Source organism: Camarhynchus parvulus, chromosome 24 (genome assembly GCF_901933205.1).
Source record: "Camarhynchus parvulus chromosome 24, STF_HiC, whole genome shotgun sequence".
NCBI classification, from domain to species: Eukaryota; Metazoa; Chordata; class Aves; order Passeriformes; family Thraupidae; genus Camarhynchus; species Camarhynchus parvulus.
The window spans coordinates 2,280,327-2,351,092 of NC_044594.1; the positions used below are offsets into that span (position 1 = coordinate 2,280,327).

At 47.7% G+C, this 70,766-nt stretch overlaps 1 protein-coding gene across 4 annotated transcripts; it reads right to left on the bottom strand.

Annotated features, from left to right (window-relative positions):
• Positions 1-15,610: 15,610 nt before the first annotated feature.
• TRIM29 (tripartite motif containing 29) lies at positions 15,611-41,752 on the bottom strand. Of its 4 annotated transcripts, none has more exons than XM_030965032.1 (9): positions 40,607-41,752; positions 32,683-32,778; positions 31,308-31,541; positions 29,945-30,143; positions 25,493-25,576; positions 22,291-22,350; positions 20,167-20,268; positions 18,790-18,869; positions 15,611-16,365 (listed from the first exon to the last, which is right to left on the bottom strand). In XM_030965032.1, the coding sequence occupies exons 1-9, from the start codon at positions 41,450-41,452 to the stop codon at positions 16,303-16,305; spliced, it is 1,764 nt and encodes a 587-aa protein (XP_030820892.1). In that variant the 5' UTR covers positions 41,453-41,752; the 3' UTR covers positions 15,611-16,302. The 4 variants fall into 4 exon arrangements, with proteins under 4 accessions (XP_030820892.1, XP_030820893.1, XP_030820895.1 ...); XM_030965033.1 differs by having other exon boundaries at positions 20,167-20,265; positions 40,607-41,452; XM_030965035.1 differs by lacking the exon at positions 22,291-22,350 and having other exon boundaries at positions 20,167-20,265.
• Between the last annotated feature and the right edge of the window lie 29,014 nt (positions 41,753-70,766).

The following is a 70,766-nucleotide window of genomic DNA, read 5'->3' on the forward strand; positions in this document are numbered from 1 at the left end:
CCCATGGCACCAGCAAAGGAAACTCTTGTCCACATCATGAAAAAAGAAATAAAGCCAAGTGAAAAAATGAAAAAATAATGGGAATAAATGAAAATAATGGGAATAAATGAAAATAATGGGAATAAATGAAAAGAGTGGGAATTGCAGGGTGGGTTTGAGGAACATTTGCTCCATTTTTGTGTGGCTTTTGTGACCCAAACAGGGCAGGGAGCAATGAGCTCAAAAGGCCTCAGAGAGCAGCAAAACTGAGCTTGGAGGATCATTCGTGGCTCTTAACCATAAAAAAAGGGTGGGAAAATCCTGGATTTGATCCATGGGTGGTTATTGGATCCCAGGGGCCAGCAGCAGCCGCTTTGGGCACTAATTACACACCAGCTGATTGCTTTAATCAGCTCCCTGTGCACCCAGCTGAGCTCTCAGTGTGGAGAAAGGGGGAAGAAAAGGGAAATATTTCAATATTTCACTGGGATTGGCACTCGTGAAGGGGGGAAGAGAAGGGAAATATTTCAAGAAAGTACCACACTGGCCCTCAAATCCTTGTGTCCAGGTGGGATTGAGACAGAATTTAATTTAGATATTGGGAACATTCTTAACTGATGTTAGGAAAATTAATCCACAAACACCAAAGGCTGATGTCCAAAAAGAAGACAGAGCAGTCCTGGAACTTTATTCCAATCAAGGGAGAGGCCATGGGGCATCCCCTGGGGTCTCTCCAATTTTTGGAGGACGCAGCCTCCTTTTTATCCCAATTTCCCAGCCACATTTCCCTTCTCTCTTCCCCCATGGCTGAGATGCTTGAGAGGTTCAGACTCCCCAGAACACCTGATACCAAAGATTCCCCTGTAATGTATAACCCTCCCTTTTAATTTTTAATTCTGATGGAATTTAGGGGTTTTCCCCCATTTCTGAGGTACTTGAGAGGTTCAGTCTTCCTGATACACCTGATCCCAAAGATCCCCCTCTGATGTACAACCCTCCCTTTTAATTTTTAATTCTTGTGGAATTTAGGGGGTTTTCTTTCCCATTGTTTCTTTCATCTCTCAATGTCCAATTTCATTTATCAGCAAACCCAAAGTTTATTTGTAAAAGCAAATCTCTTTTTCCATTCATCAATCAGTGGAATCCTTCCCATTGTTTCTTTTCTCTCCCAGCGCTGGTTTTACCCACCAGCAGCCCCACAGCTTGTTTGGAAAGACAAATCCAAATTCCTCTCACTGGTGAGGAGAATAACTCTGAGAGAGCTGGAGGTGAGGCCAAGAACCTCCCACAGCTCAGCCCGAGAACAGAGATGCCAGTTCTTCTCCTCACACCTTTCAGTACCTAAAAGTCCCTTTTTGGAAAGCAGCCTGACCTTTCCAGGGAGGACAGGCTTAGGCCACCAGTTCTTTTTTATCAGAGGAAAAAAATAAAAAGATTCCTCCCAGGAAATCTCTCCTCTTGGTCCTGCTTTCCAAGAAGAAAAATGACATTTTTAGCCTTCAACACTTGCTGCTGGTGCTGGGAGTGTTGGTGATGCTCTTGGCAGTGATGGGCAGCTGAGAAGATTTGTTAGGGGTCCAGAAATTCTCAATTAAACTCAAGGCTGTGTGCAAACCCAAATTTTGAAGGCTGAGGATTCTCCAAAGTTAATACAAGAGTACAGAAAAAAGTTCTGTGGGCACTGAGGAGGGTGAGCCTGGCAGGCCAAGGAGAGAAGGGGAAATTCAGGAGGATGTGGGGGAAATTCAGGAGGATGTGGGGAGGTGGAATTGGTGGGAAATGAGCGTGTTCCTGCAGAGGGAAGGGCAGATAATGGGGAGAGGCGAGAAACGCTGAGATCAAAGTGGGTATTGATGCTGCAACGGGCCGGGGAGGGATCAAAGGGGAGATAAAACAAGTTGCCAAGGCATCCGAGGCTTTCTTCATCTCCCAGCTCTGCCTGCCTTGAAAGGGAGGCTGGAGAAACAGAAACAATGAGTGCAGGGCCAGCCAGGATAAATCAATCCCAACTGAACCCTGCCCTTCATTTTTGGTGCTTTTTAAGGTGAAATCCAAATTTTCCCGTTCTCCTGATGAGCTCTGCCTTTTGGTCCAACCCTTCCTAAAAATGGGTTATTAAGCTCAATTCCATAATTCTGGACATGAGGAACCATCTTAACCTCAACAGGGTTAAGATGCCCCTGAATTCCTCCCTTCATCCTTCACTGACAGGTTCAGGGAGGTCAGGCACTGCACCAAGAGCATCCAGAGCTCTGCCACCCCATCCGTGGCTCATAAAATCCCAAATCCAGGGATCCTAAATCCAGCTTCAGACATCTGAAGTGGTCTCCAGGGCAGGGAATGGGTGAAAATAAAGAAAATCTGAGCTCTAGAGGAGGTTGCTGTGTTCATTAACCTTCAGGCTTTGCTCCTGAGCAATTCTTGCTCTTATCCAGATGGGCCCTGCTCCAGGTGGATGTTTGTGGAACTCCTGAGGGGCATTAGCAGCTCTAAATCAGCATTTTAACCTTCCTTCAGTTCCTGTTTTCTCATCTGGCCTCTGGGGACCATCTCGGAACTTTTAGAACAATTATGGGAGATTTAAGGTGAGACAAGGGATGCTGGTGCAGAGCAGGAGATGCTGACCCCAAAAAATGGGGATTTTCCCCCAAAATTTGCTGCTGTGAGCTGCGATCACTCTGGGAAAACCTGCCTGGCAACCCAAAATGCAGACACAGCTCGATTTGAGACAAATCCCCCCCTCTGCCAGCTCCCAGCTCTGCAGAAACAAAACCTCCCCCCCTTCAAAGCGAGCCCCAGGTTTTCCCAAATTGGCAGGAAATGACTCATCCCACAAATATAGACTGGGAAATATTCAGCTTCTCATCCAGGTATGAGAAAGCACTAAAAAAAAAAACTCCCTTAATTAGGGTTTTGTGGGAAGTGTTTTGGAAGTCTCAGGCGCTCTGCTTGTCCTGTGTTGGTTTTTTGAGGCTCCTCAAGTGCAAGGAGATGCAGGTGAAGCCTCTGCTCTGTGATTCCCACCTGGAAAAGCTCTTCCTGGGACAGCAAAATTGCTGCCCACACATCCAGCCCAGCAGCAGCTCTCTTGCCACGGTGGTACAGCTAATTAGACAGGCAATGTCCAAGTAATTAGACAGGTAATTAGACAGGTAATTAAGCAGCCAAACTCTTGGCTGACAGGAAACTTGAGCACCCCTTCCTGGGGTCATAACTTTGGGATGCATTTCCCACTGCCTCAAGAAAAGAGATTTTACCCAGGGTATTTTAGGCTCAGCTCAAATCTGTTTTTCCTTGGCAATGCCCAAGAATTCTGTTCCACTTCTATTTTCCGTGGGGGGGAAACGGATGGGGAATGACAGAAGAACAAAACAAATCCCAAAATAATCCCCTGGCCTTGCTTTTGTTCCATCCCTGGCTCCCTTTGGCCGTGCTGCCATCCTCCCGTGGGTGCTTGTTCACATTGATTACTTTGATATTGCTCTGGAGGGTTTGCTCTGATTCTTGGGAAAACAGAAGCAAAATAAAACCCTGCTGGGCCAGGGGTAGCTGAGGAGTTTGGGGATGTTTTCCACCACAGGTTTTGGGGTTTGGGATTTTCTCTGGGGCAGAGATGGAAGCGGAGAGAGTGGAAATATCAAGGTCTGTGTGAGTTATTTTGATTCCCATCCCTTTGCCCCCTTTCCTGCAGCCCTGCCGGGTGTAAATTCCAGCACATTCTCATCCTGGCGCTCCCATTCCACAGGGAATTCTCTCCTCAGGGCTGGAAAATGCCTCATTAGGAAGGAAACAGGCAGGGAAGGCTTTGCTGAGACAGGACCTGTGGGAGTGATATTTATTTATTTTTATTTTTTATTTTTGCTCTTCCTCAACTCAGCTGTGGTAGTTTTCACCAAGGATGTTGGGGTTGAATTTTCCTAATATATGATGTTTAGGGTATTAAGGATAATATAGGATATTAGGGTATTAATAATAGAAATCCCCCAGATTTGGGGGGTTTCTCTCATTAATACCCTAAAGACAATTTAAACTGTTGTCACAACACCGACAAAAAATCCCGAATAAATAAGAGCAGCTCAATCTCTTCCTCCCCTTTTAGTGTCTCCCTTTTTGGGGATGTGTCAGACACTGAGCTCATCCTTTCAAGCACTGTGTTCATGTAGAGGAGTTGTTCAAAATACCATGTGTAGATGCATTAAAAAAGCTTGATCTGTTTGTCTGGTGGGAGGAAATGTTTTCTCTTAGGAGGTTCCAAGCAAAACTTAGTCCACTTCTCCCCAGTCTTTCCACTGAACTGAAAAAAAAGATGATTTCATCAGATTTCCTTGATTTTTTTGGGGGAGGCTTTTCTTAAAGCTTCACCTCCATGAATCATGTGTTTATCTTGAAAATCAAAAAGAAAAACTCTCTGGCTCCCCCAGCCTTGCAGTGCCATTAAAAATTCTAAAAGCTGCGTAGCCTTAGAGAATAGCCTTTCCAAAGACATGAAAAAGAATTGCTGATTTATTTATTATTTATAGAGCTCATTATATTTTAACTCCAGGGGGTGGCAAATATAGGAGAGGCTTCTTCAAACAACTTGTGGGCCCTCCAGTGGTGCTCTCCATGTGCTGGAGAAGGGAGGGAAGAGCAATTCCAGAAGAAAAGTGAAGTAAGGACAGGTAGGGCGGGCAGTTTTGGGAGATTTCATGGGCTGGGAGCAGAAACAACTGGGCCAGTTTGGAATTTTCTGGAATGGGGTTCAGAAAATTGGGAGCTGGCACAGGATCCCCATTGGAGGGTTGGAGGAATGGAATATTTTCCTGGAGAGTGCTGTGGAACACTGAGAATTTCCAGCTAAAAATTCTGGCCCCTGAGCCGTGCCCTGTTTGTTTTGTGCAATTTGGAACCCAAATCACTTTGATTTTTGAGCTCAGATGTGCCCCAGGGATGTGCATTGCCTCAATTTCCACCTTGGAGTCACCACTGGCGCGTGAAGTTTGGGCTGCACTGACCCACAGCTGGAATTTGGTGAAATCGGCCCAAAAATCTGCTCAGAAAACTCTCAGCACTGGGGGGATTGTGGTGGGCAGAGAAATCCTCTCTGTTCCTGCTTTTCCTGCTGGGAATTTCCAGCTCCTCTCCCTCCCCATGTCCCTGCTCCATGAAACTCCTGAGATGGGTCTGAGAGGGCAGAGGAGCCCTGGGAGCAGGCAGGAAAATGGCCTCAAAATGGCCTTAAAATGGCCTTAAAATGGCCTTAAAATGACCTTAAAATCCCAGATTTTGAGCAGGAGAATTGTTTGGAAACTCACTCAGATTTCTGGTGTTTTCCCACCTCACTGGGTGCTGGTTTTTTTGCTAGGGACGAACTGGGAGAAACTGGTTTTGGGAGGGATGGGTTGGGACTGAGCTGATTTTTGGGGCTCCAGACTAAAAGGGAAAAGCCCAAACAAGGAGCTGCTGCTGCTCCAGGCTGTGCCATCATTGTTATAAATCAGATATCCAAACCTTTGTCCTGTCCTGAACTCCCTCCTCCCAATGGGTCTGTTTAAAAATCACATTTTACTGTTTAAAAATCACATTTTACTGCTTAAAAATCATTTTACTGCTTAAAAATCACATTTTACTGCTCTGATGCTGCTGGTGGCAATGCAAATTCAGAATATTTAGAGGAGAAAAGTGCCCTGCCTTAATTTCCAACACTCAACCTTTGAAGCTTCCACTTCTCTCTATTTTTAGGGGATTTGTGATGACAGAATCCAGCTTTTATTTTTTAAATCCAGCAATTTTTTTGCTGATTGTGACTCCCAATCACAATTTGGGTTAAACTTTCCCCAAATCCTGCTCGTTAGCATAATTTGGGTGGATTTCTTCTGCATCTCAGCACTACCCCTGATTATTTATGGAATCACAATCAACAACAACAAAAAAATCCCCTTCTTTTGCCAATAATTCCTGATGCAGGTGAGTTTGGGGGTGCAAATAAATGCAAGTAGGTCATCAAACATCCTGACTGTGGCATAAACTGAATAAAAATTCAGTTTTTACCTGGGCCATGCTCTGCTTTTGTGCTCTTCCATCAGGTGTGACAAAATCCCAGGACTTGCACAGGCTTGCTGCAAGTCCTTTATCTTGAATCTGTTTTCTTTCTGCTGATTAGAGCTTTCCCAATATTGGGGCTGTTAATTGATGCAGATTTATGCACCCTGGCAGTATTTATGCGAGTGCACATCAGGAATAAAGGAAATTGTGTCATCTTCAGGGATGTCCAGAGAGAGGGGAGCTCTGCACCCGAGCTAAATTCCATCATTCTGGACACGAGGAACCATCTTCACCACAACAGGGAGAAAATCAGAGCAGCCTTGAATTGTGATAATTCCAAGAGGTTTTTTTTTTTTTGCTGCTCAAATTCCACAGCAAGGGGAGAGGCAGCTCCTCCTGGGAGCTCAGCAAAGCATACCCCAAAATCCCAAATTCCCGCAGGATTTGGGGATGGTTGTCCCAGCATTAACAGGGCCTGAAGAGCCTTTCCTGATCCCAAACTTTGATTTCCCCATGGAAACTCACTCTGTGTCCTCAGCAGCTCCTGGATTTTTTCCTCTCCTTTGGGAAAAATAAGGATTCACATCTTGTTTGTCACTGTTGTCTCGTTCCTGCCGCTGACCTGGGGATAAGGATCTGGCACAGAACATTTTATCAGCTGTAGGAAATGTTCTTTCTTTATTAATTCCATTTGGGATCAATAATTAATGCTGCTGTCTCCTTTGCAATCCCCCTTGGTGGGAGAGGAGGTCAGGATTTCACTGCTTTGTGTTCCTTCAAAATCCCAAAATACACAAGGATTCCCATATTAAGAAACATTTTTTCCCCTTGTTTAGGGGTCAGCAAGATCCCAATTTATGGGGACAAGGTGGATAATTGGGAGGAGAATTCCCAGCACAGAGAAAAGGTGGCAAAGACTGAGCAAGGATCATCCCATCCCTCCCTGGTCAGGGAGAATAATAATTCAGAGAGGCTTTGGGGCCAGAAAGTGAACTTTAAATTGGCAGGAAAAGCAGGAACAGAGAGGATTTCTCTGCCCACCACAATCTCCCCAGTGCTGAGAGTTTTCTGAGCAGATTTTTGGGCAGATTTCACCAAATTCCAGCTGTGGGTCAGTGCAGCCCAAACTTCACGTGCCAGTGGTGACTCCAAGGTGGAAATTGAGGCAATGCACATCCCTGGGGCATCTCTGAGCTCAAAAATCAAAGTGATTTGGGTTCCAAATTGCACAAAACAAACAGGGCAGGGCTCAGAGGCAGAATTTCTCTGGTTTTAGCTGTCTTTAGCTACCAGCTCCCCTTGGGCCAGTCCACAGCACATCAGGGCTCTTCCTTGGCTGCTTTCCTCGGGCATTCAGCAAGAGCAGATAAATCCTGAGCTGAAGTTTATTTCTGGAACAGCGAAATGCCAGGGTGGGATCTGTGTGCCAGCAGCACAAATCTCAGCCCCACTGGCGGCTCTTCACCCTGCTGTGGGCAAAAAGGGAATTTCAGGAGGTGGCAGAGTAGCTGATAAAGGCTCAGGGTGAGAATGGCAGAGGGATTTTGGCACACCCTGCTGAACGAGGAGATGTTATCCTCCTTCCATCTGCCCGGGAAACAGGGGAAATGAGGATAAAATTCCCAATTCCCATCTTTTCTGTGTTTGGTAGTAAAATGGGGATTCATATTTGCTGGGAAAGTCAATCCAATGGAGATGCTGGTTCTGCTAAGGGGCAGCCACCTCAGGTGTGTGGTTAAGGGAATTTAAAAGGCTAAAAGTGGCATTAATTGGGGCCATAAGCCAAGTGCTCACTGGTGGGACCCTCCCCAGAGGCAGTTCCCCCACATCTGGGGTGTTCAGGAGCAGCAGCTGCTGCCAGATGTGCTCCTCAAGCAGCTGGACTTGCTCTGCCTCCCCCCTGGCTCTGCTCTTGCACCTCTGATTGATTTTCACCCCCCAAAATTTTCCCCTTTTCCATCTGCAGGGTGTCACTGGGGATCAATCCACCTGGGAACCTGACACACACAGCAGGCCTGCTTGGGACTGAGACCCTTCCTTCCCCCTAATAAAACCAAAAATCCTAAATATTGCTCACCTCTGCCAGCCCAGCTGGGAGATTTTCTAGTCCAGCCAGGTTGTTGGGCTGGAGGGAGGTTCTGAGGATGCTGCTCAGTTCCCTTTCCTTATGGAACCAAAGAGGACTCTGAAAAATGTCCTTGCTGGTTACTAAAGTCTGGAATGGCTTGGGACAAGGAGTTGGACACCCTCAGGGACAAAGTGACCCAAACAGAATCACTAAAATCTGGTAATGGCTTGGGACAAGGAGTTGGACACCCTCAGTGACAAATTATGGCCCAAACAGAATGGCCTTGATCACTAAGGTCTGGAATGGCTTGGGACAAGGAATTGGACACCCTCAGTGACAAACTGGGCCAAACAGAATCACTAAAGCCTGGTAATGGCTTGGGACAAGGAACTGGACACCCTCAGTGACAAACTATGGCCCCAAAATTGAGCAGAGGAAAACAAAGCCCAGAATTCAGCCCGTGCTGCATGGGAGATGGGACAGGGGCAGGTGAGGTAAGGCAGGGTCAGGCTGGAGGTCTGGCACTGCTGTCCCAGCTCCACACAGCTCCTGACACTCCTGTGACACTGATGGCACCAGCCAGCTGAGTGTCACACTGGGCAGAGCTGCTGGATTTTAATTAGAGTGAGACTCAGCGAGCCCATCCTGCTCAGCGTGGCTGGGGGAGAATGAGCAGAGGAGCATTTTCAATTTAAGGTTTAGCTAGATAATGCCTGTTGGTGCCAGTAGATTACAGAGTGGATATTAAATCCTGCAGGATTTGCAATGGCAAAGCACTCACAGAATCCACAAGCAGCAGGGAGAGCAGGGCTGTGGAGCTGTCGTCCCCTGGAGGACCCGAGCAGGAGGAGATGGGGAGTAAATCTTGCCTAAAGAGCACCATGAGCAGGCTGTGGCCTTTCAAGGTGCCCCTCTTAAGGAGATTTCCTGCTCCTGACAGGGCCCAAAGGCAGGGAAAAGGTGATGGGGTTGGTCAGACTGCTGGAGCAAGGAGAAGCAGCTCCTCTGGGGTTTGGGGCCAAGGATCCCACAAAAACACTTCTGGGAGCGACCCTGCACGTGGCATTCCCATGTTCTGGAGAAAAATCCCTTGGCTCAGGATTTTTCTCCTGGGAAGCTGAGAAGCCTCAGAAAAAAGAAAACAATAATTATCTGATTTGCTTCTCCTGTGTTTTGCTGCTTTGGAATGTGTTTGGACATTGTTTACCAACAGGTGAGTGTTTGATTGGTTTCTGGTGTGAATTATTTTCACTCTTTGGCCAATCAGGGCCAAGCTGTGTTGGGACTCTGGAGAGAGTCAGGAGTTTTCATTATTATCTTTTTAGCATTCAGGAAGTATCCTTTCTGTACTCTTTAGTATAGGTTACTATCCTTTAATATAATATAGTATCATAAAATAATAAATTAGCCGGTGATTGTTTCACTGGATTTCTGGTGTGAGTTGTTTTCACTCTTTGGCCAATCAGGGTCAAGCTGTGTTGGGACTCTGGAGAGAGTCACGAGTTTTCATTATTATCTTTTTAGCATTCAGTAAGTATCCTTTCTGTACTCTTTAGTATAGGTTACTATCCTTTAATATAATATAGTATCATAAAATAATAAATTAGCTGGTGATTGTTTCATTGGATTTCTGGTGTGGATTATTTTGACTCTTTGAGCAATCAGGGCCAAGCTGTGTCAGGACTCTGGAAGGAGTCACGAGTTTTCATTATTATCTTTTTAGCCTTCTGTCTGTATCCTTTCTGTGTCCTTTAGTATAATGTAGTTTAGTATCCTTTAATATAATATAGTATCATAAAATAATAAATGAGCCTTCTGAGAACATGGGGTCAGATTCATCATTCCTTCCTTCATCGGGGCACCCCACAAATACAGTACCTGCAAAGCCAGCCAGCTGTGCTGTGGTGTCTGAGTTGCAGAGACCCTGCAAGGAACTCTGGCCCTGAAACATTGAATAAAACCACCCTGAGCTGGTGCAGGGGCTGATGAGCAGCTCCTGATGGCAGCACAGCCAACCCAAGCAAGCCTTGGGATGTGTTGGCCCATGGGGCCCAGCTTCATGCAGCATTTGGGGCGTTGAGGACTTGTCAAGTTCTTCCTGGAGCTCACCAAAGCCAGACTGAGCCAGGTTTGGGGTGCCAGCCATGGAAAGACTGACTGGGATCAGGTCCTGTCAGGGTAAACAAACCCTCTGGGGCAGAGTTTGACAGAATTTGCTGTAAATCCTCCCCAAAACACATCCCAGGGCAGGGGGTTCAGGATCAGCAGTGCCAGGGGAGCTGCTCCTGTTAGTCCATCTGTGTCCTGATGCTGCCTGGCTTCTCAGGGGGAAGGCATTGAAAACTCCCAGTCACAACAACATTAAAACCCTTATTTACAAAACACTGAAGACCCGGTAATAACAAACAGAAAGGACAAAATATTCATCCTTCATTGCTCTCATATATAAGAAGCTTTACTGCTCCAGGTTTCGATATGTGGCTGAAGGCAGAGTGTAAGATTATTCATTTAAAAGCACTAAAATGTGCAAATTAATTACCATAACTATCCATGCGTGCCTTAGCTGGCTTAAATGCTGGGATGCTTTTTCCAGGTTAAGGGAAATATTAACCTGTAGGAAGCTCTATCCAGGTCTGTAGCCTGAAGAGCTAAAAGCCCAAAGATGTGAGTCCTGGCAATGAAAATTCAGGAGCTATCATAGCCTTTGATTGAACATCCCAATAGTTTCATTAAGGCCTCGTCCCTGCGTTTTATGTTTGCTAATTAGCAAATTCAAACACTTTATCTCCGTGTTATCTTTGTGCAAGAGAGTGGCAAATTTATGGCATTGTAAAATATTGCGAGAATTTAAAGGTTTGCAGGCAATTAGATTTTGTAATTCTTGTTTATGCCTCTGAAGGATTGTTCATTTTAAAACTTTATAGTTAATATGTACTGAGATAAAACAGTGGCCTGCATTGCTCTGGTGACTGAAGTCAAGTGGTTGAGTGAGCTGAATGGATTAGGAGAGAAAAATGCTTTGGAAGTGGCTGCCTTGATCCTCAGCTGGATATTCTGGAATTTACCCCGAGCAGAGGGTCTGTGCCCGGTTAGTGACAATTTCCTCGGCATTGTCCCCATCAGGGAGCGTGGACACGGGAGCAGGATGGAGCCGGGGGTTGTTGGATTTGGGGTAAAAAGCGAAGGATGCGGTGCTGTGAGCAGCCGGGACTCTGCATTCAGCGCGGCGGAGCGCTGACACCTGCCGGCAGCAGCGACCTGGGGCACTGCCACCTCCTGTCCCCGGGGTTGTCCCTGCCACTGCCCAGGGACCCAGCACAGCCCTAAGGGATTGTCCCACCGGTGCCGAGCTGGCTCCTGCCCCGGGATCCACCCTGGGATCAGCCCCGGGACCCTCCTGTGCCCAGGACTGACCCATCTGAGCCACCTCCTTCCCCAGGACTGACCCATGGACCAGTCCTGAGCCACCTTCTGTCCCTGGGACTGACCCATCTGAGCCACCTCCTGTCCCCAGGGTCCATCCTGGGACTGTCCTTGGAGCCACCTCCTCCTCTGGACTGGACCCAGGAATGACCCCAGAGCTGCCACTTGCCCCTGGGATCCACCCTGGAATTGTCCATGGAGCCACCCCGTGCCCCAGGACCAATCCTGGATCCACCTCCTGTCCCAGGACCCATCCTGGCACTGTCCGTGGAGCCACCTCCTGCCCCAGGAGCAGCCTCAGAGCCACCTCCTGTCCCTGGGAATGACCCATCTGAGCCACCTCCTGTCCCCAGGGTTTGCCATGGCGTGACCTTTAAGGTCCATTCCAGCCCAAACCATGCTGTGATTCCGTGATCCAGGCCCCCAAAGGGCTGTCACAGCTGCTGGTGCCACCCCAAGTCACCCTGTGGGTGTCACTGAGCCTTGCCCAGACCAGAGCCAGCCCCTTTGGGTGTCCCAGTGTCCCCTGCACCCCCTGGGTGGGCCAGGGAAACCCATCACCCATCACCCCTATTCCTTAGGGGGTCATGGAATAATCTGGGTGAGAAGGGACCAAAAAAAACTCATTTACTCCAACCCCCTGCATTGAAAACGTTCATTACTCCATTCCAGCCCTGCTCCCTGCTCAGGCCAGGAGCTCCATCCTCATTTCCAGCTGTCACCGAGCCCAGGAGCTCAGGGGGTGCTGGAAATTCTCCCTTCTGCTACTCCAGTGGTGGAACTGAGACGTTGTGCAGCAGTTCCAGGACAGGCAGAAGATTTCTCTTTGATTGCTTTTTAATCACAGTAATAACAGTAACGGAGGCAATGAGTGGGATGGATGGCGAAGAGCTGAGCTCTCTCCTCTGCTGGCTCCCTTGTGGGGTAAACAAAAAGGATTTGCCAGCTCCTCCAGTGGATTGGTGGGATCCTGGCTCTTCGGGATGAGTGGTGCTGATGGCTGGGGGAAAACAGCTGGTATTTAATGTCTGGGAGTAAAAATATGCCAGGAATCCTCCGGAAATCTGTGAAAAACCCTTGTCCACACAGAGGGATGTACAATTGCTCCTTTAAGCAGCTATCAGTGCTACACCTGCTTGGTTTTTGGCCTTGAATCTGCATTTTCAGCACCCCACAGGGGTTTTGTCTCTCCCTCAGGGGAAGGAGAAGCTGGGATGGACACAAAAGCTTTGAGCTGAGCACAACCAGAGGTCCCCAGAATGGCTCAAGAGGGTGGAAGGTCCCAGAACCAACCTCCTGGGGAGATCCAGGTCCAGGCTGGGCCAAAATAATCTTATTTTGGCCAATAAATACAGGAACAAGCATTTCCCTCCAGAGGGAGCTGGGGAGGTTCAACTCTGGCACAGGCTGAGGGGTTTTTCAGAAATGCCCTTGCAGGGAAGGACTTTTGGGGCACCAGTGCTTGGGAACTGGATAAAACTGGGTATTTTTGGGGTGAGGTACTGGAAATGTACATCAGCTTTTGATTCTCAAGGGTGTGGGAATTTCCTCGGACCTTAAATATCCAAAAAGCAGCAAAACTAGAAATGTACACCAAATTTTGGCCCTCAAGAATGTGGGAATTTCCTTGGACCTTAAATATCCAAAAAAAAGCAGCAAAACTAGAAATGAACATCAGCTTTTGATTCTCAAGAATGTGGGAATTTCCTTGGACCTTAAATATCCAAAAAGCAGCAAAACTAGAAATGAACATCAGCTTTTGGCTCTAAAGAATGTGGGAATTTCCTTGGACCTTAAATATCCAAAAAGCAGCAAAACTAGAAATGAACATCAGCTTTTGACTCTCAAGGAGAGTCTCAAGGATGTGGGAATTTCCTCTGACCAAAGGAAATTCCAATAGTCAAAAAAGAAATTTCGAAGGAATTTCCAAAGAAATCCCGATATTCAAATTCCAATATTCAAATAATTCAAATATCCAAAAAAAAAGCAACGAAACAGCCTCAGAGAGCTGTGGAAATGGCTTCTCCAAGCCTGCTGCCCAAGGGTAATTTGGATATTCAGGGATCTCAGGGATAATCAAGGATAATTTGGAGAGGCTCAGCCTCAGTGAGAGCACAGAAACGCCAAAGACAGAGCAGAGCCTGTTGGGTTTGGTCAGACATGGAGCTTTCTCCTTTATTTCTGCAGCATGGTGCACACGTGAGGGGCCTCGTTTACATCACCAGCAGAGCCCTGTCCTGTCTGAGGAGGAATCGCCGCCATCATCATCATCATCATCATCATCACCATCATCATCATCCCTGGGGCTTTGCTGACCAAGACTGGATCCAAACAGTTCCTGCACACCCCAAAGCCTGGCTGGAACCCCCAGGGAAGCACAGGGAAGGTTCCAGAACCCCCTGAGCCCCATCCTGGGGGGAAAATGGGGATCCCAGGGGGGTCCTGGTGTCTCCAGGGCTGGGGCAAGCAGGGAGCAGCTCCATTTCTTGGGGAATTTGGGCTGGGGGGCCCTGGGGAGGGCAAGGGGAGCAAAGAGGGGACAGGGGTGGCCTCAAGAGGGTCCAGCTGGCACCACCCAGCCTTGCTCAGGGATGGGGGGATTTAACATCCAAGCTGAGGAGGAGGAAGAGGAGGAAAAGGAAAAATATTTCCATGTTTTGGAGCATAAAAAGGAGGTGGTGCAAGGTTTTACTGGACCTGCTCAAGGGCAAAAAACAGTGAGACCTGGAGGGGGCTGATTTTGTCCTTTCACACACATGCTCAAAGCCCTCAGTGCTTTTCCCAGCAATTCCATCCCTTTTTTCACATTCTTTTTGTCACATCCTGCCCTACCACGCCGGCCCCTTCCCCCTCTGGTCTTTATGGAGGGGAAAAAAATAATTAAAAATCATCATAAAGTGACATTTCAAGTGCTCTGGAGCAAGCAACATTCAGCCCCAGGAGGTTTGGGCGAGGGGTTGGGTTAAAAGCCAGCAGTGTCTTTGCAAAGGGATGAGCCAGGGAGGAGTTTTGAGGTGGGGCCTCCCTCAGCAAGGAGCTGCAAGCAGAAAAAAGTGGGGGGAAGCCATTCCAAAGCTGCTTGAATAGAGCAAACCATGAAAAGGAGCTGTTGGGTCTTGGTTTTCAGCATTTGAGGGCTCTCATTCCCATTTCTCCCCCTGCACTGCATGGACTGAACCCCTCAGCTTGTCCATGGAGAGGGAAAATCACCTCAGGGGGATCATGGAATGGTTCTCCAGCCCTGGATGTGATTCATCTGTCCAGGGGGCAAATACAAAAATATTATCCTGAGCAAAAAAAGCTGTGGCAGTAATTCTCACTGCAGGGGAAAAAAATATAAAATACGTGAACTACAGCATATAAATCAATTTTGGTTTAAGGGAATTAAGAAAAACCACCACAAACTAGAAAAGCACCCAGCACCTATGGCATCTAATCAATCTTGTATTACTAGGATGGATTTGCTTTTTATTTCTTAATTCCAAAAGGTGGCTGGAGGGGCACTTGAACGGGCTGGAAATCCTCCCTGTGCTCCTCCAGCAGCTCTGGGAAAATCCTGCTGGGGGTTTTTGGGCAGGTGAGGGGCAGAGCTGAGCTTGAAGGACCTTGGGGACATGAGATGCCACCAGGGGATGTGACACAAGCAGGAGCTGGGTGTCCCCAGGGTGGAGAGGGAAAAGCTTTGGGGCATCCAGCTCTGGGGACAAGGGGACAGCTGCCCAGCAGGGGCTGACACAATTCCCAGCTTTGGGAAAATCCTGCTGGGGCTTTTTGGGCAGGTGAGCTGAGCTGATGGAGAACCCTGATGCCACCAGGAGATGTGACAGAAGCAGGAGCTGGGTGGCCCCAGGGTGGAGAGAAAATTTGGAACCTGGGAAGAGCTTTGGGTTATCCAGCAGGGTTTGACAGCTCGGGGACAAGGGGACAGCTGCCTAGCACAGGGTGACACAATTCCCAGCTCTGGAAATATCCTGCTGGGGTTTTCTGGGAGGTGAGGAGCAGAGCTGAGCTGATGGAGGTCCCATCTCACCAGGGGATGTGACCCCAGGGTGGAGAGGAAAACTGGTCGAATTTTTTTGGGGGGGGGGGCCGGGGGGGGGCCGGGGGGGAGGAAAATCGGGAGCTTGGGAAGAGCTTTGGGGAGTCCAGCAGGGTTTGACAGCTCTGGGGACAAGGGGACAGCTGCCTAGTAGGAGTTGCCACAATTCAGGCTCTGGGAAAATCCTGCTGGGATTTTTGGGAGGTGAGGAGCAGAGCTGAGCTGCTAGAAGACCCTGGGGACATGTGGTGCCACCAAGAGCTGTGTCCCCAGCATGGAGAGGAAATCTGGAGCCTGGGAAAAGCTTTGGGTTATCCAGCAGGGTTTAACAGCTCTGGGGACAAGGGGACAGCTGCCTAGCAGGGGGTGACAGACTCCACATCTCTAGGAAAATCCTGCTGGGGTTTTTTTGGGAGGTGAGGAGCAGAGCTGAGCTTGGAGGACCCTGATGCCAGCAGGGGATGTGACCCCAGGGTGGAGAGGAAAAGCTGGAGCTTGGCAAGAGCTTTGGGGCATCCAGCAGGGTTTGACAGCTCTGGGGACAAGGGGACAGCTGCCGAGCAGGGGGTGCCACCCAAGCATCCACAATTCCCAGAGGGGCAGAACAGCTGGGGGGGACAAAGAGGGGACAAGGAGGGGACAGGGAGGGAGAAGTCCTGGTGTGCTGGGGCAGGGCCATGCCTGCCCTGCCCTGGGGAGCAGGAGGGTCGGCAGGAGCAGGGACATCTGTGACAATCCTCAGCTGAGCTCTCCTCTCACCCGCAGCTGCTCAGGGCGCCTCGTTGGAGGTGGCTCCGTTGCCTTTGTTGACGTAGAAGGGGCGATAATGGGACTGCAAGGGAGAATTTGGGGCACGTCAGTCTGACCCCTTCTTTCCCCCCCCATCCACCCCCATCTCACTAATTCCTGCCTCAGCACCACGAGGAATTGGATTTCTGAATTGTTTTTGATGTTGTGGTTTATTTATTTTATTTTTACATAGTTTAATCTATAAAGTTTGTATTTTTATAATTTAAAGTTCGTGGTTTTATAATTTAAAGTTCGTGTTTTTATAATTTAATTTTAAAGATTTTAAATCAATTTAAATTCTAGATGAATTTCAATGAATTTAAATTAAATAGAATTAATTAATTTAATTCTACTAATTTACCTCTACACTTTTAATTATAAGACTTTGAAAAATATTTATCAATTAATAAAATACTATATAATAAAATGTTTCTATTTTAACTTAAAGATAGCTTATATATTTGTATTATACTATAATTTTAAATTAGTTCTGTTCTAATATATAAATATTATATAAATATTATATAAATATTATACAAATATTATATAAATATTATATAAATATTGTGAAACTATTATATAAATATTATAAGAATATTATAAAATTATTATAGAATATTATATAAGTATTATTAAAATTATTAAAATATTATAAAAATATTATAGAAATCTTATACCTGGCTGCACAATCTCCAGCCTGGCTGGGTAAATATCCCCCCACCGCTGAAGGAATAACCAGGGAATTCAGGAAAAAATGGGGGTTTTAATATCCCCTCATTACTGAAGGAATAACCATGGAATTCAGGAAAAAAATTGATGTTTTAAAGCCCAGTTTGCCTTGGGTTTGTTCTCAGGTGCAGAAGGTGGGAGAAACCCCACAGGCCACTATTGAACAGCAGGAAACACCAGAGCAAGCCCAGCCCATCTCCCTGCTCAATGTTCCCTTTTGTCGAGATCCTTTTCATTTTACGGCTCTAATTTCCAACAGAATTAAGATATGAAAGAGGGGGGCTTCATTTAAAACAGCTCCCTGGGTGTGAAAAAGACCTTCCTCCTTAACCAGCCCAGTCCTTTGTGAAAATTCATATTTACAGACCTTTTAGAATGTACATTACTTAAATACACATTTAAAGGCTGGTTTAAAAGCCAGATTATTGGCCCAACAGACCATAAAAAGCTCCTGCAGAGATACTGCAGGATGTATTTCTATTTTGGTACTTTGAAATGCTTCTATTTATCAGCTCAGTTGTTGGGTTCAGGGCTGTGTGGTGAATATTGGCTATGAAAAGGAAATGGTCGTTATAAATGTGTAACAAGGAGAGGAAGGGACACAGGGAAGGGATGGTGGGAGAAGTCACCCAGATTTTCTCTGTGGGGATTAAAGAAAAATCGCTGGGAGCACAAAGGATGTGGGTGATGATGTTTTAGAGGTCAGACCCAAGGCAGAAGGGATGGCAGAGTTTTGCTGGTTTGCCTGCAGCGCCTTCAAAGGCTCCAGGCTGGATTTCCTGGGAGAATCTGCCAAGAAACATCCCTTCCACAGGAATTCTCCTCCTGGGGAGCCTTGAAAATGGGGCAGATCCAGCTGCAGCCCTCAGTTTCTACCTGCTGTGTGTTTCCCTCAGTGTGGGAATGCTCTCTGCTCCTTACAGGTCTCACTTCCACCAAACACTAAATCGTCTCTCAAAAATCAGAAATGACAAAAAAAAAATTAAAAAACTGTTTCATTTGTGGTGGCAAAAGCTCAACAATCTCAATCCAGATCATGCAAGGCCTTAATGCAGCAGAGTGTGAATAAAACCAGATTAACTGGGCGCTCCTGAGGCAGTGCATTTGAGACCACAAGCCCTAAAAGGTCACTGCCCTGTGCCTCTTGTCATGGTCAGTGTGAAACCAGGGGCTCAGAGACGCCGTGGGCATTTCTGACCCCTCACCTGGGATCCTGCATTTGGCACTGCAGGACAGGATCACTTTGCTGTGGCTGTCTCTGGTGTCACCGACATCCACAGAGTGACACAGAGTGGGTGACAGGGAAAAGTGCTATCAGTGCCATTTTACAGCATTTGCACTGTCCCTATCTCCTGCATCATATTTTAGGCCAAAACCTTCTCAAAACGTCATTTCTGCAGCATTGATCAGAGCTGTAAAAGATGGGGGGTGTTAATCTGCATCCTGAACAGGAGCAGTGAGGTTGAAACTTTTATTTCCACATTCCCAAAGGACAGGGTGGGTGACAGGGAAAAGTGCTATCAGTACCATTTTACAGCATTTGCACTGTCCCTATTTCTGCATCGCATTTTAGGCCAAAACCTTTACAAAACATCATTTTTGCAGCATTGATCGGCGCTGGGGGTTAATCTGCATCCTGAACAGGAGCAGTGGGGCTGAAACTTTTATTTCCATGCTCCCATCCTTATTCCTGAAGCCCCCCAAGAAACAAAAAAAATAAAATTCTTCTTTTCCTTACCAATACAGACTGCTTGGAGGACGATTTCCACGTCTGCGGCGTCACCTTTGCAGACTGGTGCCTCACTATGGAAGGGTAGGCTGTGACAACACAAAACACAGCCAGTCACACACACAGCCCCTGCCACTGCCACCCCCGTGGTGTCCCCAGGGGCAGCAGCAGGACTGGAAGTGCCACCTCATTAGTATTGCATTGCTCAACGTGGAAACGCAGCCGTGCCCGGGGTGGGACACACAGACAGCCGTCGGACAGATGCCTCTGCCACCACCCAATCAGGCAGGAAGAGGCAGGAGAGAAGGGCTGGCTAATTAAAATGTCTGAGGAATGCAGAGAGGTGGAATGCAATCAGACCAATTAAATTCAGGCCGAGTCCCAAAGTCAGCATCGTGGCTCTTGCAGAGAGCACCGCAGGCTGTTTAATTAGTGCACAGAGCTGAGCCTGGGCTCCCTGCAGCTCCTCTGGCAGCTCGAGAAGCCCCGACCCCCTTCCAGCCCGCCAGGAGTGTCACAGCCAGTGTCACCATGGCCCAGCATCCCCAGTTAATCACACCTGACTCTGCTTGGCAGGTTCTGGAGCTCCTGGATCCCACCTCTGGTGGGAAGTGACAGCAGGGTGATGAGATGGTGAATGAGGGTTTAGTTTTGGTGAGGCAGCTCCTGCATATTTTTTTTTTAAGGTTGTGCTGTTTGTGTTATTTTTCAGCGATGAAACTAGAGGGGCAAATGGTGTTTTCCTCTAGAACAGTCTAAAATTCATCCCTGCCCATTACAAACAAAATTTAAAATCCCTCCACCTGTTCCTTAGATAAAACTTTCATTGTTTTTAACACTCCTTGCTGCCCTGATTCAGCGGAGTCTCTCCTGGGCAGGTGCCTCAGAGATTGGCAGTGAGGCCAAGGTGTTGCTCCAGGAAAGTAGAGCAGGACGAGGGGGTTTGGGATCTCAAATAGGACAGGAAGGAAGAGCAGGACTGGGGAGTTTGGCACCTCAAAGGTGCCAAAAGGTGTCCAGTTGGGAATATCCCTCCATCACTGAAGGAATAACCACGGAATTCAGGAAAAAAAATGGGGGTTTTTATATTCCCCCATCACTGAAGGAATAACCACAGAATTCAGGGAAAAAATGGGGGTTTAATATCCAGTTGGGAATATCCTCCTTAGAGGATAAGGTATTAATGCCTCTTATTACCAGGAAGGCAGATTAGGGGAGTTTGGCACCTCCAATGGGGCAGGAAGGCAGATTAGGGGGTTTGGCACCTCCAATGGGGCAGGAAGGCAGATTAGGGGGTTTGGCACCTCCAATGGGGCAGGAAGGCAGATTAGGGGGTTTGGCACCTCCAATGGGGCAGGAGGAAGGGGGACAGTCAGTTCCTAGTACCGGTCTTAGTGAAGAGGCTCCCATCAGACTGTTTGCTGAAGTCACCGGGCGGATTCTGTCCCACCGAGGAGAACTGAAAAGGCAGCTTAGTGCCATTGCCTACTGGAAGATAAAGAGGTTGTTGTTATTCCACAGGGCTGCAGGGGGGCAGTTCCAAACACCCCCGTGACACTGCCACGAGTCCCTTGTGCCTCTTGTCCCTTTTTTCTCTCAGGGCCAAGAGGCAGGCGAGGGCAGGCAGTTGTGTGTAGCCATGATATTTTATGAAAAATCCCTTTCCTTCAGATTTTTCCTCCTGAGAAGCTGAGAGGCCTCAGGAACAAAATGTGAACAATGGTTATCTGCTGCTGTGGAATGCAACAGGTGCATCTGTGATTGGTCTCATGTTGGTTGTTTCTAATTAATGGCCAATCACAGCCCAGCTGGCTCGGACTCTCTGTCCTAGAGCCATTTCATTCTTTTTCTATTCTTAGCCAGCCTTCTGATGAAAATCTTTCTTCTATTCTTTTAGTATAGTTTTAATATGATAAATATATATATATAAATATAATATATAAATATATAAAATACATATAAAAATATAAAAATATATTTATATAAATATATAAAAATATAAAAATATATTTATATATAAAATATATATAAAAATATAAAAATATATAAATATATAAAATACATATAAAAATATAAAAATATATTTATATAAATATATAAAATATATAAAATATATTTATGTATAATATATAAATATATATAAAACATTAAAAATATAAATATATAAAATATATATAAAACTATAAAACTATATTTATATATAAATATATAAAATATCTATAAATATATAAAAATATAAAAATATATATAAAAATATATAAAAATATAATATAATAAAATAATAAATCAATCCTTCTGAAACACAGAGTCAGATGCTGGTCTCTTCCCTCACACTCGGGCCCCTGTGAGCACTGTCACAGCTCTGTGTGGGTGTGAGGTGATGCCAGAGCTCCAGGCAGGGACCAGCCTTGCTCCTGAGAGCCCCAGAGTGCAGGTGTGGCTGGAGAGCAGCTGCCTGGGGCAGGAGGGATGACTCCAGCACTGCCCTTCCTGCCAGCACTGCAGGCTTCCTCCAAACCATCAAAGCTTCCCCTGCTGCCCTCCTCGGGGTCAGGAAGGAAGCTCGGAGATGAGAGGGACCCAGCCCTGGTGAGGTGTGGCCCTGAGTCACCAGAGCTGCCCAGGCAGGGTGGCCCTGGCTGCTTCCAGGGAGCAGGAAAGGATGGACCTTGAAGGACCTTGGAGGAATGAAGCAAAGGAGGGAAAATGGAAGGGAAAGGAAGATGGGGATCTGGGAAGAAAAGGCATGAACGTGGGCCAGGCTGTGTCCTTGAGAACACAGGATATTCCACTTGGGAATATCCCCCCATCACTGAAGGAATAACCACTGAATTCAGGAAAAAAATGGGGGTTTTAATGTCCCCCCATCAGTGAAGGAATAACCATGGAATTCAGGGGGAAAAAATGGGTGTTTCAATGTCCAGTTGAGAATATCCCTCCATCACTGAAGGAATAAGCATGGAATTCAGGAAAAAATGGGGGTTTTAATATCCCCCCCATCACTGAAGGAATAATCACAGAATTCAGGAGAAAAAGGGGGTTTTAATATCCCCCCATCATTGAAGGAATAACCATGGAATTCAGGAAAAAATGGGTTTTTAATGTCCAGTTGGGAATATCCTCCTTAGAGAACAAGGATACCTAAGAGGTATTAACACCTTTTATTAATAAAAGGTGTGACAGAACAAAGCACCTCGTGCTTCTGAGACTGGCTAGGAGTACTTGGAGTCTCCTCCTGCTTCTGCCACCACCTCCTCAGGGTGCTCTGAGTGTTCTGGGCATCTTTGCAAACTGCCTGCTGTGTTTTTGCACCTCCCTTTTCTGTGACCAAGCAGAACCAGGGGTGCCTTTCCCTGGCTGGGCTGTGTGTGGTAGCCCAGCAGGGGCTGGCTCTGGGGTTTTTAGGTGCCAGGGCAGCTGAGAGGGCAGCAGGAGAGGTGGGTTAGTGAGGCAGAAAGCTGTGGCACGGGGGGTTAGATCCTCTCAGGCTGCAGGCAGAATTACCCGTACCAAGTGTTTCCTCGGTCGCTTGGAAGGAGGAAAATTCCCATGACCGTGGGTTGAAATTGGCTGTAAAAACAAGAGCATCCAGTTCAGCAGTGGGCTCCTGACGAGGCTGTGCCTGGCACTGCTCTAGGAAAGGTCCCCACCGAGCTGGGAGCAGCCCCAGAGCAGAAATCAGGGCCCAGGCACAGAGGGGAGCCTGGGTTTTACCCCTGGGTGATGGGGAATGGGGAACAGAGAGAGAAAAGCTCTCCTCCTGCAGTGAGCAGAGCTCCCAGTGCCACAGAGCTGCAGGTTTGGGTTTGGGTACTCAATGTGAGAGCTCTGCAGGCAGAGCTTGGGGTTCAGAGCTCCACAAACAGCAGGAGACAGGAACATTTCCCTGCCCTGTGTGTGCACCAGGACAAGAACATTTCCCTGCCCTGTGTGTGTCCAGGACAAGAACATTTCCCTGCCCTTTGTGTGTACAGAACAGGAACATTTCCCTGCCCTGTGCACCAGGACAGAAACATTTCCCTGCCCTGTGTGTGCACCAGGACAGGAACATTTCCCAGGACAGAAACATTTCCCAGGACAGGAACATTTCCCAGGACGGGAACATTTCCCTGCCCTGTGCCAGGTGAGTGCTCCAGGCTCCCACCAGGACACAGACTGGTGTGTAGGGGAGGCAGTAAAGCCCTTTGAGCACCCAGTAAAGCAAAAAGAAGGATCCTTGGAGCTGCTCTGCTGCCATCCTGTGGGCTGCTTCTCTGTTTCTGTATGCACAATTCTCTCTCTGTGTGCCTGAGTCCCTCCTACTCTTCATTCAAAGATGATTTTTCCAACCTCCTCCTGGCTTTGGCCAAACTGTTTGACACATCAGGAGAAGAAACTTAGTGGGAGAGGACAGAAAGGAGCATGGAGCAGCTGGACAGATTGTTCCTCTGTCTTTGGGGCAGTGTTCAAAGTGTTTTATGCCCCTCTGCCTCGTCCTGTCATCCCTGCAAGGAAATATTGGAGCATAGAACGGTTTGGGTTGGAAAGGATCTTAAAAATCATCTCATTCCAGCCCCTGCCATGGCAGGGACACCTGGTTGCTCCAAGCCCTGTCCAACCTGGCCTTGGACACTTCTGGGGATCCAGGGGCAGCCACAGCTGCTCTGTGCTAGGGCCTCACCACCCTCACAGGAAGAATTTCTTCCTAATATCCCATCTAAACCTCCTCTCTTTCAGCTTGAAGCCATTTCCTATGAAACTCAGGAGCAGTGGAAGTCTTGAATTTAAGCAGGGTTTAAACCCAGAAGGTTCAGCTGGAATCCAAGCAGTTCCCCAGTCTGGGCTGCTGTAATTAGCACAGAGCATTCCTCAGTCCAGCAAACAGAATTTCCACTGTGGCCTGGGGCAGAATCTGCAGTGACCCAGCCTGAGAACAGGGCGTGTAGCAAAGCTGCCATGAGATATTGAAGGATTCCAAGGGTGTGACACAATGCAGAGGGTGGCCCTGGTTTTTCCCTCCTGTTTTTTGGGATTCTTGAACAAAGATGCAATCAGCTGCACTGCTGGACTTGGCTGCCACAGGGACAGGGCACAGAGAGCTCAGGAGGGGTCACTGATGATGGGTATGGTGCATTATTCATGGGGTGATCCTTGGCCAGCCAGCCTGCAAGCCAAGTGGGTCACGTCTCCTGCTTTGCCTACTGATCCATCCTGCTCTCTAATTCCCTCCTAGAATGGTTACAGCAGCTGGATCCTCCCTGAGCCCTGGCCCTGCTGGCCCATCCAGCTCAGGCAATCCTGGATCAGCTGGATCCTCCCTGAGCCCTTTCTCTGCTCCATCCCCATCCAGCACAAGCTCTGGGTGCAATCTTAGATCACCTGGATCCTCCCTGAGCCCTTTCTCTGCTCAATCCCCATCCAGCACAGGCTCTGGGTGCAATCCTGGATCAGCTGGATCCCTTCTTTTTCGCCTTCCTTTTTGCCAGGCTGGGCACTGTCCCCATCCCCGGGGATGACACTGCCTGGTGTTCCTCCCTGCCACAGCCCTTTAATGCCTTCAGGGCTGTTTCCACCTGAAAGCTCCACATTTTGGGTAGAGATAAGCTCAGCTTGTGCTGTGTTAGAATTGATTTTCAAGCTTCCCTCAGGGTTGGAAAGTTTTGGGTGCAGGGCTGAGTCTCAGCAGAACTTCCCTGAGAGCACAGGGCCTGCAAACCCTGAGGAAGGAGAGCAGAAAAACAAACCCAACTCTAAAAAAATCACCTGACAGCACAGGGCCTGGGGAAGGAGAGCAGAAAAACAAACCCAACACTAAAATGTGCCCTTGAACTTGGGAAGAGCCCTGCTGGCACAGAAATGGCAATGCCAGCCCTGCTGCAAACATCCTCAGGGAGCTGCCAGGCGTGGGCTGGGGGCAGAAAAGGGCAAATTGGCAAGCCAGACAAAGGGCTCAGTGTTGGGGTCTGGGTTATCCTCAGGAAACACCAGCACAGGGCAGGAATGTGCCCTCAGGGAGGGTCCCTGCTGCCATGTCCCTGTCCCTGCCCAGAGCAGCAGCTGGAAACACCTGGCAAACCCGGGCAGGGCTGAAATTTGGTCCCTTGTTTGGTGCCACCCTTGCTGTTCTTTTGTTCCTCACCCTGCCTGGGCTTTCAGCACGCTCAGCTCCTTGCTCTGCGTGCCAGTTTGGGAATGCCAACTGAGATTTTAGAGCTGGGTGTGTTGGAAACGTTGGTTCACTCCAAATATTCACCCTGCAGTGGCCACACTACAAGTGGGACAAGCAAATCACCAGGGCTCTTGTCAGAGCTCACAGAGGAGATTCAGACTCCTGGTTTTAGTGGTTTTTTTAAGGACACATTCCTCGCTTCTTCTGTCCTTTCACTGTTAGGAAAAATTATGTTTGGTGGTGAAAGTAAAATCTTAATGCAGCTTTCACTTGATAGCACAGAGAGATAAGCTTTGGGTGGAGAAAAACACTGATTTTATCCTGGAAACCCATGTCAAAACTCCCCTGTATTCACTCTTGGATAGAGTTCAGCTATTCCAGCTCTTCCCCATAAAATTGAGAACCTTTTCTGCCTGCTTTGAGGCAAAAGCTCTGTGACTGGAGAGAAAACGTGCAGAGGGATGGATCTGAGATGTGGAAAAGAGTAAATTTTGGGCTGGGTCATGTGAAGTTCCTTTCCTGAGGTGGAAGGCAGCCTGCCCAGCTGTGGGATGCCCTCCTTACCTTTGGGAGACAGGAACATGGAGAATCTCTTCAGGTTGTCAGGCTGGTTCCACTCGTAGTTGTTCATCATGAACCGGTGATCCCCTGGGGAGGGAGAGCAGGGCATGAATCACAGGATCACTGAATTAATCACTGAATTAATCACTGAATTAATCACAGAATCACAGAGACACAGAGACACAGAGTCACAGAATTGCAGAATCACAGAATCAGAGTCGCAGAATCACAGAGTCATAGAATCACAGAATCACAGAATCACTGAATCATAAAATCACAGAATCACAGAATTGCAGAATCACAGAATCAGAGTCGCAGAATCACAGAATCAGAATCACAGAATCACAGAATTGCAGAATCACAGAGACACACAATCACAGAATAATGAGGTTGGAAGAGACCTCTAAGATCATCGAGTCCAACCCATGCCCTGACACCTCAACCAGACTGTAGCACCCAGTGCCATGGCCAGTCTTTGTTTAAACACATCCAGAGATGGTGATTCCACCACCTCCCTGGGAAGAGCATTCCAGTGCTTTTATTATTCTTTTGGTGAAAAATTTCTTCCTAATATCCAACCTGTACCTTCCCTGCTGTAGCTTGAGCCTGTGTCCTCTGGCTCTGTCAGAGACCAACCCCACGTGTCTGCAGCTTCCCTTCAGGGAGTTGTAGAGAGCAACAAGGGCACCTCTGAGCCTCCTTTTCTCCAGGCTGAGCACCCCCAGCTCCCTCAGTGGTTCCTCACAGGGTTTGTGTTCCCAGCCCCTCTCCAGCCTTGTGTTTGAGCATCTCAACGTCCTTCCCAAGCTGAAGGGCCAGAGCTGGACACGGCACTCAGGGCTTTGGCCTCCCCAGTGCCCGGCACAGGGGCACAATGACCTCCCTGCTCCTGCTGGCCACGCCATTCCTGACCCAGGCCAGGAGCCCTTGTCCTCCTTGGCCACCTGGGCACTCTGCTGTCAACCAGCACCCCCAGGGCCAGGGAGCACGGGGATGCACTTTGGGGGTCTTCAATCCCCCTGGGGCATCTTTTGCCTGGGAGCTAAAGCAGTTCTGGAGCTGGCCAGGGTCTAAAATAAAAGGTTCCTTCAGAGGCAGAGCCCAGGTGAAGCATCCAACCTCACAGCAAACACAGGATCTTTCCAATCCAGAGGGACCTGAGGGTTGAGGCATTTTTTTTACCAAATTGATGTTGTGTGGCTAAAAATGACTCCAAAAGTTTGAGTTTGGCTCCTTTTGTGTGCTCACCCTGAGCACAGGGCTGACTGATGGAGAATTGCCACTCTTGAAAGCTCCAGAAATCACTTCTGGGAGGGTTACATGGGTTGGCTTCTCCAGTTTTTAGAGGGAGATGCTACAGCTGAGCTGCAAACAGCTCTAAACTCTTGGGCAAGGGTGGTTGGTTCTGGTTTCATGGATCAAACTTACTCCTACACAGCCTGGGTTTGGGTTTCTGACGCTGATTCACAGGAAATGAGGCTTTATCACTACACTTGCTCATAAAAACATTCTTTGGAGGCCTCTACAAGCCTATTGTTCTCTGCAAGGAATAAATTCAGTTTTCGTGTTTAAATAGCTCCACTCTTTGATTCTCAAGTCACTGAACAGACTTTTCTTTTATTTCTCCCATTTCTTTCAGTACTATTTAAGCTCCCTGATTATTTGTCTCCTCACCACACAGGTACCTGTTATGACAACTAAAAGGACATGGATTCCCTTTGGAGTCTGCTATTAAGCAGCTTTCATTCCATTAATATAATATTTCTTCCTGGGAAGTTTTTTTTACAGTGGAAGATCAAGCCAGCTGCAAATGAATTTGTTGCAGTGACTCAGGGGGAGTCTGAGTTAATAACTCCACAGTTCCTTAATGGATTTAATTCCCTGGCAGCCACTGGATGCAGAGTGCTGCCCTCTTTCATCTCTAACCGTGGCTTGGAGAAGGGAGAGCTCTGAAGCTCCTGGGACTCACCATAAATAACATTTCCTAACTTTTCATTAGGGCAGAGTCCAAGCTGAGTCCCTGGTAAAGCTCCTGGAAGCACCCAGGTTTCTGGCAGGAGTTAAAAATGGTTTTGCCGCTTGGATTCTGTGAATTTCACATAAAAACGAGGGCTTCCGGCATCTATAACATGGAGGAGACCCCAATTAAAATAATCAAGAAATAATCAGGCTTTATCCTGAGCTACCAGAAATAAGTGGCTGCAGAACCTTGCTGGGTTTTAAAAAATGCCCAAGGAAAATGCTCCAGGGTTGGCAAAACCCAGCCCAGCAGATGGAAATTCTGCACAGCTTCAGGTGAACAAAGAAAGAAAAATGCACAGAAGTGATTTTTGCATCTGTTTGTCATCTATTGATATGGAATTATTGTCAAATTTCTTGGTAAGTGTGGAGCATGTGGAGTGTTGGGAATTTATATAGGAATGTTGCAGTGATGGAAGATAAATAATGTTCAATTTCTGGTGCTACTTTAAAGGCAGGGAGAGTTTTAAAACCTGCATCTAGCTGTGCATCCTGAGCACTCTGGATCCCTGACCTTCTGAAAGGTTGGTCCAGAAGGATCTGGTCCATTTAATTCATGTCTGATGGAGAATGATGGCTCTGTAATTATTAATACAGGAGGGGTCTCCAGTAAATACTGTGAATTTGAGTGAATTATCAGCGATTTTGCAGATCTGCAGCAGAGTTCCTCAGCTCCTGTGTTGCATGAGCTGTCCTTGAGGTTATTCCTGCACCTTTTGGCCTCCCACATCCTCCTGGAATAGCAGGGTGCCACTTATCCTCATGCCACTCGCTGCTGTCCTGGTATTGGGCTTCCTCAGTGGCTGGGAGATTACATCCAGGTGAGATAACCAGGTGAGATCACCACTCATTGGCATCCCTGCTATCCCTGGAGAACCATCCAGGTGAGATAACCACTCATCCCTGCTATCCCTGGAGAACCATCCAGGTGAGATAACCACTCATTGGCATCCCTGCTATCCCTGGAGAACCATCCAGGTGAGATCACCACTGATTCCCATCCCTGCTATCCCTGGAGAACCATCCAGGTGAGATAACCACTCATCCCTGCTGTCCTTGGATAACCATCCAGGTGAGGTCACCACTCATTGGCATCCCTGCTATCCCTGGAGAACCATCCAGGTGAGATAACCACTCATCCCTGCTGTCCTTGGATAACCATCCAGGTGAGATCACCACTCATTGGCATCCCTGCTATCCCTGGAGAACCATCCAGGTGAGATAACCACTGATTCCCATCCCTGCTATCCCTGGAGAACCATCCAGGTGAGATCACGACTCATCCCTGCTCTCCTGGAGAACCATCCAGGTGAGATAACCACTGATTCCCATCCCTGCTATCCCAGGATAACCATCCAGGTGAGGTAACCTCTCATCCCTGCTGTCCTTGGAGAACCATCCAGGTGAGATCACCACTCACTCCCATTCCTGCTGCCAGAGGTCATCTCCTGGGATTAGGCAACGTGCCCAGGGTTACAAAGGTCTGGGAAGTGCAGCACAGCCCCATTGTGGTGCCCTGTCCTGATCTCAGGTGTGAGCCTGATGCAAGACAAGTCCTTTATTCACAGCTAATTGTGAGGAAGTGGGTTATAGAGTTAAAAGATTGGTTTTGCTGATGTGGTGGTGGCTGTGACCTCTCTGTTCACCTTAAAGATCACCTTAAACACCACTGAGGTGTGGGGAACAGCCTGGGTCAGGGCAGGCTGGAAAGCTGTCCCAAGTGGAACAGGGAATATTATCAGAGTCATTCCAGCTCAAGTTATAGCTGAACACCCAAATGGAGCCATTTTTTACTTGGAAAATTACATTTTCAAATATTTCCTTCTCAGTGGCAGGCGCTTGCAGAGTATTTCAGTGCTGAAACCCTGCACTTGCAATATTTGATGTCACACCAGCAAACTCCATGTGCTGACTGAGTGTACAAATGGGGTTTCAAACTTGCCATCCCACATTTCACCTGTGTGAATTCACCCTCCACTGAGCTGCCTCAGCAGATCTGTGCAGTTTCCCCTCCTGAAAAATGTCCTGCTAAACTTCCCTGCTCCAGCCTGGCAGAGGGCAGGAGGGAAGGGTGGCTGCTCTTGAGTCCACACAGGAGATGGCTGAACCCATTAAATCCTAAACATGAAACCCTGAAATGAACCAAAAATCAGGGAAGTGGGGCCAGTTTGGTGTCCTGTATGGGATATCCTAAATCCCTGGCAGTTCAGCTGATTCCATCCCCACACAGCAGTGGCAGAATAACTCTGATATTCCAGAACTCACATTCTAATAACTCTCATCTTCCAGAATTCATTCCAGCTACAGGATTTGCTTCTCCCACTTTCCCCCCAGGTCTTTGCTTGCTTTCTTCCTCACCAGGAGTGCTCACCATCCTCACCAGCCCTGACCCTGCCCTCCAGGGAAGCAGGGAGGGGAATTTTTGGGGTGTTTTACCATTCTCCATGTGGTTCCTCTCGATGAAGTTGCGGCCCAGGTCTGCCTTGCAGATCTTCTCCACGTGCCTCATGCAGACGTTGAGGAGATCATCCCTGAGCAGCCCCATGGATGGGCTCATGCTCTCCCCTTCCAGCAGCACGCTGTAGGTTGGGAGGGATGGAGGGGGCACGTAATTCCTCATCAGAGCCCCAAATTCCTGCCAGAGAAAGGGATGGCATTAATGAGGAGCATAAAGGTGTGGAGGATGAATGGGAGGGAGCTGGTTGGGGTTGGAATCCAAAAGTAGAAAGGTGTCACAGACACGTTTTATGAAAAATCCTTTCCTTAGGATTTTTTCTCCTGAGAAGCTGAGAGGCCTCAGGAACAAAATGTAAACAATGGTTATCTGCTGCTGTGGAATGCAACAGGTGGATCTGTCATTGGTCTCGTGTGGTTGTTTCTAATTAATGGCCAATCACAGCCCAGCTGTCCGGACTGCCTTGGTCAGTCACAAGTCTTTGTTATCATTTTTCTTTTTCTATTCTTAGCCAGCCTTCTGATGAAATCCTTTCTTCTATTCTTTTAGTATAGTTTTAATATAATATATATCATAAAATAATAAATCAGCCTTCTGAAACATGGAGTCAACATTCTCATCTCTTCCCTCATCCTGAGACCCCTGTGAACACGGTCACAGAAAGGGAAGCAGGGAAGGTGGGCAGGGAGATGTTCTCTCCATGGTCTGCAGCAATCCATAAAAACCAAAGGCATGTCCAAGTCCACTCCTCACCCACCAGAGCAGAGACAGCTCCAAATGTCCCTGGATGGGAACTGGTGGAGGTTCACATTGGGGCACACAAAGCACAGAGTGCTTTGGACCTGATTAGCACAGAGATCTGATAATTAGCATGCCTTGGAAAGAACAAGCAGAGCTTTGAGGATGGAATCAAGGCTGGCTGACAGGAAAAGAAGAATCAACTCCTGCAAGCAAGAGATGTTGCAGAGTGTAGAAGTTTGTTTATGTGATGATTAACACAATTATTGTAGTAAAAAATTGCCAGCCTAGAATAGTATTTAAGCACATCTAGTCCATGATAAATTTGGATTCTGATCATCACTCAGTCTCTCACCATTGCTGATAGTTCACACATGGATTGTCCTTGGGACAAATCCCATCCTCACTAGGACAAAGAGAAGGGAAATGAGGGTATATAATAATATATAAGCACATGTAGTCCACAAAAAATTTGGATTCTGATCATCACCCAGTCTTTCACCACTGCTGGTAGTTCACACATCTCACACTTCTCTGGGCTTGTCTTTGGGACAAATCCCAAAGTTCTCACAGGGACAAAGGGAAGGGAAATGAGGTCTGTGTCACCTGCAGGAAGAGCACGGAGTCGCTGATCTGGTGGATCTGCTCCCTGTTCTCCTTGTCCTCCCGCAGCAGCTTCGCCCTCTCCTCCAGCTCATCCACGATTTCCTTCACGTTCTCCGAGGCAATCTTCTCCCTCTGATCCAGGGCAGCCTTCACCTCATCCCTCTGCCTCTCCAGGTCACGGATCAGCTCCTTGAAGTGCTGGTCCACCGTGGCTTTCTCGTTGGTGGTGTAATTCTAGGTGGGGAAGGGGCACAGAGAGGAGGCAGCGGGAAAGGAGCAAGAAATAATTAAAATTCACTGAGTTCTTTGCTAACAGAGAGACACAGAGGGGGGATAAATCCAAGGATTCAGCATTTAGAGTATGGAAACTCCAGCTAGGCAAGTCTCAGCTGTGCCAAGAGAAGCAATACCTGTTCCTGCAATATTCACATGGATGCAATCCAAAAGGGCCGCTGCCTTCCCAGCGGTAAGAGCAGATCTCCAATTTCAATTCATGCACTCACAGGTGACATTTAAAAACACGCTGTCACCTTCTAAATCAGGGCTCTGGCTCCTGCATTATTTGAGGACCAAATTCCCACCATTTCAAAGGATGAAAGGTGCTGAAACTCTTTTTACAAGCCTGACCTCGAGGTGCCTCTGAAATATTCCTCAGAAGGACTGGGGATGTAACTATATTGAGAGTCAGAATTTCTAGGTCAGGTTTCCAATAATAATGATAATAATAATAATAATAATAGTAATAATAAAGGAGATGAAAAGCAGAGCTGGTGAGCCAATGTGCTTGCACCACATAAAAGGGAGAAGAATGGCTTTGCCTGTTAATATTATGCAAATTTTCTGGGGTGTCTCCAACTTGTGCTTTCACTGCTTTATTCAGTTAGGCTATAAATGAAAAAAATAATACTATGACTCTATTCCAACCCTTACCACGGTGCAAGAATTACAAAGGAGCCCTCTGTCAGCATGGAAATAAGCTGTTCCACCATAAATAAGATGTTTGCGTGGGTAAATTAATCTGCTCCTGCTGTCTTATCTCAGTTTGGGCAACCCAGAGCCCTCCTGCAGGTTATTCGTGGATTTTGTTTCTAAATCTGCCTGGCTACTGGTGATGGAAGGGCCATAAAGGACCTAAAAAAGGAGCCAGAGCAGGGAGGTGCCTTGGTTTTGTATCAGGGCTGCATCTCCCCGCAGGGAATGTCGCAAGATGACTTCAGTGGGAGTTGTTGTTTCCAAGGTTTGGCTTGGAGTTTGGGGATGAGATAAAGGCTGGGGAAGGGATGGAGTGAGGAAGGGATGGAGGGATGTGGGAGAGGAAGGGAGCAGGAATTGGGGCTGACAGGAGGGAGAGGGGAACTGGACCCCTCGAACGCACCTTGATGCGGTCCCTCTCCTTCTGCCACTTGTCCACCTCATCCTCCACCTCGATGATCTTCAGCTGCAGCTGCTCCTTCTGCAGAGACAGCTCGGTCTGTGGGGAGAGCAGAAGGGAGGAGGTGAGAGGAGAGGGAGCCTGGTGAGCTGGGGCTGAGGGTGGCCCCTTCCACCAGCCCCAGCCTGCCCTGCTGTGTCACTCTTGCACCGAGAATGACACAGGTGAGAGGCAGGACTGCAGAAAGAGCAAAGAAGGTTTTATTCAAGAGAACCGCATGGTTTTTATAGAGTGATACCATACATTCTGTTTGACTGGCTGCTTAACAAAAACACCGTCCTCACACACCATCCAAAGTAGAACAACACCACCCGCAGATTGTTTGTACTTAACAAGTTACACATCCTCACAACTCCCTGAAAGTTCTCACAAGCCACTGCGAGAAACCCCTGCTGTTTCTCTCTCTCTCTCTCTGTCCCACGGCATCCTGTCCGAGGGTGAGGTTGTGATGCTCGTATCCCCATTTGTGTGTTCTGTTTATGCTGGATATCATGTTCTGTGCCTCCAAGACTGGCTCTGAAGAGCGAATGTTTTGTTTGGGTTTTCTTATCAGCCTGGCAAGACACAGAGACAGGGCAGTACATAGTGCTGCTTTTGCTTTTTGCTTTGCTCTTGCTCTTGCTTCTGCTCACTAGTTAGTTTAGCTAAGCAGTCCAAATTTTCCCTGGACTGTTTCTCCTTTCCCTTTTTTGGACCTACTCGAACCTGCTCTGGACTGGGACCTGGGAACACCGAGAGTTTGCACCTTGTGGCTGCAGCAGCTGCCCCAGCACAGGATGGACTGAGAACAGAGCAACCACCCCCAAGAGAGACTTTCTGAATTTGTCGTCTTTTTCAGAGCTGTGACAGAGTGTTGTCACCTGGTGTTGCTCATTTTGTGTGCTGGGGGGTGCTTTGCCTGTTGAATAAACAGGTTCTTTCCACTTCTCTCCGAGGAATCATTCCTGAACAGATTGGTGTGGGTTTGCTTTCTGGAGGGGCCCCCTTTTGGAGGTTTTCTCCCAAACTTGCCCTAAACCAGGACACAAATCCACACTGCTGTGCTGAGCAGAGCAGCAGGGAGGTCCAGCTGGCATCACGTGCTGCCAGCGGGCACCGACCCAGCAGATTCAGCTCCCTCAGCAAAGCAGCAGCACCCACCTCCCAGGCTGTCTTTAATCACATGGGAGTCATGAGCTGCAGGGGAAGGGAGCTGTTTCAAAATTCAGCTGTGTGTGCAGAGCAGGGCCCAGCCCAGGGTGTGCCTGTGCAGCAATAACAGTTTTCATGTAATTACGGAATGACGTTTGACGAGTGTTGCAACAAGAGGATGATGCCTCCGGCAGGAATTCTGTTTAGACAGGATTGTGGATTAATTTGCTCTGAATTGAGAGCTTTCATGTAGCGATGGAGCTGGGGAATGCTTGGAAATAAAAAATTGAAAAGAGAAAAAAAAAAAGCCACAAAAGGAGGAGGGAAGAGGTGTAGTCAACTTGCTGGGCTGAGATCAGCAATTTCACTGGGATCATTTGCATTTTGTTGTGCAGTGGCTTCCCAGAGAAGCTCAGAGCTGAGACCTGCACAGGAATTTGTGGCAGTGCAGACCATGCACTGTTTCCCTGGGTCAACCCTGGACCTGGATGTTGTCAAAGCTTTGCCCTGTTAACTCCAGCAATCCCTCCCTGGGTCGTTCCCATTCTCCACCCCTGCCCCACAGATCCTGCCCCAGCCTTTGCTGGGACATTTCTGCATTTCATGTGTGTGCAGGTTGGTCTCAGCCGTGGCTGGAGGCAATCTGGCTGTGGGACACCCAGCCCAGAGCTGTTGAGGAATTTCAGAGCTGGCAGAAATTCCGTGTTCTGTCATGTCAGGAGAGTCCTGAGAACCTGCTGGTCATGTGGGACCGTCTGCAAAATCATTAAATTAACCCAAACCACTGAAATTCAGGCCAACAATTAGAGGCATGGATGGATAAATCCACTCTGACACTCCAGCTGTCCATCCAAGAATGCAGTGGAACATGAAAAGCTGGGGTTTTATTGCTCGGAGTTTGAGGGTTTTCAGTTCTGCACTGGAAATGAAGAGCAGGGAAGGAGCTGTGAACCAGCCCAGACAGGAGCTCTTGTCCTGATGCCAGCCAAGTGTCTGAGCAGCCTCTGGAGCTGGAATCCAGCACAGCTGCTCTGAGAGCCAACAGCCCCAGCTGTTCCAACTCAGAAAATCTCTGTTTGTGGAGGGACAATGACTGGATGGTGGTTTTGTTGCCTTATAAAACACAGGAAAAGTGGGCAGAAAAAAGGGAAATGTGCTCAGAGGTGTCTCAGGGCATCCTCACATTGTTTTTTAGGAGTTAGGAGAACACTGGCTTTCTAAATATTGCTCACACGCCCTCAGCAGTGGCCTGAACGCTGCCATGAGCTGATTCTCACCCTCTGCAGGGGCTCAGGGCACACAGGGAAGGGTTTTGTGGCACAGCTTCACCAGGAAACCCACACTGGCTTCCAGATGAAAAAATCTGCCCCGCTACTGATGGAAAGAACAAAGAGAGGAGTTTGATCCCGTAATTTTCACATTTTCAAGACAGTGACTTGGAGGAATTCCTGCTGGTTTCCACTGCCACGTGCAGGGGGAGATGTCCTGTGCATGGGGACTCTGCACAGCAGGGAAATGCAATGAGATGAAAACGGTTTAGATCCATTTATCCACTGCATTAACCAATGTGAGAAATTACACCCAAATTCCAGGGATTTCCTTGAGCCACAGAGCTGCATCCAGGTGGCATTGATTGCTTGTGAAGTGAAAAGCTCATCCCCAGAGCAATTATTTCCCTCCTCATCCCCAAAAATCAGGACATCCTTATAAGAATGGGAGTAAAATCCTACACAGAAAGACTGGGAGGAATTTTTTGGGGAAGAGCAGAACTTTCACAGCCACGTAGACACTCCCAAACTCAAGGGATTTGCAGAGAAAATGACAGGAAAAAAAAAATCAGGTGATGGCTGGAAGGTGGTGATAACAATATTATGCTTTTATGGTCCTTTTTAATTAGGATGGGTCTCCAAGGAATTTTGGGAAGTATGATTTGTAAAAGTGCTCGTGACTCCCAGCAGTTCAAACACCCCCCAGAAAGGTGGTGTGGGATGGAACAGCCACTTAAGAGCAGAGGCACGCAGCAATTTGGAGCAGGTTTATGACTTGCAAATGGAAATTACAGAGATGGTCCCAATGGCCAGGATGCAAATCCCACACTCAGCCAGATCTGGCAAAGGGGAAACACCAGCACAGACTGCAGCAGGGGCAGGGGAGGTGAAGGGAGGTGTGCTGAAATTACATAAATTAGTGCATGAAATTTCATAAATACTACCAAAAAAAATACCCTAAACATAGGAAAAAATGTTAAAGAGGTGCAGGGAGAGTCTGGAATTGTGGAAAAACTGGTGGCATGGGCAGAAGGGTTCAGGAAGGGTGCTCTGGAGGTGGAGCACAACACCAAGGGGTCAGGAGGTGATTTCCTGATGGATTTAAGACCTTTTTTTCTGTTTGGAAGGTTGCTTTGGCTGCCCATGTGTATCACAGATAAACAGTCACGGAATGGGGGCCACAGGGGTTAGGGACAGGCAGTGCCACAGCTTCACTCCCCAAGAGAAAACTCCCATCTGTCTTCACATTTCTCAGATTTTCCAAGGTCAGAAATCCTTGATGGACCCTCTAGAACAAATCTATTGGAGGATTTGGGGTTCAGGAGATGCTAATGAGAGATAAAACAGCAACAGCCCCATGGTGGGGGTCCCTCCAGAGCAGAAATAACAGGAACAGTGGGGGGAAAGCCAGGAAATCCAGATTTGGACAATTTTTTGAGCACAGCAAGCTGAGAAATGAAGGCACTGAGAACCTGCATGCTCAGATTGGATCCCCTATTAGAGCCTCAGCTAATTAGGGCAGCTAATAGGCTTCAGTGAAAGTTCAGAGTGTACATCCAAGGAGCTGAACCCAGCCCTGGTGCTGTGGAGGAGCTGCAGATGGGAGATTACAGAGCACGATGATGCAAGTGCTTTGTGCAAGGAGGCAGCAGCAGCACAAGCAGCATCATGCCCTGAGCACCCTGGGAACAGCCCTGTGTCCCCAGCCTGGCAGAGCTCTGCTAATTAACCAAGGCAGAGCTGCACAAGTGCTGCTCCAGCTCATTGTCCCATTGCAGGGCCAGGAAACTCAGGGGGATGTTTGGGACATGATTCCTGCTGGGGGCACAACTGCATTTTCCCATCCCAGTTTCTGTTAAGCAGAGAGGGCTGAAACCCCTGAAAGCTCTGCCAGCATCCCCTAAAATGCCACTGGAAAAGCTGAGTCCTTGGAGAGAATTCCTTGCTTGCAAACAAGTGGATTTTGCCTGGATTCTGTCCTCAGCACAGAGGATTAATGCAGAATTCAGGCAAACAGACAAATTTACTCTGATTTCCAGCTGGGAAGAGTTGTCCTTCCTGCAGGAAACTCTGGGGACAGAACATCTATTTTGAGCTGTGTCCACAGAGCTGGTGTGGGTAAAACCTCACAGCCACGCTGAAGGCCCCCAAGCCCTTCCAAGGTTTAATTTTGTTTGCTCTCTGCTCAGTGACAGTGATGCAGGGATGGGAACCCCTCTGGATCCATCTCTGCGGATGGTTTTCTTCAAAGCCTGGCTCAGCCTTTGTAAAAAAAACCCTTTTCAAAGCAGCTCTGTGGGAAGGAGGAACACCCAGCTCCCCTTCCTGTACCCACAGCGAACTTTGCTTTAAAAGATAAAGAATTAGAGCGAAAAACAACCAGATCAAAGTGGTTTTTCAGCAGAGCTGACCTGGCATGCTGAGCACCAAGGCTGGAGCTGGAAGGCAATGCCAGGTTATTTCCAGCTCTGGGACTGGCAGGCAGAGGTGAAGCTGTCTCCTTTGGAGAGCAGCCCTGTAAAACAGGTTTGGGATGAAGGATCCCCTTTCAGAATGAAGGATGCTGGCTCCAAGGGGGGGCTTTGCTGATAAATCAGGGCTTTATTGGCCTGTACAAGCAGCTGTGGAGCATTCTCACTTTTCAGGTGCGAGTTGTTATTCCCCAGCCTCACAGATTTTTTTTTCCTGGCTTGTTTTGGTTTTTTTTGTACTGGTTCTGGTGCAAACTGTTACTTTTCCTTTAAACCTGCAGCAGGAAATGAATGCAAAGTGGATCTGGGGAGAGCATTAAAGGTTTGCTGGGTAAAATAGGCAAATAGCACTGGGTGGGAAGTCAGGACAAATGTCTGTGTCTGAGTCCCTTTGCCTTTCTCTCACTTGTGTCTGCTCAGCAGGAACAGGGGGTGAGTGACTCTCACCCCAGGCTCCTGAAAAGTGGAAGATGCTGCTGTGTTCTCTGTCTGGGACAGAGATATCAGCCTTTGCACTGCCCTAACTATAGGTGTCTGTTCTGGCTTGTTTGCATTCCTCTCCTCTGTCTGCTCCGTGAGACAAGCAGCGTTTCCTAATTCCTTTCCCAGCTCTAAAGCGCAGCCCCTCTCCTCCCTACAGCAAAGCCAGGCTGAAATCTGCATTAATTCTGCAGACCCGAAGGGCAGATGCCCCTAAACCAAGCTTATTCTGTGACACTTTTGTGCCACCAAATCACCGAGCTCCCAGGTTGGCAGTGCAGCAAAACAAACCCCAGCTCTGGAACCCTCCCCAGTTCTGGAGCCACACAGCAGCCAGGGATGAGGAAATCCTCGCAGATAAATTCTGGACACCCAGCAAGGTGTGAAAGGCTCTGTCAGGACACACAGCTTTGCTCTGGTCAGCACTTCAGTGGCACAAGATTTGGAGGTTTTAAAGTGAACAAGCTCTGTCAGGACACAGCTTTGTTCCAGTGGCAGGATGGATCTGGAGGTTTTAAAGCGAAAAGCTCTGTCAGGACACAGCTTTGTTCCAGTGGCAGGATGGATCTGGAGGTTTTAAAGCTCCTCTGGAGCTGCTGGGATGCCAGGCTGGGAGAACAGGGCAGGGATAGGGTGACCTGGTGTGAGGTTGTGGCTTCTCCCTTCCAAAAGGGCAGCAGCACCAGGCGCCCTCCCAGTTTGTGGTCACAAATTCCAGCTGGGCTGATGTGATAAGGAGAGGTGTCACACACCAGGGGCTTGGAAATATTCATTGCTCTTTGTGGCTCCTGCTGAGGCTCCACCTCTGGTGAATAAACCAGGGGTGGGAACAAACATTTGTAGGCAACAGCTTTGCTGCTAATTGTTTTTGTCTGAGTGAATGCTCGCTCGAGTTACAACACGATCAAACTCTGTCAGGAGAAACTCACACATGGGCATGATTCATGTTGATAAATCCTAAATCCTCTAGGCTGAGTAGCAGCAGAGCTGAAGGTGGCACAAGGACTCAGAGACAGGAATCAAACAGCATTTAAATCCCATTCTCTGCTCATGCATGGCTGTGCCTTTAAAATCAAGGTGCTGGAGGTGTCTCCAGCCACAGGAGGAAGGATCTGAGCAGCTTTGCTTCCTCAGGAAGCAGCTGCTCACCTCGTTCCAGGCAGGAATCGGACACCTTGGCAGACACCAGGCACAGCTTTATGTCAGGGCTGACATCAAAACCACGAGGACGGGCAATTATGGAACAAACAGCAGGCTGGCAGCCCTGCAGGAATTTGGGAAAGGCTGTCTGAGACGGGGAAAAGGCTTTGTCTGGTTTCAGCAGGGCTGCCAGCTGGAGATGACATGGCAAGAAAAGACCAGAGAAGCCAGAGATAAGCTCTACACAAGATGCTCTTTCAGCCTGATGAGGTAAATCTTCCCAGCTCCTTGGGAAGAGTAGAATTGTTCTTCCCATGAAGGGAACTCAAGGATTTCGCACAGCAGGTACCTGTGTCTGCCTGGTCACCACATCACAGCACTGGTTTGGGGTTTAGGAGATCTTAGTGCCCTTCCTGCTTCTGACTGTGTGACTCCAGGCACCTGGTTTTATGTAATTAATATTTTACAACTCTCTTTATTGGCATCTCCCCTGTCCTGTCTGCTTAGAAAGTTTCTTCCTTTTACCACGGGGATGTGCAGCAACAAACGTGGTGAGACCCTGGTTTTTTTGCTAGAACAAGTGAAATCCTCCTCATCCACCCAGAAAGCAAACAACAGGAAGCTTTGAGCAAACAAAGGTAAAAGACATTTCATTAGTGAAATCTCCCTGGATGTCCATCCTCTGAACCTGTTGTAGTAACACTTCAGGGGAAATGATCAGGTTTTGTGCTTGCACCAGGGTTTGTTTTTTTTTTCCTCCATCTAAACTTCAAAAGATTTTTTCCATAGGTGTGGCTCAACAGAAAAGAAAAAAAAAAACAACAAAACCTAATCTCACTCTAATGAGCTGAGATAGCAATTTTCAATAGTTATTAGTACCCATGAGTAACTTTAGCAGCCGCTGATTTGACAATTTGCATTCTGGAGGTGCTGACCCTGAGCAGTGCCCACCTTTCTGTGGGCAACACCACACAAACACTGTCAAAACTCAAGAAAAATTTTAAAACCTTGGCATTTAGGGCTTTGATTCAGCCTCTGCTAGAAGTCAGGTGTGCTGGCAGCCAGGCTCTCCATCCCTAAATGCAGCTTGGAGCCCAACCCCAGCTCTGTGCTGCTGCAGCCAGGATCAGGAGAACACCAATCCCATGGAAACAGCAGCCAGGAAATATCAGTATCCACTAAACACTTCCCACCAGCAGTCAGGAAATATCAGTATCCACTAAACACTTCCCACCAGCACCACTGCATCCAGGATTCCACCCCAAAAATGACCTGGGAGCAGGGGAGCAAAGGCTGTGCTGTGACATCTGCAGGCTGCTGGGAGCTTAAGGAATGAAAGGAGGAATGAAAGGAGGAATGAAAGGAGAATAAAATTACCTCTTTGCCCGCCTTCTCGATCTCCACTGTCACCGTGCTGTGGTTCTTGTGCTCCTGGAACATGCAGAGGTAGCAGATGCACATCTGGTCTGTCTGGCAGAACAGCTCCATGGTCTTGCCATGCACGGGGCACTTTCTGGCTTCGAAGTCCCTGATGGGGTCCAGCAGCTGGTGGTCCCGGAACGCCGCTCCCTCCAGGTGGGGCTTGAGGTGCAGCTCGCAGAAGGAGGCCTGGCACACCAGGCAGGATTTGACAGCCTTCTGCTTGTTGTCGATGCAGGAGTCGCAGAGAACGTCCTCCAGCTTCACGCGGGGCCGCGAGCCCGCCTCTCGCTCGGCCTTGTTGAAGGGTCTCCTCAGGTCCCCCGTCTCCACCAGGGGCAGGGAGGATTTCTTCAGGTCCCCCGTGGAGAACAGGGACTTCCTCCCTTCCCCGTCAGCGGGCAGGAAGCTCTTTTTGGAATCCAAGGAGAACAGGGACTTCCTGAGGTCGCCCTTCTCCGGGAAGTTGAGGCCTGGTCTCCTCATGTCTCCGATCTGGCCGCTGTTGAACTGCATCTTCTTGGAGTCGGCCGAGTCCATGCTGAAGTAGGTTGACCTCTTCTCGTCGGATGACTCCACAAACTGAATGATGGGCCTCTTCCAGTCACTCCCAGAGAAGAGGGAGCTCTTGATCTGCCCTGTCTCCAACGCAGCGCCGCCCGTGCCTTTTATAGCTTCTTTCTCGCCTCCGCCAGGGCTCGTGGCCTTCTTGGCCTCCTCTTCTTTTTTGGGGGTAGTTGGGCTCTTCACGTCCTCGGGCTTGCTGGCGGTGCCGTTTGTCCTGGCTGCACTCCCCGTTTCCATGGCCTAAACAGGGCTTTTTAGGGGTTTCTCTGCTCGCTCTCTGCTCCAGCTCCCGGCTCTCAGCCCCCTCCAAGGCAGGCAGGCTCTGCCTGGTGCTGCTCCCAGCCAGGAATGGCTCTGGAATGCTGAATTCGGGGAACCTTCCTGCCCCGGTGACGCAGCCCGAGCTCCCGAGGAGGAGCAGCGCGCCCGGATCGCGCCCAGGTGGATGCAGGGGGAAAGAAAGGAGGAAAGGAAGGAGCAGACGTGGAGGGATCAGAAGAGCTCCAGCTGTGCAGTTAATTATACAAGGCAGTCCACACCCAGGAACATTCTTGTCTAACCAGGTTGGGGAGGAAGGGCTGTTTATATACATAGAAATGTCTCCTTTAAAAAAAAAAAAAAGAGAAGAAAGAAGAGAAAAGAAAAAAAAAAGAAAAAAGTCATTTTCATTAAGATGTAGCAACCAGTTCCACCACTTGTTTCAAAAATAATTTGGTTCCCTCCTTGCAGAGATGGGCAGGGTCAGGGAGCCCATGAGATGCCCAAGGTGGGTTTGTTAACTGGGTCATAGCCGTGCACCAAAATAATTAGGGTTGTAATTAAAATGAACGCCTAGAATAAAGCATTCTTCATGCAGGCTCCCCCCGGGGCTTGCTGCGTTCAGGAGGGAGGAGAAATTAATGGTTAATACTGGGTTTAAATGGCCCTATTATCTTTATTTTGGTTTTATTTTGGGTTTGTGCAAGGTCTGTCCATCTAGACCTGGAAATAACGCAGCCACAGTTCAGAACAGGTAAAAATTGGCTGGCCCTGCTTTTCCCACAGGCCAGGCAACCTGCAAAAGATGAGTGGTGAAATAAAACCCCCACTGTGTGCTCTGAGATGAAGGTTCAGGTGTATCCTGTGTAGCTCTTCCCGTAAATGCCCTCAGAACTGGAACATACCTGGAAGAGGAGCCATTGTGCAGCTTAGATGGTCAAAATATCTCTTGCCAGAGAATAGAAGTGAAAAAAAAAATTAAATTTATCTGTCTCCAGCAGCTGAATTCCTGGGAAATGTTCATTTGTTGGAATCACAGATGGTTTCAGGAGAAAAAAAGCTCTTTATGAGCACTGGTGGATTCCAGTGACTTCTAAAGGATGAGGCTGATCTTCCTTTCACATCCCTTCAGATTATACTCGGAATTTCAGTGAGATTTCTCTGAGATGAATGCCCAGGGTGCAAATTAACCACGCCAGAGATTTGTGCTTAATTGAGTTTTCTCAGAACGCCCTGGTGGCGCTGCTGGAGAAGGTGATTTTTACCTGTAAAAAAAATGTCCTTAAACATCCACCAGGAACCCCCTGTTGGAAGGGATTTGAGTAAAAATCCAGCTCTGCATTTTCCAGCTTTTTTTTAAGGTGTGGAGGAAACAGAGGCAAAGCAGGAACAGCATAAATTCTGTATCTGACAGGAGAAGGAAAGAACCTGTCTTACAAATGTAATTTTTAAAGATCTTGTCTGTGCAAAATGAGAGAAAAAGAAAGTGAAATTCTTTTTCTGCGCCCCTGGCTCATAGACATGCTCAAAGGCATTTCTTCACAACTCTCTCTTTATGAAAAATGCCTCAGCGTTCTGCATTTTTTTGGGTAGTAGTCGTTGGGAAAGGGAATTTCTTTCATTAATAATTTTTTATTAATAGGCCCACAGCCTTTCATGAGTCAGAATTCATTCCCCAGCCCAGGAAAGGGCAATGCCGTTTTTTAAGACCCGATTTCATAAAGGAAGAATTTGACTGACATCAATGCATTTCTTTCCCCCTGGCTTGCTGGGCTGAGCTGTTCTTTAGAACATCAACAATCCTGTAAGTCTCCAAGTAATTAAAAATACTTCAGGGTGGAGGCTCCTGTTCTCACGTGTACTGAGGAGACTCAGCAGAGCTGCTCCAGCCAAGGTTAATCCTTGAGGAGCAAAAAACATCCCAAGGAAGAGGTCTGGCTTGGACAAAGGTGGCCTTGGTTTGTTTTCCTGATGCTTTGGTAAGATTTTAGGGTGGGTAAGGCAGATAAAAGGTTAAGGATTGAGTTTTTAGATCTTGGTTTTGCTGATGTAAATGCAGATAAATCCCAGAATCACGGGATGGGTTGGAAGGGACCTTGAAGCCCATCCAGTGCCACAGCAGGGACACCTTCCACTGTCCCAGGTGCTCCAGCCTGGCCTTGGGCACTGCCAGAGATCCAGGGGCAGCTCCAGCTGCTCTGGGCATCCTGTGCCAGGGCCTGCCCACCCTGCCAGGAACAATTCCTGCCCAACATCCAACCCAAATTTCCCCTCTTGCAGTATGAATCCATTTCCCCTCTTCCAGTTCCTGATCCAGAGTCCCTCACCAGCTTCCCCTGCAGATCCTGGGAGGTGCTCCGAGGTCTCCACACAACCTTCCCTTCTCCAGCCTGAGCATTCCCACCTCTGAGCCTGTCTCCAGTCCTTTTATCAACCTCATGGCCTCTTCTGGACCTGCTCCAAGACTTCCATGTCCTCCTTGTGCTGGGGAGCTCACATTCCAGGTGCTCTGAGGTTTCCACACAACATTTTCTTCTCCAGCCTCAACATTCCCACCTCTCAGCCTGTCTCCAGCCCCTTTATCAACCATCTCACACAAACTCTGCAGGAAGGCTCCAGGGACACCTCCCTGTGGCTTTCCAGTGTTAAAAGGGTTTATAAGAAGTGCAGAGAGGGACTTTTTAGATGGGTAGAAAACAACAGGACAGTGGTTTTACACCAAATAAAGGAGGGCAGGGCTGGAACAGATGTTTGGAAGAAATTCTTCACTCTGGGCCTGCTCCAACACTTCCACGTCCTCCTTGCGTTGGGGACCTCGCATTCCAGGGGCCAATTTGTGCACACACACATTTTCCAGGCAATTTAGGAGCCAAAACACAGCCCAGCCTGGCCATCTCCTTATCTCTGCCGCTCCCAGAGGTGGCTCCTGCTGCCTCCAGCGTGAGTTCATTTTTGCAGGAGCATCCCTCGGGATTTTTGCTCAGGACAAGTGTCCCCTGTCCCAGCACCCAGGGCCCTGGCTGTGCCTGTGACTCAGAGCACACACCCACGAGTGGCATCTGCAGGGCCTTTCATCTCCAGCACTCGGCAGAGCTTTTCAAAGGTTCGCAAATTAAACCTGACAACACCTTTGCAAAATAGGTCTGGGCTGGTAACCCCACGTAGCAATTAGGGAAACTGAGGCATGCACTGGGGAGCTGGCAAATTTTTCAGCAAAATGAAAGTTTTTTTTGCCCCTGAAATCGCTGTGTAGCCTTTTGGCTTTCTCTTATTTTTTATCTTTTGCATTCTCTTATTTTTCATGGTTGTGACCCCTCTAAATCCTTGCTCTTTTTTGTGACTACCTCATGATGCTGCTGTTGGTTGTTTAGAATTTCATTTTGTTGTCGCTGTACCAGAAAGTTTGGGTGTTTTATTAAATCATTTCCACTCTGCAACATCGCTGCACACGGTTGGTGTCGGAAAACCTGTTGCCCTGATTTTTTAAGTTTTTCTAAGACTTCTGATGTTTACATTCTTGTAACAAACTTTTTCACTATGTAAATAACTTACTGTTTTGCATTCTTTTCTGGAGGAGGAGAAATTTGATGGACTGTTGGTTTGTCCAGTGTCACTGGAGAGGTGGCACTTTCACCCTCCAATCCACTGGCACTTTTGGAAATCTCTAAATGCTGGAGTCAGAAATTAAAAGTCCCTTTTTTATTTTGAAAGGAGCAGCGAGTTCGCGTCGAGTCGTTTCGTGTCCTGTAGTGACAGAAAACCAATCTCCCCAGGATGAAAAAGTGAAAGAAACTGGGTCCACTTCAAACTAAATAGACCAGAAACAGTTAAGCCAACCCCGGGGCACTCCTTTAGACAGGCTCCAGAGCAGGTTTTCAAACAGCAGCGAGTGATGAAGTCATGGGGAGTCAGGGAGAATTAGCTCAACCAGCCCATGATTCACTGGCCCTGCTTCTCACAACAACTCTGAGCCAAGCAGGAGCACGGAACCTGCCTGGTAATTGCTGCTCCGTGCCCACTAATCCACACAGCCTTGCACATCCTGCATACTTCCAGCCCTTTCTCATTTCTTCCATCTTCACATGGAGTAAATCCCCGGCCCAGAAAATGCGACGCCAAGGCGCAGCCGGGGTGTTCCTGCTGCTGGGGAGCTCAGAGATGAGCCCAGCTGCCAGCTGGGCAGCGCTGGGCAATGGCAGGGCAGGACAGCAGCTCCCAGGGTGACAGCAGAGCTGGCAGAGCGAGGCCAGGGCTCCCTGCTGATCACATGCAGCCGGCTCGCTGGGGCTCTCCTGGCACAGAGGGCAGCTCTGCACACGCTCTGGGCTGTGATTTCGTGGTTTGGGGTGGAAGGGACCTTAAATCCCATCTTATTCCAGCCCTGCCATGTTCAGGACACCTTCCACTATCCCAGGCTGCTCCAACTTGGCCTTGGACACTTCCAGGGATCCAGGGGCAGCCACAGCTGAGTGGCTCACCACCCTCTCAGTAAAGAATTTTTCCAAACATCAGTTACAGCCCTGCCCTCCTTTATTTAGTGTAAAACCACTGTTCTGTTGTTTTCTACCCATCTAAAAAGTCCCTCTCTGCACTTTTTATGAACACCCTTAACTCTGGAAAGCCACAGGGAGGTGTCCCTGGAGCCTTCCTGCAGAGTTTGTATGAGATGGACTCAACTTAGATGAGATAGACTTAACTTCGATGAGATGGACTCAAATGAGATGGACTCAGTTTAGAGGAGATGGACTCAACTTACATGCGGTGGACTCAACTTACTTAGAGGAGATGGACTCAATTTAGACAAGATGGACTCAATTTAGATGAGATGGACTCAGATGAGATGGACTCAGATGAGATGGATTCAACTTAGGTGAGATAGACTCAACTTAGACAAGATGGACTCAGTTTAGAGGAGATTGAATCAACTTATCTGAGATGGACTCAGCTGAGATGGACTCAACTTATCTGAGATGGACTCATCTGAGATGGACTCAATTTAGATAAGACAGACTCAATTTGTAGGGCATAAAGTGAAGCTCAGGTGTTTGTGATTATTTGCCCACCAGCTGTGTGTCTCAGATTGGGGGATGAAGGGAAGGAAAGTTGAACCAACAGGGTTCAGTAATCTGGGGGATAAATTTCGTTCAGTTCTGGTCAAGTCCTGCTCAGGATTTGGCTTCCTACGCCAAAATTTGGACTTTTAGAGTGCTGTGAGCATCCAAGGAGCTCCTCCAGGGTAGCACAGAGGCCAAACACCCTGGCAGGGCTTAAACCAGGCCTGCAGGCTATGAGCAGGACCATGGGGAACGTTAATTATTGGCAGAAGTGGCAGCAGGACACGAGTGCCCTGTTGTGTAAGAGCGATACTGGGTGAGGCACAGCAGTGCCAGGGTGTGACAGCACAGAGGATTTGTGCAGCCTGGGGGACAACCCCTTCCCAGGGCTTCTGCTGAGTCGGGAAAAGGGAAAAACACAGCTCAGCATTAAATCAGAGGAGAGACAGAGGAGAGTCTGCGTTAAAGGGCAATGCCAGATCAAAAAGGGTGAATTTACTCATTAAAAATCTCGATCTTACTCGTTAAAAATCTAGATCTTACTAGTTAAAAATTTAGATTTTACTCATTAAAAATCTTAATCTGGGAATTAGGGGAGCACCCCAGGGGCAGAGGCCAGGCTTTGGAGCAGCCTGGGACCCCAAAACCCAGGATTCTGCAGCCATCAACGCGTGGCAAAACTGCAAGGATCCTGCATGCCTTCCACGTGCTGTGGAAAAAGGAATACACACATAATTTAGAGATGAAATTTCTCCAAAATATTATTCTTCTTCCCACCTTTTATATATATACATTTTTATATATTTTTATATTTTAAATATATTTTTTTATTTTTATATATATTTGTATACTTTAATATCTTTTCTATTTTTCTATTTTAACATATTTTTCTATATTTTATATTTTTATATATATTTTAAATATATATATTATATTTTTTAATTTTTAATATAGCCTTGTGAGATCAAACTTGGGATTTTCAATTAAGTTATTCTTTTTAGATAATTACTTTTTAGTTTATTAAGGAGAGGAGGTTTTTTGTATTATAGGTATTTTGGGGTTTTTAATATTGTTTTTTATATTTATTTATATTTTGTATTAATTTTTAGGAAATATAATTGAAACTTTTTGTGTTTTTATGTCACACATTGTTTGGAGAACTTTTGTTATTGTGAATTTTTTTATGTGTAGTGCTTTTATTATTGTGCATGGATTAGAGCTGCTTTTAGGTTTTTTTTTAAAAAGGATGTTTTGTTTCTTTTTCAAAAATTATTGGTTTTTTACTTTTTGGGACATTAGTTTTTTTTTTAATTTCACTAGTTTGGTTTTTTATTTATTTATTTATTTATTTTTGGGGGCTGAGGGGTTTTGAGAATAGAGACTTTATTTTTTTTTACAACTTTTCAATATTTTTTTTTTTCAGTTGCATAACTGTGCAGGGATCCTGCATGCCTTCCATGTGCTCACAGGGCTTGTTGCACCACGCTCGCATTGTTCATAATTAATTAATTAAAGTTGCATTTCAAGGCTTCTGCTGGCTGCCTGCTGAGGCCAGGAAGGATCCCCCCACACACACACTTTGATGATTAATTTGGTTTCTGTGTCATTGAGTTTGGAGTTTTTGTTTTCTTTCCCACCTGGTTCTCACTGGAGCTTGGCCTGGTGCAGAGGGGGAGGCTGGGTGGAGCTGGCTGCTCCTCTCAGGTGTCTGCTCAGCACAAAAACCCCAAATCCAGCTCAGCACTGAAATCCCAAATCCAGCCCAGCCCTGTCTCCCACCCCTCTGAGCCTTCTCAGCAGTCAGATCCCACTGGAGTATTTTCCAGGAGGTGAAGAACATTTGGGGAAGACCAGAACACCCCAGAGCTGACCCCAACATCCAACATCCCCAGCTCCTCTCAGGGTCTGCTCAGCACTAAAACCCCAAATCCAGCTCAGCACTGAAACCCCAAATCCAGCTCAGCACTGAAACCCCAAATCCAGCTCAGCCCTGCCTCCCACCCCTCTGAGCCTTCTCAGCGCATGGAGGTTTTAAGAAGTGAAGGAACATTTGGGGGACATCAAATGTGCTCTGAGCAGGGAAGGAACTGCAAAACCCCAGAGCTGACCCCAAAATCCAACATCTCCAGCTCCTCTCAGGTGTCTGCTCAGCACTAAAACCCCAAAACCAGCTCAGCACTGAAACCCCAAATCCAGCTCAGCACTGAAACCCCAAACCCAGCTCAGCCCTGCCTCCCACCCCTCTGAGCCTTCTCAGCAGTCAGATCCCACTGGAGGCTTTTCCAGGAGGTGAAGAACATTTGGGGGACACCAGAAAACCCCAGAGCTGACCCCAAAATCCACGGCTTTGCCAACACCCAACATCCCCACCTCCTCTCAGGCTCTGCTCAGCTCTGAAACCAGCTCCAAAGCTGGGCTCAGCACTAAAACCAGCTCCAAAGCTGGGCTCCTCTGGGCTGGAAAAGGAGCATTGGGGATTTCCTGCCATCTGCTTTGGCACCTTGGGCCAGTGGCAGTTTCCAGGCTCTGACTCTGGGATTTCATGGATTTCATGGATTTCATTCCAAGTTCTGCCACTCAAACCGGGGAGATGGAGCCTCTGCCCTGCTCCAGCCTGCCTGAAGTGCTCTGGGATCTTTGGGAACAAAGCAGGCTGCAAGAGAGGGAGATTATTTATGTGAAATTGATCATTTATAGAATCTCCTGCTTTCAGGGGGCTGTAGAAGTCTTACAAAACATTCTTACAAAACATTCTGCTCTTTTAATTGTTGATTTATGCTTTATTTATCCTGCAGCTGGCAGAACTGACTGATTGAGATCTGGCTGCTCAAAAAGAGGTTTTATTTCCACAAAAAAGCTTTGCTCCTGAGGTGTAGCTGCTATCAGGGATTTCATGGATTGCATTCCAAGTTCTGCCACTCAAACTTGGGAGCACGGGGAGGGGAGGAAGAACTGCCCCTTCCTCATCCTCCCCTGCCCTGTGTCCCTGCCCCGTGCCAGGCTGTGACCCTGGGTGGCCCAGGAGGGACACAGGCCCAGTTTCTGTCCCCAGGGTAGGGAGTGCTGCCTGCCCAGCTCTCTGGCTGGACCAGGGCCTGCAGGGATTCTTGGCTTGCGATTGCCAAAGCCAGAGGATTTCACAGGATTTCACAGGAGGCTCTGCTAACACCTGGCTGCCCTTTTCCCCGTCCCTGCCAGGCCTTGCTCTGCTGCCCTTTCTGCTGCTTTTTGCTCGCTTTCTCTCCTGGCTGTGCTCCCTGACCTCACCAGAGAGCTGGGCTTGGGCTTTAGGGACTTGGGGAGCAGCAGAGGCACACAGGGAACCCTGAAGGGAAGGGAGAACCTTCACAGAATCACAGAATCCCTGGGTTGGAAGAGACCTTCAAGATCATCGAGTCCAACCCAACACCTCAGCTAAACCCTGGCAGCCAGTGCCACATCCAGGCTTTGTTAAACACACCCAGGGATGGGGACTCCACCGCCTCCCCGGGCAGAACATTCCAGAACTTTATCACCCCTTTCTGTAAAAAACTTCTTCCTGGTATCCAGGAAGGCTTTGGGTGGGCTTTGGGTGCCTGGAAATCAGGAAAAGGAGGGGAAAACCCTGAGGAGTGAGGCCACCAGCAAAGGAGAGCGAGCTGAGCCCTGGTGTGTGGCTGTGCAGAGGAATTCTGGCTCTGCAAAGCCCTGGGAAGTGAAATGGGAAAACATGTTGAAACAAGGACAATTATTCACCCTGTGACTGAGCAAGACAAATATCCAGCCCATGTGTGAGCCTGCACGTGTGGCTCTTGATTTATTCTCCTCTCCCTTCCCACTGTAAATGCAGAATGAAAAAATGGGGCAGCAAGAGAAATACGAGGCAGGGGCGAGGGGGGAGAGAGCAGCAAGAGGGAAAACACTGGGGAAAGGATTGAAAAAATCAGAGATAAATATAACTATAGCGATAAATATAAATTTGAATATAAATATATTTATAAATATAGATATAGATATAGATATAGATATAGATATAGATATAGATATAGATATAGATATAGATATATAGATATAGATATAGACATAGATACAAATATAAATATAAATAAATTATAACTATATTTATAAATAAAAATATAAATATAAATAAATTATAACTATATTTATAAATAAAAATAAAACTAAAAATAAAACTAAAAATATAATTATAAATAAAATGTAAATATTTTTATAAATAAAAATATATATTTTTATAAATAAAAATATAAATATAAATAAGAATATAAATATAAATAAGAATACAAATATAAATCCAAAACCTAGATAAGAGCATGAACTTGGGGCCTGAAGCTGCCTTACTCATGGCAATAAATTGAGGATAAGGTGACAGGAGCTGAGGCAGGTGGAGGGTCAGGAGCAGACCTTGGGGAGGGTTTTGCATCCACCACTCTTACTCAGCAGCAGCAGCTCTGAGCTGTCTGGGCTTGCAGTCCTGGGTCAGCATTATCCCTGTGCAGCCCAATCCCACCCTCTGGCTTCAGGGTGGTGGCAGCTGCCTGGGAAACAGCTCTGAGTGTGTAATTCCCCTTTTGCAGGGAAATCCAGCAGGATCAGCAGGCCAGCCCAGCGAGGCTGCTTTCCTCCAGGCAGCAGCACAGAGAGGGGGTTTGGCGGCTGGAATTCAGCTGGAAATGGGATCAGGTAGTCCTTGACACACTCTCCTCTTGCCAGCTCCCTCATCTGCCCTGCCTGCTCCGTGGTGGAGGCTTGGGAAGGTGTCACCCTGATTTTTTAAGATTTTCTAAGCCTTCTGATGTTTACAACCTTGTAACGAACTTTCTCACACACTTTCTGTAAACAACTCATTGTTTTGCATTCTTTTATGGAAGAAGAGAAATCGGATGGGCTGTTGGTTTGTCCAGTGTCACTGGAGAGGTGGCACTGTCACCCTCCAATCCACTGCCACTTTTAGAAATCTATAAATATTATTTATAAATCTCTAAATGTTGGACTCAGAAATTAAAAACTGTCTTTTAACCTTGAGAGAGCTGTGTGTCCACGTCGTGTAAATAACTTATTGTTTTGCATCCTTTTATGGAGGAGGAGAAATTTGATGGACTGCTGGTTTGTCCAGTGTCATTGGAGAGGTGGCACTGTCACCCTCCAATCCACTGTCACTTTTGGAAATCTATAAATGTTGGAGTCAGAAATTAAACTTCCCTTTTCTTCACCTTGAGAGCAGTGGTGTGTGTGCTCGTGTTGTTTCGTGTCCTACAGTGACAGGAAGGGATCTGCAACCCAGCAGGAGCGTGTGGACACCAGCCCTGGCTTGCAGGGATGGGAGGGAAATTTGGCCTCTGAGGGAAGCTGGATGGAAAATGTCTGATGTTTGCCTTGGAAAGGAGCTGAGCGCGGCTCTGACGTCAGTGGCACTGAGCTCATGGTTCCTTCAGCACCTGTTTGTGTCTCTTCCAGCCCCACCATGGTGTGGCAGGGCCTTCAGCTCTCAGCCTGCCCCAGGGGCTCCATCCTGGACAGTTCCTGCAGCCCAAAGTCCCCTCAGCAGCCTCCACCACCCTGAGGGTTCTTTGCCTTGCTCCTGCCTGCTCTGCTGGCAGACACAGCTCTTCCCACCCAGCAAAACAAAACTCTGAACGTTCTCCAGCTCCAGGAACCCCCAGCAGGACCTGGCTCCCAGTCAGGGCAGACAGTGAGGCTGTGGGTGGGACAGCAGTGACCACCTGCTGTACCCGTCTCTCCATCCCTGTCGGCCATCCCTGTCTGTCCATCACTGTCTGTCCATCCCTGTCTGTCCATCCCTGCTGTACCCCTGCTGTCCATCCCTGTCCATCCCTGCTCTTCATCACTGTCTGTCCATCACTATCTGTCCATCCCTGTCCATCCTTTTCTGTTCATCTCTGTCTGTCCATCACTATCTATCCATGCTGTCCATCCTATCCTTTCTGTCCATCTGTCTGTCCATCCCTGTCTGTCCATCCCTTCTGTCCATATCTATCCATCCCTGATGTGCATCCCTGCTGTCCATCTCTGTCTGTCCATCCCTGTCCATCCCTGCTGTCCATCTCTGTGTGTCCATCCCTGTCCATCCCTGCTGTCCATCTCTGTCTGTCCATCCCTGTCCATCCCTGTCCATCCCTGTCCGTGTTGAGCACGGGCAGGGAACACCTGGAGCCTGGGCAAGGCAGTGAGCCCGGCCTGCCCTCCTGCCCAGCCCTCATTACGTTAATTGCGCTCAGCTTGGAGGCTCCATCGAGTCCCAGCTCAGCCTTGAGCGGCGTCCTGGGGCTGGCTGGCACCCAGGGAGGGGAGCCAAGGGGTGGAGGAGGTTGGGAGAGGAAACTGCAGCTCCCTCCTGCAGCAGGGAATGGCCTGGGCCTGCATTGCAGGGCTCCCTGGGGCAGTGCCCTGGCAGGGGGACACATTGGGGACACGTTGGGGACACACTGGGGACACACTGGGGACACTTTGGGGACACACTGGAGACACATTGGGTCTCACATCTCTCTCCTGAGGCTTTGGTGCTCGGATTCTCCTGCCCTCAGTGCTCACATCCTGCCCGTGCACCAAGGGAAAGTGAGCCACAAGTGGAGATGTCCCTCCCAGGGCACTTTTAGTGGCTTTTTTTCCTAGAGCGGGACCCTCTGAGCATCCACCCAGGCTGGACCCTCTGAGCATCCACCCCAGGCCCCCAGGCTGGTTGTGCAGCCCTGCTGACCTCCCAAATCCCTCCTTCCTGTTGGATTTGTGGGGTTCCCAGATAAAGGGAGCAATGATGAATGCAACTCCATGTTCTCAGAAGGCTCATTTGTTATTTTATAATACTATATTATATTAAAGAATACTTAACTAAACTACACTAAAGAATACAGAAAGGATACAGACAGAAGGCTAAAAGGATAATAATGAAAACTCCTGACTCTTTCCAGAGTCCTGACACAGCTTGGCCCTGATTGATCAACAAGTCAAAACAATTCACATGGAACCAATCAAACATTCACCTGTTGGATAAACAATCTCCAAACACATTCCAAAGCAGCAGAACACAGGAGAAGCAAATGAGATAAGAATTTGTTTTCCTTTTTCTCTGAGGCTGAGGAAGGGCACGGAGAGGGAAGATGAGGATGGAAAGGGGAGATGGAGAAGAGAGATGGAGAGCAGAAGAGGACATGGAAAGAGGAGATGAGAATGGAGAGGATGCAGAAGGGAGAGGCTGGAGAGCTGTGCCAGCACAGGAGGTGCTGTGGGGCTGGCACCCCGCACAGGTGCCAGCCACTAGGTGTCCTCCCTGGCCCACACACGGGTGTCAGGGGCCCCAAATAATCTGGGTGCGTTGGGAAATCCCTCCAGAACCCGGCAGGTCAGTCCCTCTCCAGGGAGGAGAGATCTCGGGGCTTTGCTGCTCACAGTGACCCCCAGATGTGTCAGAAAGTCTCTTTTCTTAGCTCAGCAGTGGAAGAAGGAGTCAGAACTCTTCAGTTTTTGTTCTCAAGGTTGTTTATTGTTTCTTATCTATAAAATTCTTTCTCCTGTCCTGCTGAGGTCCGTTCAGCAGGTCAGACAGAGGCACTCTGCCTGCCCCAGGGCTGTGTTATCTTTTTATACTAAAAACTACGTGTACAATATTTACCATAACTTCCCAATACCTATCACCTGTGTTAGTGAGCTTCTACTCTAAACCAATCCCAAAGTGCCAACATCACAGCAGAAGATGGAGGCCAAGAAGAAGAAGAAAGGCTGGACACGCCCAGATTCCTCCATCTTGCCCCATGAACCCCCATTTCAGAAACCCCAAAATTCTATTTTTCACCCCATGACAAACTGATTATTATTCTGCTTAGACTTTTGTGGCTTGCAGATCCTCATACAAGGTTGGTAACTTCTTCCATGGGTCACAATCAAAGGCACAGGGGTCTGGGGCTCTGTGCCAGGGTCTGTGAGCCCCCTGGCAGGGGTCCTGGCACTCCAGGACAGCCAGAGGGATGTCCTGAATTCCCACAGAGAGGGACTCAGAGAAAGAGACCTCAGAGAAAGAGAAAAAAAAAAATTGTACTAATTTCTGTGGCACTCCACTGAGCTCTCTCACTGCCTTCCCCAGGAGAAATCCTGGGAACCTTGTGCCTGCTGCTCTCTGTGAAGATGAGACATGAACTTTAAGGAATTTAGGGATTTTAGAGGAGCTGAGGTTTTAGTTAGAGATAAGCTTTATTGGAGTTAATTAAAATCAATGGGTAGGCCTTGATGAAGTTAAGAGTTAGTCGTTAACTAATAATTGATGGCTTGGCAACACAATGCTGGGTTAGCTGGGTTTATAATGAAGAATATAGAAATTGATAAAGAGCTTTTAGGAACATAAGACAATTGTGGCCTCCTCTGTTCTGAAGCCAACTGAAGACAGGAATGGGAGTTCTACCAAGGGTTCATTTGTCACATTTGCATTGAAAAGGTAGCAAGGTCAGAACAAGGAAAACGTCATTTATTTCCTCATTTTGGGACCTCTCCCCATGAAAGGGACCACCGACCCATTTCAAGGAACAAACTACCCATGCTTAATGGCTTTTGAACTAATTACCATGCTTAATAACTTTTGAACTAATTACCATAGGAAGTCGGGAATAGGATGTACCCAAGTTATGAATATGCACTTGTGTTTTGAGTATTCAATACCTGTACAGATAAAAGGGCTCTGTAATCACCTGTAAATTGTGGTGTGTATTTGGGAGCTATCCCACAATAAACACACACTTTGTAACTTTAAACTGTTAGAGAGTTTTTGGACATTGGTACTAGATCAATACCCATATTGGGAATGGGATGTACCAAAGTTATGAATATTTGTATTTTGGGTATTCAATACTTGTATTGAATTGATACCTATGGATATCAAAATCCATAGATTTTGGATATCAAAATCCATAGCTCAATATCCATATTGGGAATGGGATGTGCCAAAGTTATGAACATGTATTTGTATTTTGGGTATTCAATACTTGTATAGATAAAAGGACTCTGTAATCACCTGTAAATCACAGTTTGTATTTGGGAGCTATCCCACAATAAACACACAGTTTCTAACTCTAAACTGTTAGAGAGTTTTTGTCTGTCACAGTTGGATATCGGTACTAGATCAATATCCATATTTTTAATAAATCAAAGAGAGTTACGGCCACAACCCGGCAGTTCCCATCCCGGTGCTCTCTCCCAGCTGAAATCCCCGGCTGCTCCCTTATCTTATCAGCACACCCATTATCCCCTCAGAAGCACCGTGTAAACATCCCCGCAGCAAACCGCTCTCCACGACAATTTCCTCGCCCAACAAAAGCCGCTTTCCCGGCTCGAGTGATGCTCGACAGGGAGGATTTCTGTGCCTGCTGCTGTTTGAACAAGCCAGGAGCAAACAGAGCTCCTTTTCCTGCGAGCTCCCCGTGCACCTGCTCGGAGTTTCATCACTGAAGGTGTCTGTGGGAACTGCTCATTAAAATCCTGGCAGCTCATCAGGGCTGCTTTGAGCTGGAATTTGGCTGAGGGAGGGAGATAAGGCGGGCAGGAGCTGCCAAGGGAGGGATTTTACACTCTGATGTCTTGTTCCAGAGGGTGGCACCTCCAGTGGCACAGCAGCCCTCACCAGGAGTGCCAGGGATGAGTTCCTTGTGCTGGTGTTAAAAATAGGTTCAAAACTGTTCTAAAATAGTTGATAGATCATTAAGCATGTACTGTTAGTTTGGTTATTATTTTGTAAAAGGGGTTAGATGGGCAGTTATAGGAAATATGGAAGGAAATAGGAAACACACCTCAGTAAAGTGCACCACATGAGCCAGCCTGGACAGAACTGTCATGGGCCAATCAAGCTCATTAAACCTTCATGCAAATGAAGGATTCAAACATAAACAAATCCAAAAGGACAAAAACCAACCAAACAAACAAAAACAATCCAAAGGGACAGCAAAACCATCCGGATTAGTCTGAGACCTCTTCTCCTGGAAAACATCTGCACTAGGCCACCCCGAGAATTTTCCTACCCCAGTGTGGTGAGTTTGAAATTAGTTCGTTCCTCCTTGTACTCTGGGGTGTTGGGAAGAGACTGGGCTAAGATGGAGACAACACTCACCCACGCACAGCAAGAAGTATACCTCTACCTTAAAGAGTGCTTTCCTCATGAAAATTTTTGCTTTTCAGTGGAGGAGTTGAAGTATTTTGTACAGCTGTTATTTAAGCATTTCCCTTATATTTCGCGGAACTTAGCCCTAACCGACAAATTCTTACAAGTACTTTATGAAAGCTCAGGAGCTAACACAGAATTGCGTTCTTTATTTGGCATGCTGATAAAATGCGCTGTGAATCTTGGGCACGAACAGCAGCTGCAAACCGCTCCCCGGGGTCCTCCCGCCTGTACTCCCGCTGCCCAAGATGCCGGAGAACGCACGGCCAGGGCCGGGGGGGCCTCCCCTTCTGCCCTCTGCTCCCCACGCCAGACGCGTTCAGCTCGGTTGATATAGCGCCGCAAGATGCGGCGGGGGTGGCAAGAGCCGGATCCCTTCACATGGGGCGGGCACCGCTCCGTGCCCCGCCGCGGCTCTCCCCCCCACGCACAGCCCACGGCCGCCCCGCCGGCGCTCAGCAAGGCCGGAGCGAGCCGGCTGATGCTCGCTGTTCAGTGCTCGTTCAGGCCGAGGGCGGGCGAGTGAGACCGGCGGGCCCGGGGCGCTGCTGTCGCGGGGCAGCCCCGCCTTAAGGCACCTTTTACGACAATGTTGCTTTACGGCACCTTTTACGACAGTCTTGCTTCACGGCACATTTTACGACAGTCGTGCTTTACGGCACATTTTACGACAGTCTTGCTTTACGACACCATTTTTTTGCGACAGCGATGCTTTACGACACCTTTTACGACAGTGTTGCTTTACGGCATCTTTTACAACAGTCACACTTTGCTGCACCTTTTACGGCAGCGCCGCTTTACGGCCGCTTTTACAACAGTCGCTCTTTACAGCATCTTTCTTTTATGGAACTTTTACTACACTTTACAGCACTTTACGTTTTTTATTTTGTTGTTCATTTATTTAAAATCAATTTTATGTTTTAAATTTTAAGTGTTTTTTAATTTTTATTTTTAATTTTTCTATTTTTACAGCTTTTTACTTTATTTGGTGCTGCCCAGACCAGCTCTAGCCCGTGATTGTGGGGGTGTTTGAGGGTCCCCAGGACGAGGGGAGAGCTGAGAATCTTGACTCCCCCTTTCAAAAGGCTGACTTACTATTTTATGATCTCTATTATATTAAAAGATAATGAGATACTAGAACTATATTAAAAGAGCAAGGAGACATCAGAAAGCTGGAAAGGAATGAATAATAAAAACCTGGGACTGCTCACAGCCCCGACACAGCTGGACCATGATTGGTCACCAAGTAGAAACAACGCACAGGAGACCAGTCCAAGATGCCCCTGTTGCTGAACCATCTCCAGCCCACACTCCACAGCCAACAGATCATTCTTGGCTCCATTTCTGTTCTGAGGCTTCTCAGGAGAAAAATCCCAGTGAAAAGGATTTTCATCACACAGTGTGCCCCCAGCCTGTCATGCTTGAAAGGACCCTTAAAAAACCCAATCAATTCCCTTCTCTGTCCTTCATTCTCTGTCCTGCCCTGCTCTATCGTGAATTCTCTGTCCTGCATTCTGTCCCACCCTTCTCTCTGTCCTGCATTCTGTCCTACCCTTCTCTCTGTCCAGCCCTTTCTCTGTCCTGCATTCTGTCCAGCCCCTCTCTGTCCTGCCCTCTCTGCAGCCTTGCAGGGGTGCTCTGGGGATGCTGCCTGGCCTCCCGTGCTGCTGGGGGAGGCTCAGTTCCAAGGGAGCTCTCCAGGGCTCTCTGGAGCTGCTCTTTGGAGCAGGGCCCCTTTCTGAGCCCACCTCCTTCCCCCTTTCACAGGAGCCGGCCCCTTTCAGCTGCCAGCCAGCCTCCCCTGCCAGCCTTGGCTTTGGCTGGAACAATTTCCTTTGAACTCGGCTTGAGTGAGCATCTCCATGGCGATGGGATCGGGGCTTTGCGTCCCTGCAACCTGCCCTGCACCCTGAGCACGGGCAGGGATGGGCAGGGGTGGGCAGGGCACCCTGGGCAGCAGCACCAGCCCCAGATGGGCAGAACCAAGGGCAGGAAGGGCTGGTTCTGCTCCTGGAGCTTTCCCCAGCGCAGGCAGGACCCTGCAGGGCTGCAGGAGCAGAAGGGGTGGGTGTTGGTGGGGTGAAAGCAAAGCAGATCTTCCTCCACCATGAACGAAACTGAGTTTTGCTGAGGCTGGGGTTCTCTGGTGGAGAATAGGTGGAAAGGAAAGGAAAGGAAAGGAAAGGAAAGGAAAGGAAAGGAAAGGAAAGGAAGGAAGGGAAGGGAAGGAAAGGAAAGGAAGGAAAGGAAAGGAAAAGGAAAGGAAAGGAAAGGAAAAAAGGAAAGGAAAGGAAAGGAAAGGAAAGGAAAAAGGAAAGGAAAGGAAAGGAAAGGAAAGGAAAGGAAAGGAAAGGAAAGGAAAGGAAAGGAAAGGAAAGGAAAGGAAAGGAAAGGAAAGGAAAGGGGAAAGGGGAAGGAAAGGGGAAGGAGGGGAAAGGAAAGGGAAAGGAAAGGGAAAAGGGAAAGGAAAAGGGGAAAGGAAAGGGGAAAGGAAAGGGGAAAGGAAAGGGGAAAGGAAAGGGGAAAGGAATGCTCCTGCTGTATCCAAACTCAGCTTTTTCCCTCCTTTCCCCTCATCTCTCCCACAGCCATCCCCATCTCTGCTCCCTCACCACCAAGAAGGGAATGCGGCCCTCTCCATGGCTTGGGAATGTGCTGCTGCCCAAGGAGGTTCTCCCGTGCTCCCAGTGCCTGTTTGCTGCTCAGATTCCCCCTCTAGCTCCCCCAGAAGGAAGATCCCTCTCTCGGGGCTGTTGGGAAACTTGACCTTTCCATTTCTGCTGCGCTGTGCATCACCCCCAGCCCCACCACATAAAGAGCCACTTTATCCCCTCCTGTCCCACTCCTGCTTCCACGTGGGCCGGGCTCTTTGGCAGGACTGGGCTGTCCCCAACAAAATGGGTTGTTTTTTTTTTCCTCTTGCGCAGTGAGAATGAGCTTTTGCAGACAACTCTGTAGGTGGGGAAAAAAAAAAAAAAAAAGAGGTTTTTTTTCTTGGAATGTTGGGTAAATTCCTCGGGGGAATCACAGCTCAGCTGCTCCTTTTTGGAGGTGATGTAAACAGTGAAACAGCGCAGGGCTGCTCCTCTTCATCCTTTCCTCTGCTCCTGAACACCCTGGGCAGGCTCTGGGTGCCTGGTGGATGTTTCCTGCGCAGAGAGGTTTTCCTGGGGGTGACACCGAGGGCTGTTCCTGCAGTGATCCCCTGTAGGACACAAAACAACCAAAATAACACAATATGGACACACAGCTCTCCCAAGGTAAAAAAGAGAATTTTTAATTTCTGACTCCAACATTTATAGATTTATAGATGAACATTTATAGATTTCCAAAAGTGACAGTGGGTTGGAGGGTGACAGTGCCACCTCTCCAATGACACTGGACAAACCAACAGTCCATCAAATTTCTCCTCCCTCCAAAAAGGAAAGCAAAACAATGAATTATTTACAGAAAGTGTGTGAGAAAGTTCATTACAAGAATGTAAACATCAGAAGGCTTAGAAAAACTGTTAAAAAATCAGGGTGACAATCCCCCAGAAGGTCTGGGGAGCAGGACAGGCTGGGCTCAGCGTGGCTCCAGCAGGGACAGCACAGTGAGGCTCAGAGCTCTGAGTGCAGTTGTGCTGCTCTAATTTCCTTTTCCACCTCTTTCTTCCCCCTCTTTCCCTCCCTCCTGCTCGGGAGCTGGCCCAGCTGGATCCCAGCAGGAACTTTTCATTCCCTGTTAATGAGAAACTCCTGCACTTTGTCCCCTGAAACGGAGCCACGTTCCCCACGTTCTGCTGGGGAAGGGCTCTGGCTCCTGTCCTGCATGTGGTTCCAGGGCTGAGCTGGGGCAATCAGAGCCTGCCTGGAGCCAGGGATGGGAATCCATCTCCTCCCACCTTCCCCAACCCCATCCTGGCTGGGGATGAGCACAGCAGGCACGGGGCAGCCCCCACACTGCCAAAATCCTGACTCAGGGCTGGGCTGGTGTCCTGGAGCTGGACAGTGGGGTCATTCCTACCTCAGGGGCTGCTGGAGCTGGACAATGGGGTCATTCCTTCTTCAGGAGACACTGGAGCTCGACAATGGGGTCATTCCTTCTTCAGGAGATGCTGGAGCTGGACAATGGGGTCATTCCTTCCTCAGGGGCTGCTGGGTGTCCTGGAGCTGGACAATGGGGTCATTCCTACCTCAGGGGCTGCTGGAGCTGGACAATGGGGTCATTCCTACCTCAGGAGACGCTGGAGCTGGACAATGGGGTCATTCCTACCTCAGGAGACGCTGGAGCTGGACAATGGGGTCATTACCTTCCTCAGGGACTGCTGGGTGTCCTGGAGCTGGACAATGGGGTCATTCCTTCCTCACCTCCTGGGAGGGCCGGAGCAGCTTTTGGGCAGGGCCAGGGAATCCCAGATGGTCCCAGAAGCAGATTCAGGAGTGTGGTGGGAAGCAGGGGAGGGGAGGTTTCTCTGCCATGAGCCTCAGGAGCGTTTTCCCTCCTGCCTCTGCTCTGAGCAGAGCCCAGTGCCCCAGGCTCTGCCTCCCTCCTGCTGTGTTTGATGCCTCTTATCTCCAGCAGAAGGTCTCTCTTTCCTTGACAGGAGTGCCCTGACCCTTCCTGGCTCCATCCCAGCCAGGAATTCCTGTTCTCTGGCACTCCTGGCCCTGAGCTGTGAAGGGACTTTGATGTGATTTCTCCTCTCACCTAATCATGGGGTGCAGAATTCCTCAGAGCCAGGAGGAAATTCCTCACCCACCAGCAGCAGGAGGATTCTCTCCAGCCTGGCAGTGGCAGCTCCACAAGCAGGAGCATCCTGCCTTGCTCTTAATCCATCCCTGAGCTCCTGCCACGATGCTTTGGGCAAACCAAGGAGGATTCCTGTCACAGACACGTTTTATGAAAAATCCTTTCCTTAGGATTTTTTCTCCTGAGAAGCTGAGAGGCCTCAGGAACAAAATGGAAGCAATGGTTATCTGCTGCTGTGGAATGCAACAGGTGCATCTGTGATTGGTCTCGTGTGGTTGTTTCTAATTAATGGCCAATCACAGTCCAGCTGGCTCGGACAGAGTCCAAGCCACAAACCTTTGTTATCATTCTTTGCTATTCTATTCTTAGCCAGCCTTCTGATGAAATCCTTTCTTCTATTCTTTTAGTACAGTTTTAATACAATATATATCATAAAATAATAAATCAAGCCTTCTGAGACATGGAGTCAGATCCTCGTCTCTCCCCTCATCCTTGGACCCCTGCAAACACGGTCACAGATTCCCAGTGGCAGCTTGGTGTGATTCCAGCTCTTCAGCCCCTCTTCTGTCTCCTTTTTTGCTTTTTCTGCTCCCCTGAGTCACCAGCTGATCGTGGAGCCCACTGGTTTTACTCTGCAGAAAAACACATCCCAAACTCCAGAGTCACAGCCAAACCCCTCCAGCCTCTGGAGCATCTGAAATTCAGAGTCTGGGCCTCTCTTGAGGGAGTTTGGGAGCTCTGGGATTTGACTCTCCATTTTTTTGGGGTGGTTTCTCAAAAGGTGCTGCTGATTTCTGTCACCTGCCTCAGAAAGGGAAGAAAAATATCCCCAGCTCTGGAATTTGCATTCCTGCTTCCCCCAGCGCCTTCAAGGGGGAGGCGAGGGAGGGGAACAGGAAACTCGCAGCAGCTGGGATTTTTCACCAGAACGCGAGAGAATGCCTGAGCTCAGCGGCTGAGCTTTGAGGTGGGTGGTGAAAATGACACAGCAGCAGCTGGGCTGCAGGGGAGCAGGGAGAGCCTGGAGAGCAGGGCTGGGAGAGAGACAAAAAATAATAATTAAAAAAAAACCAAAACAAAGCAAAACAAGAAAAAAAAAAAAAAAACAAAGGAAAAACCCCAAAGCAAAACAAACAACAACAAAAAAAAAAAAAAAAAAAAAAAAACCAAAGCAAAACAAGAAAAACACAAAGAAAAAAAAAAAGCAAAATAAAAAAAACACAAAGCAAAAAAAAAACCCAAAACAAAACAAACTGCAAAGCAAAAAAAAACCAAAAAACCAAAACAAGAAAAACACAAAGCAAATAAAAACCAAAAAACCCCAAGCAAAAAAAAAAAAACCAAAACAAAAAAAACAAAGCAAAAAAAACCAACCAAAAACCCAAAGTAAAACAAACAAAAAAAAAACCCCACAAAGCAAAAAAACCAAACAAAACCCCCCAAAACAAACAAAAAACAACAAACCAAAACTAAAAAAAAAAAAAAACCAAAAACCCAAAAAGCAAAAAAAAAAAAAAAAAAAAAAGAAAAAAGAAAAAAAAAAAATTTAAAAATTTAGAAAAAGAACCCTCTGGAAAGCCTGACTGGAGTTATGAAAAATATTCCTGTAAAGTCAGTTCCAGTGGCCATCTGGAGATGCTGTGGTTTCCCCCCTGTGCTGTGGGAGCAGGGTAAAGGGTCACCTGGAACAGTTTGGCTCACTTGGCTGCCCTCGTGCTTCTGCTGCTTTATCTGAGGAAGGGATGATTTATTTCTTTGGTTCTGCTTTGCTCCATCCCCCAAACGCCACATCAGCAGCAAAGTGCAGGATGAGCTCAATGAGGAACAGATTGTGCCTGGCCTGCCTCCATCTCCTGCCCGAGGGACATCAACCCTGGGCTGGGGACAGGGACATGGGGAGGCTGGGCTGGGGACAGGAGCCACGAGGCAGGAAAACGCCAGCAGGGAGCTGGGAAAGGGTTTGGGAGCTTTAAAAGGGTTTGGGAGCTGGGAAAGAGTTTGGGATTACAGGAGGGTTTGGGAGCTGGAGCAGGGTTTGGGAGCTGGAGCAGGGTTTGGGAGCTGGAAAAGAGTTTGGGAGGTTTAAAGGAGTTTGGGATTACAGGAGAGTTTGGGAGCTAGAAAAGGGTTTGGGAGCTGGAACAGGATCTGGGAGCTTTAAAAAGGTCTGGGGTTACAGCAGAGTTTGGGAGCTGGGAAAGGATTTGGGATTACAGCAGGGTTTGGGAGCTGGAAAAGGGGGCTGGGAGCTTTAAAAGGGTTTGGGAGCTGGGAAAGGATTTGGGATTACAGCAGGGTTTGGGAGCTGGAAAAGGGGGCTGGGAGCTTTAAAAGGGTTTGGGAGCTGGAAAAGGGAGCTGGGAGCTTTAAAAGGGTTTGGGAGCTGGAAAAGAGTTTGGGATTACAGGAGGGTTTGGGAGCTGGAGCAGGGTTTGGGAGGTAGGAAAGGGGCTGGGAGATCGAAAAGGGTTTGGGAGCTGGGAAAAGGGTTTGGGAGGTTTAAAGGAGTTTGGGATTACAGCAGGGTTTGGGAGCTGGAAAAGGGTTTAGGATTACAGCAGGGTTTGGGAGCTGGAAAAGGTTTGGGAGGTTTAAAGGAGTTTGGGATTACAGCAGAGTTTGGGAGCTGGGAAAGGATTTGGGATTACAGGAGGGTTTGGGAGCTGGGAAAGGGTTTGGGAGCTGGAAGAGAATTTGGGAGCTGGAGCTGGGTTTGGGAACAGGAGCAGGATTGGGAGCTGGAAAAAGGGGATGGGATTACAGAAGGGTTTGGGAGGTGGGAAAGGGTTTGGGAGCTGGAAAAGGATTTGGGATTACAGCAGGGTTTGGGAGCTGGGAAGGGGTTTGGGAACAGGAGCAGGATTGGGATCTGGAAAAGGGGTTTGGGAGCTGGAACAGGGTTTAGGATTACAGCAGGGTTTGGGAGCCTCCAGGCTGATTTTTGAACATAAATGGTTGGGGTTAGGGGTTTGGGGTTGCTGCTTCCCAGTGAGTTTCCACAAAATAGATATTTTCTTTTTCTTTGGAAAGAAAAAAAAGGAATTCAGGCCACTGCAGATGCTCAAATGCCAAATGAATTTCAAGCATGAAAAAATGTTGGAATTGCAAGAATAAAACATATGGCACTTTGGAGGAAGATTGGAAGGGAAAAGCACAATTGTAAAGCTGAACTGAGGGTGTTTTATTATTCAGAATGAAAATACTTTCTTTTTGCTAAAGGCAGCCAGAATTTTAAGCAGACCTGGCTATTTTCTGGAATTGATTATTTTTCCCCCACAAAGACAAACTGCATTATTGATTGTGATTATTTGGATTGTGGCTGGATTAGGTCAATTATTGCATCACTTCAGTGAAAGAAAATAATAATAAAAAAAAGGACCTTAGGACCTTTAGGAACTTATTTTATGTGCAAGTGGAGGAAAATGGAAACTACAAATGAGATTTTTCCAGTTTGAGGCAAAAACAGTCCCCACTGTGACAGCAGATTTGGGACAGTTCTGCCTTTAAACACAGGAGGGAAAGGGGGGTGGAGAAAATCCCCAAATCCTTCATTTTCTTTTTGTTGTTTCCCTGTACACAGGAAAATGTGGGATGGGAATGAGTAGGGGGGAAGTGTCAGGGCTGTGCTGGCTGAGCTTTCCTGACCTCCCACAAATCCCTGCTTGGCTGAGGATCCCCCACAGCTCCCAGGACCTTGGGCTGGAGGATTCTGGCTTCTCCTGCATGCAAAAAAAAATGCAAAAAATGGCATTATTTTCACCATTTACCCCGCTAAACCTTCCCCATTTCGCAGCCTTGACCTGTGAAATGTGGCTCAGAATATGGGATATTATTGGAGCAATAATATAATAAATATAATTTTCCAGTATATTATTGGAAAAATAATATGTGGCTCAAAATGGGATTCAGTTGTGGGGAAGAGGAGATTCCCTGACCCTTTTTGCAGCTGGAGCACAGCACCTCATTAACCCTGGCTGATTCTTTGTGTTTTTATTGCTCATAAACCTCTCCTGGTCCCTCTCTCCAGCTCCTCTCCTCTTCTGTGGGTCGTGATTCTTCTCCAAATGTCCATTTTATAAATCACTTTAATTAGTTTTAGATCATCCTGCTGTATTTATAGCACTTGATTTAGGGTTCAGATTGCTTCCGTTACATCTCCTATATTGCTTTGATTTTATTTATGGTGTTTCTGGTGCATTTGCATTGCTTTCCTTAGATGGATATCACTTTGGCTGGATTTACAGTGTATTTCCCCTGTTAGATTTATATCACTTTAATTAGATTTATATCCTTCTAGAATTTGAGGGCTTCACTGAGATTTATAATATCTCTCACACCAGGCACAGAAAATTCACATCCTTTTTGTTTTAAAGGATTTTAACTCCACACTGGCTTGGCTTTATCTGCTCTTTGGTCAGCCTCACAATTAAAAATTTACCACTTGGAGGTTTCTTGGGTTTTTTTCCCCCCTTTAATTTCCACAGGAATCATTCCAGCCTAAACTGTGCTGGTTTAAATTAACCCCTGCCATGCCAGCAGCAGCAGGGATGTGGTGGGGAGCATCTCCTGTGGTGGTGTTTGAGGGTCCCAGGATGAGGGGAGAGATGAGAATCTTGACTCCATTTTTCAGAAGGCTTATATATTATATATTATATATAATATAATATAATATAATATAATATAATATAATATAATATAATATAATATAATATAATATAATATAATATAATATAATATAATATTATATTATATTATATATTATATTATTATATATTATATTATATTATATTATATTATATTATATTATATTATATTATATATATATTATTATATAATAGATATTATATAATTTTATTATATATTATTATATTGTATTCATTATATATTACTATGTAATATATTATTATATAATATTTTATTATGTATTGTATATTATATATTATATATTATATATTATATATTATATATTATATATTATATATTATATATTATATATTATATATTATATATTATATATTAATTATATATTATATTATTTTATTATATATTATATAAATATATATTCTATATTTATTATGTCTATTAAAAGAAAATTATATATTAAAACTATAAAAAAGTTAAAAGAATAGAAGAAGGGATTTCATCAGAAGGCTAGAAAAGAATGGAATGACAATAAAATCTTGTGACTGCTCACAGTTTGACACAGGTAGCTGTCATTGGTCATCAAGTAAAAACAATTTAATCATTCTCCAGATCACATTCCAAAGCAGCAAAACATGGAGAAGCTGAAGCTCCTCAGCTTCTCAGGAGAAATGCTCCTGGCAAAAGGATTTTCCATAGAATATGTCAGTGACAATGTCCTGCCTGGGTTCCTCGGGAGCGCAGGGACGCCTGGAGAGGCAGCGCTTTAACGCTGGGATGGTTTGACGGTTTGGGTTGGAGGAGACAGGAAAGCTCCTTCCTTCCCCCATGCAGGCTGTCCTTGGGGCTGTTAGCTCAGATGTTCCCAGCAGGAGATGTGGTTGTTTTCATGGGAATGTGTGATCCAGGGCTCAGAGCAGTTCCTGCTCCCAGACCTTGCCTGTTTTTATCTCCAAAAACACCGAGGGCAGGAGCTGATGGACTTTAATGAACTTTGAATTCCTGGATTGCTTCATTCCCAAAACCAGCACGGAGCTGTGTGTGTGCCCAGGGCTTTGCACTCCCCCAGTGGGGCACTGGAGCAATGGGAGATCCCTGCAGAGCTTTCCACCTTCCCAAAACCTTCCCAAACCTTCCCATCCCTTCCCAAACCTTCCCATCCCAAACCTTCCTATCCCCAGGTTTTCCCTCTGCCCACTGAGGGCAGCTTTCAGAGGATCCCAGAACAGTTTGGGTGGCAAGGGACATTAAAACTCATTTTTCTCCCATTTTCACCAAACCAAGCTGCTCCAAACCCAGGCTTTGAACACTTCCAGGGATGGGGGCAGCTTCAGAAGTTTTTCCTGTGGGGTTTCAATGGGGTTCCTGTATTCCTGCAGCATTTGAGAGCCACACAGGCCGAGAGCTGAATCTAGGAAAGGAAAAGAAAAAAAAACATTTAATCTCCCAACCTCTTCATCATGCCCTGCTCTCCTTTTTCTCTCTCTGACCTCCCCCTCTTTGTGTTTGTGAGCAGCACAGAGGCAGGAGGGAGGGAGGAATGTGCTACAGGGATCCTGCTGCTGCCTAGTTGGATCCAGATGTTGAGGGAAGGAGCAGGGCTCTGGGAGCAGGGCAGAAAAGGGCTGGAGCAGGGAAATCAGGAGCACCAAGCCTGACTTAAACACAAAGGGAAAGGGAATTGCACCTTTCAGGTGCAACTTCAGGGAGCAAAAGGGGCCTCTGCCCAAATCTCCAGTGCCACAGGAGGCAACCACAGAGGAGCTTTTACTCATCTAAGGAGGAGTGCTGACCACAAGGGAGATTTTTTTCCAATAATTTCCTTGTACTTCCCAAATCCACACCATCAGTGGGAGCTCTGAAGTGTCTCCTGGAGGACCAGATCCTCCCAGCTCTCTTGGCCTTCCCAAAAAGGGCAGCCCAGTTCTGGCTGGGTGATCTCCACCAGCTCCCACAATTCAGGGGTTTTTCTCTCTTAGGGTTTTGGGAGCCCTGTGAGGAATCCTCACCTGGATTGTGTGGTGGGGCTTCACAATGATTATTTTGTGGCACTTCCCTGTCATTGTCATATTTTCTGAAAAATCCCTTTGCCTGGGACTTTTCTCCTGGGAAGCTGAGAAGCCTCAGAGAAAGAGGAAAAAATAATTATCTGATTTGCTTTTCCTGTGTTTTTCTGCTTTGGAATGTGTTTGGAGATTGTTTACCCAACAAGTGATTGTGTCAATGGTTTCATGTGAATTTTTTTGACTTATTGGCCAATCAGGGCCAAGCTGTGTCGAGGCTCTGGAAGGAGTCACGAGTTTTCATTATTATCCCTTTAGCCTTCTGTCTGTATCCTTTCTGTATTCTTTATATAATATAGTATCATAAAATAATAAATCAGCCCTCTGAGAACATGGAGTCAGATTCATCTTTCCCCCCTGCCACGAGGCACCCCACAAATACAATAATTCCCCCACAAATTCAATACTTCCCCCACAAATTCAATAATTCCCCCACAAATACAATAATTCCCCCACAAATTCAATAATTCCCCATAAATACAATAATTCCCCTCTTCCACCTGAACCAGGTAACACCAGGTTTGTGCTCCTGAGTCCCTTCTCACAAACTGATCCAGGAGAAAAGGGGCAGAACCCCCTCCTGCACACCCCAAAAACCTCTCCCCACTGCTGCCCTTGCCCTGCTGCCCTCCCCACCCTCCCTGCAGCTGCATCAGAGAGCGCGGAATCCCAATTAACGTGATTCTAATCAGGACAACATCTCTGCAGCAGCTTTAGAGCACTCCATCAACTTCCCAGTGCTCTGCTCATTTAATTACACCCAGGCTGCTGCACTGCTCAACCCCTTAATTGCCCAGGACAGAGAATGGGGTGGTAACCAGGTCAGAGGCAGGAGATGCTGGCCATTGTTCTAAGCCACTAAAGCTGTTTTCTCACCCCCTTTCAGGAGCTTGGTTTATGTAATTGCCAAGGAAAGGAGGGCATTCAGGAGGGGCAGCAGGGAACTCTCAGAAGGGATGTGGAATTGCTTTTAATTAATGAGGAATGACTCGAAGGCTGATTCCTTTCTGCAACAGTAAGGTCTCCACTGAACACCACAACACAAATCCTTTCCCAGGGCTTCAGATCAAGCCACAGGTCCTTGGTAGTAATATTCCTGATAATAGCTGGGATTTAATCTACAAGTTGGGGTACCAGGAGAGGGAAAAAAAAATCCAATTAACTCTCCCTGAGCTCTTTCAGTTCTGTAGTGCTGGGAACAATGGCAAATAGCTGGGTTTTGTGTGTTCAGCTCCCCAAAATACTTGCCCTGATCGAATCCTTCAAAAAGCACTGACGGTTCTTTCGTGTAGCTTTAAAAGTGGTTTTGGCACAAAAAATGAAGGGTGGGAGATTAAAGAGCTCAAGGCAGAATGTTTGGGCCTGACCCCTGACCTCAGTTACAGCAACTGGAGTTGGGATTAACACCAGAGTAAACAAAATGAGAAATTCAGGCGCTGTGCGGGCAGTAAAAGCTTGTTCTGCGTGGATTTTCGTTTGGAAGACTTCAGATCCGAGCGGGGTTTGCAGAGCACAACCAAAACTCTGGGTTTCCTCTCCCTTGGCTTCACATTCCTGCCCTGAACTCCGTCTGTGCGAGCAGTCACCAGTGCTGGAAGGAGCTTCTGCAAAGCCAGCTCTGAGTGAGGAAGAGGCCGTGAGGATTTGGAGCTTGGCCAAATCCCCGTGGTTTTCCCCAGGGATGACGGAGGCACCAAGGCAAGCCCTGGGTCAGATTGCACCTCCCTGCTCCCACGCACTGCAACTTCCCAGCAGAGCCCAGCTGGGATTTTTAGCAGCACATTTTTTCCCCCCTCAGCCTCGTGGCTGAGGTATTTTAATGGAAGTTTTCTCCCGGTAAAAAGCTGCAGTGTGCTCACACACCAGAAAATCCTGGCGCAGCTCATTAACACTCAGTCAGGCTGATCCACACTGAGCTCTGGGGAATGTTTCACCTTCCCTGGGCTTCAGAGGAGGTTCCATCCACGCAGCTGCCCCACAGCAGCAAACAGCCAAGGCAGAAAGGCAGAAAAACCTCGGTTTGGCCACTCAGAGCTGTCCCAAAGCCGTGCAGCTGCACTCGCTCTTCAGGAATTCCCTTCACTGTCACCTGCTGACCACTCTGTTCCTTGGCACCTTCCAGTCCCTTCCAAACCTCAGCAAAGCTGTCCCTCCTGTGCTCCCTGATTGTTTTTCTGCTCCCTGCTACCTCCCAAACAGCTCCTTGCTCTTTAATTCTGTTGCCTGCCAGCACTTTTAATAACCAGTCTGCATTTCTTATCTGTGCGTCCGTTCATTTCTGGGACTGGGCTCAAACCCACCGCTCCCAGGTCAGAGCTGCAATCTGCAGGAGCACTCCAGCATTCCTGGCAAGCTGCTGAGCCAAACTGATGATTTCCTCTGCTCTAGGAGCCACCAGGAGGAAAAGAACACCCTGTACTCCCAGGCTGCAGCAGCACAGAGAGGGACGGTCCCCAATCACCTCTCACACCCCGGGATCCAGGGCTCAGATAAATCCTGAATTACTCCCAGTGCCACAGGGGTGTGGATTCCAGATTTGGGATGAGAGGAATGCTCTCTGAGGGTTGTTTGTGCCCACTGACCTCATGGCTCTCCCCTCCAGCCCCTGCTGGGATCCTCCTGTTTTTTTGCATAATCTCCTCTGAATA

What these genes read in the sequence shown, in the direction of transcription:
- TRIM29 (XM_030965032.1), bottom strand. Translation starts at nt 41,452, where the DNA reads ATGGAAACGGGGAGTGCAGCCAGGACAAACGGCACCGCCAGCAAGCCC. An exon ending in AGGAGAGGGACCGCATCAAG is followed by an intron (nt 31,542 to 32,682) that starts GTGCGTTCGAGG and finishes TTCCCCACCTAG; the next exon opens with AATTACACCACCAACGAGAA. An exon ending in ACTCCGTGCTCTTCCTGCAG is followed by an intron (nt 30,144 to 31,307) that starts GTGACACAGACC and finishes TTTCTCTGGCAG; the next exon opens with GAATTTGGGGCTCTGATGAG.